This window comes from Haemaphysalis longicornis, unplaced genomic scaffold (assembly GCF_048455015.1).
Source record: "Haemaphysalis longicornis isolate Haplotype H1 unplaced genomic scaffold, Haemaphysalis longicornis Haplotype H1 scaffold_8, whole genome shotgun sequence".
Taxonomy (NCBI): domain Eukaryota; kingdom Metazoa; phylum Arthropoda; class Arachnida; order Ixodida; family Ixodidae; genus Haemaphysalis; species Haemaphysalis longicornis.
In genome coordinates this window covers 154,697,729-154,763,105 of record NW_027526445.1, presented here as the reverse complement: position 1 = coordinate 154,763,105, position 65,377 = coordinate 154,697,729, and the positions used below count along the sequence as shown (strand labels likewise).

Below are 65,377 nucleotides of genomic sequence, written 5' to 3'. Positions count from 1 at the left end.
GGGGTGCAAAGTTGTTTTTAGCAGTTATGAGGTGTTCCTGTCCTATTTGTTATTGTATATATGTCCATCACCTTGCATGTTGCAGGGAATTTTCAGAAACAAAAGATGTTAACCTGACCGCATGAAAAGAGAAATTGAATGACCACGGAGTCCATGAGTAAAACTCGTGGACTCTGAAGGAAAAAAAGGAAAGAACAATGTGGTCTCTTCTCAGCACAGAAAGCCATGAGCTGTCGCTGTTGCCCTTGAGACCGGGTGTTGTTGACTTTCAGGGCACAAGCTGGTCAGTTGGCACTCCCACTGCTCCAGGGATGGGAAGGGCATTTCCACTTGACGTGGTATGGGGTGCAGGGAATCTAAAAGGAGGTTAAGTTGTAGGGGTGTTGAGTTGGAAAGGTGTGGTATGAATGGTGGTGGTGAAGCGAGTTTGAACTAGGAGTCTGCACCAAAGGTTGGCACATAAACCACCACAGTATTAAAATAAACATTAAAGGCCCCTATGCAATCATATAGACTCCCGTTAAGACGATCTTGAAGGAACCATAAAAATTTATAAAAATTTGTTCGTATTATCAAAAATACGTCTTAAGTCGAGATTTTTTTTTTTGCATTATGTTGCAAGAGAGCAAAAATGTTGGTCATCTTAACTGATTTCGTCTTAACCAGTGTGTACTATATACTGCGTATATATACAGCGATTTACTTTGGATCCTCTGAGCGATCACTTCAGACCCACATTGTCTATCCTTGCAGTGCCTTGGTTCTTCTCTCGGAGTCTAGTGTATGGATTCAGTGGGATCGCGTTTCGTACAAATGGCCATACATCGCCTCTAGAGACGACGAACAGATGCTGCACAGATCCACATGTCCCTGTGGTGGCCTCGGTACAGGGACATGTAATGACAGGGATCAACCCACCAATTCAGGTTCCAGCACTGCGGAAGCACATGCACCTTCTTGACTGTCGCTACATAGACTGCAGGTCACTTCGAAAGTGACCAATGCGGGGTTCACAAGGGAATCAGTGCTTGAAACCGTCGAAGTGGTGGCCGGCACTTTGGGCTAGTAAATAAAAAGTTCAGTGCTGCAGCAGAGTTCTCTCTGTAAAGAAGTGGCAGTATGCATGAGTTGCTGCTCAATTTCCCTAACGTTTCACTGCAAAATTACTTTATCACATGACTAAAGCACTGGGAAGGCTAGCAGTTAGGAGGGTAGTAGGAAAGGGCTTAGTCACTAGAGGATGATCTGTTGGTGTTGAAAAAATACAGGGGGTGATGCCTCAGCACCTCAGTGGACGCACACATTACAAGACTGCACATCTCCCCGAAATAACGTGGAGGCTCTATGCCGACCTGGTTTTGTGGCTGCTATCATCAACATCAGAGCTACCACAGGCGGACCCAGGCAGTCGGGGGGGTTCCTTACCATAGGACATAGCCATAGGAGGACAAGCGCACTATATAGAATCATATATCTAATATGCATGTATGTATGTTTGTACATTTTTATGTATACATGATACGGATGGGTACATTTTATCGTCACCATCATCATGAGCTGCAAGTCAGTGGCGGAGGGGAAGGGGGGGGGGGGGGGGGCAGAAAAAAAAAAGGGCCCATCTCCCCGCGAGGGGGACTCGAGTAAATGTGTCGCATAGGGGGTGGGTGTATTGCGTTAACGTTTAGTGTTTGGGGAGTTGGTGGTAGTGGATGCGTTGTATCAGCAGCTTCTTGACGTACTTTGAATGAGTCAAGGATATAAGGCGCGTTCGTAGCCTTTCATTCTGTGTCGGTTTTGTGGCGCAGTGGGAAGAGCACCATGTACCTCGTGTTCCGCCCACAGGTAGTGAATGCGTTGTATCAGCAGCTTCTTGACGTAGTTTGAATGAGTCAAGGATATAAGGCGCGTTCGTAGCCTTCCATTCTGTGTCGGCTTTGTGGCGCAGTGGGTAGAGCACCGTGTACCTTGCGTTCCGCCCGCAGGGTCGTGGGATCGAAACCAGGCGCCGGTAGGAGGAGGAGGCAAAACGTTTTATTGAGCAAAAAAAAAGAAAGAAAGAAGGTGGGTGGCGTCCTCAGTTCAGGAAGCCGCGCGCTTCCGCAGCCCGGGTGGCCCGGTTGATCAGGCGTTGCTGGTCCTCCGGGTGCAGGCTGGTCAGCGCGCGTTCCCACCGTTCAGGGAATGGGGAAGGGAGGGGATCGGGATGGTGCGGGCAGAACCATACAAGATGGGCTGTTGTGGCGGGGAGGTTGCAGGAATGGCAGAAGTAGGAGAATGTGGTAGGGGAGATGTGCGACAGTACGGTACAGTTGAAGTATGTGCCTGTCTGTAGCCGGCGCCACGTCCGGGCCTCTGCTGTAGTGAGCGACGGGTGGGGAGGGGGGAAATGGAAACGAGTGTGGCGGTAGTGGGCGAGCAGGTCGGTGTATCTGAGCGGCAGAGGGTGGAGGGATGGGGTGGATGCCAAGTCGTCTGTCTTTGGACGGGAATCCCGGAAAATGAGCTCACGGGCAGTGGCATGTGCCGCCTCATTCCCTGGTAGGAAGGCATGCCCAGGTGTCCACACTATCTGGATGGTTGGGGGAGTCTTGAGGGATTGAAGTATCTTGAGAGCCTGGTAGGGAATGCGGCCAAGAAGGTAGTAGCGGCAGGCCTGCTGAGAGTCTGTTAAGATGGTGAGGTGGCCCGTACTTGTAGTGGTGGTGGCTGCCAGGGCTATGGCGGTTGCTTCTGCTGTTGCGGTTGTGGTGTTAGGTAAGGTGGCCGAGGTGAGTATAGCACCTGTAGAATCCGTGACTGCCAGGGTGGCACGAGATGTGAAATTGCAGTGCGCGATGTCGGTGTATCTGCTGTCTGGTTGGCCAGAATAACGTCTGTTGAGGTAATTGACCCGAGCTTCACGGCGGCCCTTGTTGTACTCTGGGTGCATGTGGCGCGGTATGGGGGTTACTCTGATGAAGCTACGTATAGGTTGCGGGAGATGCTGGAGTGTCTCTGCTGGTGGAGGGGTTGGTCGATCCAGAGATCGGAGGACCGTTCTGCCGGTAGGTGTCAGCGCCAGGCGGGAGAGTTGGTTTACCTGCTGCGCTTCCAGGAGTTCAGCGAGAGTGTTATGCACTCCTAACTGCAGTAGCTTCTGGGTGGGTGTGAAGGCAGGAAGACCGAGGCCGATTTTGTACGCCCGACGGATGAGTGCATCAATCTTGGAGTGTTCTTGAGGCTTTAGCTGTACATATGGGGTGCCGTACGTGATGCGGCTGATGAGAATGGCTTGTATGAGGCGGCAGGTGTCTTGCTCACGAAGACCGTGCTGGTGGGTGCAAATTCGCTTGATGAGATGAATAAGTTGTGTTACTGTACGATGTAGTTGGGGTAAGAGGGCAGCACCAGAGCCGTCAGCCTGAAAGGGTACGCCCAGTATTCGGAGTGTCGAAACTTGAGGTACAGGGGTGCCTTGAATGAAAACTGTCGGATCCGGAGTAGGCTGTGGGGGGCGTCCTCTAGTGCGGGCTCGAAGGATAAGAAGTGCAGACTTTTGAGGTGCGCACGTAAGCCCACGAGTGGCGAGGTACGTCATTGTCGTATCAATTGCCTGTTGTAAACTGTCTTGCTGGTGCCCGGCAGAACCCTTGTTTGTCCATAAAGTGAGGTCATCTGCATAGAATGCATGATGTAGGTCCGGAATTTCGGCGAGGAGCTTAGGGAGGCCCAACAGGGCGACATTGAACAATAGAGGCGAAATGACAGAGCCCTGGGGTGTCCCCTTTGCCGGTGTTGGAAAAGTAGGGGTCTGATGAGTACCGAGACAGATGGAGGCCGTTCTGTTGGTCAGAAATGCCTTGACGTAGTTGTACGTGGCCGGGCCGCAGTGGGTTTCTTGAAGGCCTTGCAAAATAGCCTCGTGTGTCACGTTATCAAAAGCTCCCTGAACGTCTAGGGCCAGGACACAGCTGGGGTTGGTTTTACTAAGTTGGTCGATAATGTGCTCCTTGATTTGAATTAGGACGTCTTGAGTGGAAAGGTGATTACGGAAACCGAACATAGTGTGGGGGAAGAGGTCACGGTTTTCCAGGTAGGTGGTCAAGCGGTTGTGTACTAGATGCTCAAAGAGCTTGCCTAGGCATGAGGTCAGTGATATTGGGCGGAGGTTGGTCGTTGTTAGAGGCTTGTGAGGCTTGGGGATCAGGGTAATGTCAGAGTGGCGCCACTGAGGAGGTACAGTACCATGCTTCCAATGATAGTTGAAGAGAGTGAGTAAGTCCTCTTGGGCCTCGTCATCCAGGTTGCGGATTAATTTATTGGTTATCTTGTCTTTTCCTGGGGTCGTGTTGCGTGTGAGTCTGCCGAGTGCTTGTTGCAGTTCAGATGAAGTGAACGGAGCGTCCAGTGAGTCATTTGGGGGTCCAGTGTAGGCCTGTTCAGGTGGGGGTGGGTAAGTTGTTGGGTGCCCGAAGAGGTGGGTGCGAATTGAATCGAGCAGCTCTTGGGGGGGAAGGTGGTGATTATGAATGAGACGTTGGATTTGTTGCTGTCCTAGTCTGCGAGGGGCTTTGTCGCCTAGGAGTTTCCTGAGAATATGCCAGGTTCTTTTGGTAGTGAGCGTGCCCTGAAGCTGATCGCAAAAGCTACGCCAATTTTGATTTTGGAGGATCGTGGCATAAGTTGCTGCCTGTTGAGTAATTTCGGCTATTCTTTTTTTGAGGGACCGATTGTGCTTCCTTTTCTTCCAACGATTAACTAGACCGTGGCGGGCTGCCCAAAGATGCTGTAGGTGGGCGTCTGCTACTGGGTTTTTGTCTGTTAAAAGGACAGTGCTGGTGTGCTTTCGGACCAGACTTTCAAGGGCTTCTGTCCAGGCTTCAAGGTTTTCTTCGATTGGAGGAAGAGATGTAGGGTCTTTACGGAAGGCTGCCCAGTTTGTTATGTGGGCTTTTCCGGTTTTGCGAGCCGTTTGGAGGCTGGGCAGCTTGATTTCTATTATATAGTGATCGCTGCCAAGGGTATCCGTACGGAGGGACCAGCTTAAATGGGGAACGTTCCGGGCGAAGGTGAGATCAGGTGTTGTGTCTCTAGAGACACTGTTTCCAAGGCGGGTGGGGGTGGTGAGGTCATTGTATAGGGTTAGGGAATGATTTTGTGCTGCATGGAGGAGGGCTGTTCCTTTTTTAGAGGCTTGGTGATATCCCCATGAGTGATGGGGGGCGTTGAAGTCCCCTAGTACAATGAGAGGGCTTTGCTGCGACTTTCGGCTTGCTTCATGAATAAGCAGGTCAACGGTCTTCAGGGATGAGAGCGGCGGACTGTACACGTTCAGGATGTAGACACTTGGGAGATTCGGGCGGGGAGGGAGAATTTCAATAAAGGTGTGGGCGATTTCTGATGCAATGAGGTGTTCTTGTGCAGTAATATGCTGCGCTACTAGAACAGCTGTTCGGTGGCCTGGGTCTTGTGTATACGAGCAATAGCCGCGAAGCTCGGGTTTTGGGGTATCCACTTCTTGTAGCGCAATAACGTCGGGCGGCTCGGGTGCGATGTAAAGGTTTAGTTGCGCCGGTAAGTATTATTTTTTTATATAGTGTAGGGGGAGGAGTGCGGACCTGTTGTTGAGAGCGAGGAGGGTAGCGTGATGCGGGAGAGGAGGAGTGGGGGAGAGGGCGCACCTGGAACGGCTGTTGCGGACGCCGAGGCACGCCGACAACGCCGGGTGACATCGTGAGTTAAAGAAATGCTCTGCATTTAAAATGAAAACTCTCCGCCTATGCTTTGTTGTGCTACTTCGGGAGACTCCGAGCGGGAAAATCGCGAGATCCCTCCCTCGACCCCCGTTGAGAGTCATGATAGGTTCGGAAAAGTTCGGGAGGAAGCTAGGACTCTTGGTCGGCGCAGAGTCCTAGCCCCTTCCTCGCGGCCACGCGGTCGCGATGAAGTGGCAATGCAAGAGAGTGCGGAACATTTGAACATGATTTGCCGCGAACCTCGCAGAGACTGGGCATGTGAATCGGTTGCAGGTTTTTTTTTTTTTTTCCGTCCGGCGTAATATTTTTATTTTTATTTTCAGCGCACATTTTTGTTTTTGGCTGTGATTATATACAAAACTAAGCACGCAATATATTTTTAGTTGGCAATTCCGGAATTTGGATTATCCAGTAACTCTGCGAATCAGCAACAGAACGTCGCCATAACACACGTGTGAGAGAAGTGCTATTTTGACGGTCAAACCTGTCATCAAACCATGGAGGAACAGGCGTCTGTCAAATCCGCCGTTCATTCCTGAACAAAACCTCCTCGTTCTGTGCCCAAACGCACAAATCCCCAAACCGCTCACGCCAGAACTGCTGTGTGATCAAGCTGTGCACCAAGGTCCGCCTCTCTTGAACGCATTCGCAGTGACGGTGACGCTGCAGAGCCAGCAGTAGCCGCAGCAGCCATGACCCAGCACGAGCAGGACGATCAAGCGGCCAAAGCTGGCGAGGAGTTCGCCAGGCTCTTCTACGAAACCCTCGAGAAGCGACGGCACCTGGTCGGCAACCTGTTCCTCGACGCGGCCAACCTCGTGTGGAATGGAAACCCGCACAACAGCAAGGAAGCCATCGGCAAGTTCTACGAGTCGCTTCCGTCGTGCCACGCCGAACTTCACTTCGTCGATGCGCAGCCCATCCGTGACGAATTCGTCCAGGGCCAGACCACAGTACACGTCGCAGCCGCTGGACAGATCAAGTTTTCGGGCAAGCGCTGGGTGCCGTTCAGCGAATCCTTCGTGCTGACCGCTCAAAACAAGGTGTGGAAGGTTGTCGTGGACACGTTTCGGTTTCAAGAGCCGGCTCCGGTTTAACTTGGCGCTGTGAAGTTGAACCCATCAGTCTCATCGCACCTGTTTCATCAAATTTCGCTTTGCGCATATCAGCAGTTTTGCTTTTTGCATACTGTGGCCACATTCGTGTGATTGTCACTTTGTTTTCATGAGCTACAGGTCAACCTTGCTTGTTCAGATATTTCATCAAAATAAATTAAGCAACCTGTTGAAGTGACCGTGCTGTATTCTGTGCTAGTGTCGAGTAACGTAAACCACTGAAATTTCAACAGAATTGCAACGTATTTAAGTGAGCCGGTGGAATAACGTGGTTTCTTTTGTTTTAATTCGCATTTTTGCCATGCGGCATATGGAGAAAAGATAAGACATTAGGTAGAAGAAAGAGAAGCGGTACAAAAGCACAGGTAGTCAGGAAACTGATGACACTGTACAAGTCTAAAGGTAGGCATGGAGTCTGGTCTCGTGTAAAAATTTAGCAGCGACCTGCAGTAGCGGTTTCGATCAGGCGAATTGTGATTTAATTAACCATTGTTGTTTTTTAAAATAACATATTCAAAGTAAATTTGAACACTTTAAATACACAGCAAAAGCCTGGTAAGAGGTCACGGGAAAGTCAACACAGAATTTCTTGGAATTGAGTAATTACAAAGCCATGCAAGCAAACTCGCAGTTCGCCTGTGTCGGGTGTTTTTGAATGCATATTTTCTTGTGAAGTGGATACCGCTATTTAAAGCCAAAATAGTCGCGTCTGTTGAAGTGCTTGATCAGTTACACCCACAGGCTAAAATTGAGCTTGTTAAGCGAGGTAAATTTTAAAATGTTGGCACAGAAAGAGTTAGATGAAATGCTGCATTTTCAGTGGCATGTTCTGTCTTGCTTTTCTAGCTCGCCGCATACTGAAGTTCACCCTGGTGTTCCACACTTAGTCGAATTGAACAAACTTGAATTGGGGTTCGTTAGTATTAACTACATTAAAATCAGGGTTTTGCACATTGCACACGGTCTATCTGTACTGTCACAGCCAAAACCATTCATCTGCAACACATGCACTGTGCATCCCGAGAGAGAGAGAGCAACTTTAATGGGTTATTTCCCAGATGTGTGTACAAACTTGCAAAAAAAATATTTGACGTGTTACACCTGCTCACATACATTCGGCAGGGAAAAACAATCTTTGCAAAGGTACCTGGTAACCTTCACTCATCAGTAACCATGAATGTGTACAATACACGGCAAATGAAACACAAATATGAAAATATGAATCAGAACACTCAAATAGCGTGATTTATTTCCATACAAGTCAAAATGACGCGTGGCTTCATTACAAAGTCCGTAAATGTGGCTTTCCGTATATACCAATAGCACGCCATGATTAGACTTCAACGAGAAGTATTTTTCAATTTTGCATGTTCTGATTCATATTTTTGTGTTTGCGTTTAATTTGCTGCGTATTGTACATTTCTCTCAAGCACACGATCCACTGAAGCACAAAACTTTTGTTCACGTGCACATTGATGTAGATAGAAAACTTATCAAAAGAGTGTTTTTTTGCGCGAGCCAGTAGTAGTTCTTGCTAGAAGTTGCTTTGGTAATCACAATTCCCACGTGTGGTATCTATGCAAGGACGCCCTGTGAGTTGCGAGTTTAAAAGTGACTGGTTCAGCATCACATGACTAATGTCCCCAACTTATGTCCTGATCCCCATTGATCCCACTGGTCCCTTACCCCACTGGTCCCCCACTGATCCCCACCAATTTCCCCCACTGTCCCCCAGTTCGCTTGTGAAGCAGTTAATGAAATAAGAGCTTATCGCAATGCTGACTAGGCTCAATGCTTTTCACCTGCCACCTTGAACTTTGCTCATTTGAAGTGCTGAATTGGCACAGTACCGTGGTGGCACGACATAATTCGCATCCTGCAACCAGTGGGGTTTGGGCTGGCACACTAAGTGATTTGTTAACATTGTGTGATCACTTGTTCAGGTTGACGTCTGGAGTTTCTAGGCCATGTTTCGACAACTCTGGGTGCGTTTAAGCCAATTGAATTCCTCGTCATCACCATATTCAACAACAAACTACTAGGTCCATGCAGGATGAAGGCCTCTAGAGAATAGGTGCTCATGCATTTTAAAAATATACAAGAGTGCTATGTACTATTTTTCTCTTGTTCATGCACACCTTTTAGAATGCTGCTTGCCGCTTGTGGCACTTGGCCAGCTTTTTAGGGATGAAGCCCCTTAGGGGCTGGGGCTGTTGTAGTCTCCTGTCGTCATAATCGTCGCCTGGTACTAAAACACCAGTCATGGTTCTAAAACATCAGGAAACTCGTCTACGCCTCGTGCTAGAACGTAACGCGTACTAAAGAAACACCGGGACACTGGTTTTTGCCTCGCTCTGGAGCGCTTCGTAACGCGTACCAAAAAAACAACAACGGGACACTGGTTTACGCCTCGCGCTAGAGAGTTTCATGCTTCAAAGGTAAGAGACTTTTACGGCAAAGCTGCATACCTCTACCTCCCAACGGTTTCATCTCTGCGGGCAAAAACGCCAAGGCGCCAAGAATACACTTGTACTCTGCACGCTTCGCCCCTCCCCAGGTTTCACATTAGTGGAGATGGCTCGGGATTTTTTATAGATAGCTTGTCATTTGTGGATACATTAATTTATAGGTGACACAGTTAAATTATTAATGCAAAAGCATATGACTCATTGAACGAAAAAGCTGGCAGCGGCGTCAGAAGTCGGCTTCTACAAGAAACGGACCATGCTGATAGGCAAAGCCTGGGCATGCCCTGAGCCACATGTTAAGTGGAGAGCGCATCAAGCATGTGTCACCATAGAGATGATATCGCGCCACACTGGATGCACCCAGTAACGCAACAGCGACTGCTCTACATAGAGGCGAAGCTGAAGTTTGTTACCTAAGCCTATTGTACTATTTTCTTTAGCAGTGGTTGCCTCAAAAATGCCCGAGAGTACAGGCGGTTTGCCTTAAAATGCTGAAAAGCCCATTCAGTGGACTTATAGAAAATTGTTGGTTGGCCTGCAATTTTGAAAAAAAAGCTCCAAGAAATTTTTCTCAAATCGACAGAATACATTGCTAACTAAATATTTTCTCTAAAATTTTGATTTATAGGAGACTTACATATTCTCACCTGCTTGTTTCGAAAATTCTGAGTTTGTGTATTTGTTTTTGTTACTGAGAACGGTGAGCGGCGGTATGCTTTCGCGTCTCACCAGCAGCCTTAGGCTGTAACTAGTTACTAGTAATGCGTTACAGGTAATTGGTTACTTTTTATGGTAACTATAACTTGTTACTTTTAATAGGTATAGAGGAACTTGTAACTGTAACACTGTTACTTTTTTATGCAGCAACTGTAACAGGAAATATTAGTTACAGTTACTCCCATCTTTTATAAAAAATTCCCTCGCACTTCCCCGAGGGGGAGAGTGTGTAAGCGCGAATGCACGGTTGTTGATTGCGCGATTACGGTGGATATCGTGATCTTAATGAGTAGTCGAGAGATTACACACACGCACACAACTACAAAGAAAGATATTTCACTCGTTATTGCTGGTACCGTTGCCCGGTCCGCCATCATCGTTATCGAGATGCAGGACCAGCGACCGCTCTCGACGACGGCGCGCGCTCGACTAATACCCTCCCGCGCCACGCGGCCGCTACACGAGCGCCCTCACGCGTCGGAATGCGGAGCGCCCGCTACGCGAGCGAGAGCTCTCCCGCCCGAAGTGGAGAGGAGGCGCCCAACACCCGCAGTCACTGAGCGGAGAGAGGAGGAGGAGAGTAGCGCCCGCCGTTACGGCGAGGAATACACGAGCGCCCTCACGCGTCGGAATGCGGAGCGCCCGCTACGCGAGCGAGAGCTCTCCCGCCCGAAGTGGAGAGGAGGCGCCCAACACCCGCAGTCACTGAGCGGAGAGAAAAGGAGGAGAGTAGCGCGCGTCCATCTCCCCCCGTTGCTAGGGAAGACGAGGAGCGCGCGCACCCGCAGCTGTTGCTAGGCGGACGACGGCGGCGGACGATTCAGGCTCGCTTAAGAAGTGCATTCGCACTTAAAAAAGATTCGTTACAAAGGCCGACTTGCAGTTTATGCTTCCCACTTATTGAGACTCTCTTCTTTCCCATATCGTCACCACTTTCATCTTTTCACAACACAGCTGCCCTCGCAGCTGAAGAGATCTAGGGGGTCACTAAGATTATGTTCCCTGCAGATAACTGAGGTCAAAGGTCGGTCTTAAAGTTGGCTTAAAACCCACTGCGCGGAGTACAATAAGTATTTATTTTCCAGCGGGTACCGTTTGACGACTTCAGACTTCAAAGTGTGATGTTAGGCCTAACTTCGGGTGTCCGCGTGCCCGCGTCTACCCCTCTCCTTCTGTCGCCCACCAACCTTTTGCGCAAGCGTCTTATAAACTGGAAAATACAGGAGGCTTCCCGAAAGAAGCTTCACAAAACAGGCTTCACGACTTTTCCGCAAAACCGACTGCTCGCACTAAACACAGGTATCGGAGCGGCGGGAGCTCGCCCATTTATTTTTCCTCCGCTTCCCACCGATGCTGCAAGGTACAACCGCCGCGCCAAGCTTCTGTAATCGTTTGCTACAACGTTGTATTCGCTTGTTATTTCTTGCCGAAAAGGGCAGAGGTGGTCCATAGGAGTTAGTATTAAGTGCAGAGGACTTTATGGGCTTGCTATGTCGTCTTAGCTCGCTAACGGTCGATGCGGCCGCCAGAATCAGTCGGTGCAGCGAGATAATGAACCCAATTACAGCCTTCTGTACCGGTGCCAGGGAGCCACGCTGAGGCTTGGAAAACCACGGGGTTTAAATAGTCATAACCGTTCGAACCTCGTGAACCGCTGGCGCTTTTCATACATCTCCCCATTGTTTATCGCAAAGAAAACTACAGGTACATTTCAGGCAAAATCTGTATATAACCGTCAGCCCCGCGTTCATTTAGTATGAACGCTCGTCAGGTTGGTTTTTACGATAGTAAGCGAAAAAAGCGGCCGCGCAAGAAAAAAATGGCGCGGTCGAAATGACGTGGAAACGCTCCAGCCCACTGATCTCCACTAGAGTTTGACAGAAAGGCTCCAGCTCTGCACTTCCGACAGCTTTCACATTGAGTGGAACGGCTTTAATTTTTATTCAGATATGCACAATCATTTTTTAGCGTTATATGAACATTTATGGACTGAATTCCGAAATTTTTATAGATCGACTTTCCGCGATTTCTTTTCCTCCCGCAGGGGGGGGGGGGGGGGGGGGTGAGTATGATATCGGTAGACGGGATGTACTTCAGTGCGGAGGTTAACTGAAGGTTCGCTGCCGTAAGTTGATATAAATTCATTATTCTTCCTTCCTTTGTTGGCTTTCAGAAGCTATAGCACGTGCACACCTCCCTGCCCTGAGCTCCCAATGGACAGCCGGAAGCACGCGATGCCGGCGCGGACAAGCATTCTTCTAAACCACCTTCGCAGGAACCGTACGTATTACCTGAATACATAACACTGAAACTGAATTGGTACTACTGAAAGCAAACGTCAGCTTGGCCAAAAAAGAAGCGATTTCGGAGATTCGAGGGGCAATGTACGATGCGCTAGCACTCGAGAGGCGGCGCGCCAGCAGAGGTGGACGAGGAAGAAGCGTCCGGGCAAGGGCGAAAGGGGCCCATGGCGTAGTGACGTGCATTCGGCTTTGTTCCCTTCAAAATTGCCAGCGCCCCTGCAACGACCACCTGAAGTCCCCCTCGCATGAAGGGCGAAAATTCCTGTTCCTACCGGCCTGCCGACCACGACGACATCCGCTAGTCAACCATGAAGAGGTGAGGGCGCATGCTCTGTGTGGGAGCTGGAACGCCCGCGACACAGCGGATAGGGACCGATATAAATCGAGCAGCGATAGGCAAAATTTTCGCGTGGGTCTATCGACATTGAGTGACTAGACGAGTTTAGAACGAGTGAAGAGAGCGCCTCACGCTGCGGACGTTGCGAGGGTGGCGTCAAGTCGAAGCGCGGCTCGCTACCTGCTCATGCCAACGCGCCTGTTGCAGTAGAATCGTGTCTTCAGCCAGAGCAGGGCGGTAAAAGAGGAGGAGTTGGGAATGGCGGCGGCGAGATGCCGATGTTGGCGGAGCAACTAAAGAAGCGGCAGGCAGTCAATGCCGCTGCTAAAGCGAGCAATCGTGACAACTAAGACGGTTGTCTATAGAGTATACGGTCAGTCATAACGGTGTACGAGGGTAGTGCAAGAAACGCCGCGTTGCGGACTTTTATAACCCGGAGCGAGGCGTTTGTATCGGGCCAAGCGTCAAGTTCGCGAGAAACAGGGACGATATGGCTACGCATTCTTACAGGTCCAGCGATGGCTCTTCAATTCTTTTTTTTTTCTTTTTCTCTGTCGTAGAAATTTACGAGCCACATAGGTGTACGCCTGAGGAAAGCTCCACGTAGCTATTGCGGCTTCGTGGTAAGGGTGCGGGTCGCGGATGGTCGTGGCGCAGGCTTCATTAGAAGAAGAAAAAAAAAAACATTCTGAGCCAGCATTGGGGAGTGTTGTCGACTAGCACGCGCGCGAAAAGTCGGGAGCGACTGCTTCGTCCAATAAGGAACATGCTGGGATGTGGTGGTGGTGGTGGCAAAACGTTTATTGAGCTTAAAGGGAAGGGCTATAAGGGCGTGGTTAGCCTCCTAAGTCCGGGAGGCCTCTTGTCCGGGCTGCCTCCAGTGCGCGCCGCACCAGGGCGACCTGGCGCTCCGGTGCGGAGCTGGTTAGGGAGCCTACATAAGCCGCGCCTTCGTCGAAGGCGCGGCTTATGTAGGCTCCCTAGAGCTGGTCAGCTCGGACTCCCACTGCTCAGGGGAAGGGGAGGGGTGGGGATGTGGGTGTTGGGGGCAGGAGAAGACGAGGTGGTAGGTGTTGAGAGGGATGTGACAATGTGGGCAGTCTGGTGGAAAGAGAGAAGGGGAAATGTGGTATAGAATGATGTGGTTAAAGTAGGTTTCGGTCTGTAGTCGGCGGAGGATGTAGGCCTGTTGGGCGGTGAGGGAAGGGTGGGGGGGCTGGTATCGCCGTCGGGAGTTAGTGTGGTGGGAGAGGACGGAGTTGTACGTGGGGTTGAGAGGTGTCAGGGCTGCTGGGTCGGGGGGTGGGGGAGTTATTTGGTCGAGGCTAGGCGAGGGAAGTGCCCGGGTAATGAGTGCGCGGGCTGCGGCGTGGGCCGCTTCATTCCCTGCCAGGCCGGAGTGGCCGGGGGTCCAGACAATGGATAGGTCAATGTCTTCGGGGAGGCGTTGAAGGAGGTGAATGGCTGCTGGCGGGGCGAGGCCGGCTTGGTAGAGGCGGCAGGCTTGCTGCGAGTCGGTTATTATGGTCAGGTAGGGTTGGTGACAGTGGGTCAGGGCAGCGTGGGCGATGGCGAGGGACTCGGCGGTGAGCGTGGGGATGTGGCGGTGGGAGGCCGCGGTGGGGAGGCGGCCCTCGTTGTTGACGACTGCGATGGTGGTGCTGTGGCGGGTTGAGGACTGCGCTATGTCGGTATAGCGGGTGTTGGGATCCGAGCCGTAGCGTTTTTCGAGGAACCGGACGCGGGCGTTGCGGCGGTCTTGGTTGTAGATGGGGTGCATATGCTTGGGGACGGGAGGGACGTGGATGCGTTGACGAATGGAGAGGGGAATACGTTGGGGCGCGTGTGGGGTTGCAGGGGCCGTGCGTCCGATGACCTGAAGTACCCGTCGACCAGCCGTTGTGAGGGAGAGTCGGTGCAGGTGGGAAGTGCGTTGGGCTTCCAAGATTTCTGTGAGGGTATTGTGGAGGCCAAGCTGGAGAAGGCGTGTGTTGGAAGTGTAGGTAGGGAGGCCTAAGGCTGCTTTGTATAGGTCTTGCGGATCAGAGCGTCCAGCTTGTTAGCTTCCTGTGTCTTGAGGTTGACGAAAGGGCAGCAGTATATAAGGCGACTGATGAGGAGGGCTTGAACGAGTTTGCAAGTGTCGGATTCTTTGAGGCCGTAGGTGGAGCCGCGGATGCGCCGAATGAGGTGCGTAAGTTGGGTGATTGTTTTGTGGAGCTGTGGGAGAAGAATTGCGCCGGAGCCGTCGTAGTGGAAAGGAACGCCGAGTACCCGGCATCCCACATGTGGAGGCGGTGTGGATCAGCCGCCGGCGTGGCGTCTGTGAGGGCTATAGATTGAGTGTGGGCGCAAACCCTCTGTTCTAGGGCGCAGAAAAAAAAAAAGGGAGCGTTACATTCTTAAAGATTATTGGGAGAGGCCTTTGCCCTGCAGTAAGCGAAGATAGGCTGGTGCTGATGATGATGATGCTATTTTTGGTCTATACTCTGATTTAGCAACCGCTTTAGTCAAGAACGTGCCGGAAAAGCAATCGTAATATTTGGCCGTAAAACACACTCCCGGGACAGGTGAACAGTCATATCATTCCACCATTACTCCACAGTGTCCACACCTTCAACCTTCTCGCAGTTTTGCTACCGACAAAGCTCAGCAACTAGAGTAAGCCTCAAACTTTACTATGCGATACGTTGTTATTGTAAACGGCAGCGTCCGCCAGCACCTATTTCCAGCGAAATCACATCCAAACTGCAAAAAAAATGACCCCCCCCCCCTCACGTCATCAGACATATCTTCAAGCAGTGTACCGATTGGCAAAAAAAAAAATTCTGCCACAAAATAAAATCGCGATTCTCACAAACGTTTCGCCTTCATAAGTATGTATATCGCCAAGTGTAATTGTTGTTGAAAAAGATGACGCCTCGCCTCCCTCGTGCTCATCATCATTAGCGTGTTCCCCTGAAGCACTCATCAGAACGGGTCTTGGCGGCTCGTCCATTTTTCTACCGCACCCTCCTAGTCATGTCATAAAGTATTCGCCCCGCTAGTGATCTATAGTTTAGTTATACTATACTGATCCACGCAAATTTTAGCAATGGTCAATAAAGTATAAAGTGTACCTTGTGTGTGAATGCATTCATTCGACTGGCTCAAAACACTCCAAGCCTGTACATAGATGCAATGAAAGCTCGAACTGACACGTGAATCGTCGTGTCTCGCGGCTGTTACAAATTTTCCCGTTTCACCCCATTACGGCTAATGAATAACCTCGGGGGATTCAAACGATTAGAGTTCTAGCACTCCATCTGTTCCGTCCTTTCCGGTCGTACTGTGTTTACCGGGACCCGACTGGGAAGTGCGCTTTCGCATTCCTTTCGGTAGGGGGGATTAGTTCCGCGGGTCGGCCCTCGCCATGCCCGCACATTCGTTACGGGAAAGGGGGGGGGGGGGGGGGGGGGGGGGGCGTCCTCTTCGCCGTACCCGCGTGCGCAGTCGGGTCCCGGTGAACAGACGGAGCATGCGGAGTGCTAAAACTCTCTATTCTGCGCGCCTTGTGACTGCGCGTAACCCGGTCTGGACTCTTGCTTCCCGTTGTCCACATCACGCGAAGTTCAGTATTTTTCAGTATCTGTGAAACGGCTTCAGTTCTTTGGGGAATAGGTGACCGGTAAAAAGCGCAAAGGCTCATGGGTACATTGTCTGCTCCCGCGGAGTCTCGCGGCTCGCCACTTCCGGTTCGAGAGCTCTCCTGCAGCCTCCCGTACGCCGACGGCTTTCACGCGCGCGTGTGTTATCTGTTTCCACTGAAAAAAAAAAAAAAAAACGCTCATGCATCGCTCATTCAATGAATAACAACGATGGCTCCTTTGAAAGGTAAGCACTCTGTGGCAAATAAACAACGCGCACACACGCGTGTAATACAGTCAAACCCGGCTATAACGAACCCGTATAGAGCGAATTATGCTATATATCGAACAAAAATATTTCAGTTACGGAAATACATGGGAAACATATTCCTTATAACGAAGTTCACATCCGATATATCGAACTCTGCGCGCCGAAAATGGCCGCCGAAATGCACGGTCTCGGAGCGGCGATTGGGATGCGGATTGGCCGCGACCGCAAAGCAAGGGTTGCGACTGAGACATTGCGCCTCGCACGGACGACGTGACGCCAGACACTTTCCGTAACTGTTTCCGTCGCGCGGGACTCACGACGGAACCCGCGAAGTCAGCGAGTCCGGACCAAGACAGCAGCATCGGTGAACTGAGGGAAGAGCTCCCCCATGTTCCCGATGATGTCTCGAGTGAAAGCCGTCCGACGCTTATAATGAAGCGCTTTCGGGAGTCGATGTGCTCGGCCAATGCGTCTGAGATTTTGGAGGACGCGGACTCGAACTGGTGTAACAATGTTTCGTGTAGAGAAAGCTATGCTAGTTGAAGCCGCCAAAAAAAGTGAAAACAAAAATCACCGCTTTTTTCCGTGCAAAGTAGGCAGTTCAGGCGGAAAGTAGCTCTATTACTTGCAATAAATGGATTATTTTGGGTGTGGTACCGGCTACTTTAATGTGTTTGTTTCTGTGTTTCTGCATGCGGGGATGGTGGAGTTGGGGTGGGCGAGAAGTATGGGGGGGGGGCTCCCGCGGATTGCGAACTTGTAACAATAAGTTCGTTATAGGCGGGTTCAGCTGTATTGAACTATTGGATATATCGAACTAATCCCGGTGCATATTGCAATTCGCTATAACAGGGTTTGACTGCCGCCGGCGTACGGAAGGCCAGGCGTGATCTCGAATCGGAAGTGGCGGGAACAGATATACCCTTTGCGTTTTGTATATACCGGTCACCTCATGGAGGAAAGGGTCACATATTCCAGAAGTATTGAGCCCGCGGACAATGAGTAGTTTACGAATTGAGCAGGTTTCTTAAACGTGCTCAATGGTAGACTAATTTCGTTACATAAATATGCGTATACGTACTAAGGAATTTTAGGAGGGGCTGCAGAGCCTCAGCTAAACATTTTCTCTTGCTTTCTTCTTGCTTTCGGGACAAAGACAGTCCTGGTAAAAGATTAAGCTTCCATCAAGCAACAGAGGGGCAAAGAATAAGATCATATATAGAACAACTTCGTCGGATATAAGGTGCACTAGCTGAGGCAACGGCTACTAAAATGGGTCCATTTTCGGCCGCTTTCCAGCTCGCTCGCAGGAGGCGCGTGCTTCAGCCGCCGGTTCTCGAAACCCATGGACAGTGACCACGACCCTTGGAATGAATTCGCGAACCCATCAAGCGGCACAGGAGAGGTGAAGATGGCCTTCGAGGACGACTTCCACCTCACCGTCATTCCGAACTTCCTCCATGACTCGGACGCCTACGTTGCCAATCTCGGTGAGGGAGCTGATCTAGATGTTCATGATAAAAAACTCCCAAGCATTTCCCCGAGGGTGAACATGGTTAAGTGCGAATGCACGGGGTGATGCTATGAGGGGGAGTAAAGTTAAAATCCGTTGGCATTCGCCCGTGAGCGCGCGCGAGCCGACCCACGGAGGTCTGGCAGTTTATCGCTGCATATATAGGGGGGTACGCCGCACCGAGCGCGCCGAGCCAGGTGGCTGAGAGAGGAGGCGAGCGCAAGGGGAGAGGGACAGCGGCGCACGGCAGCTGCAGCCGAGCGAGGGGGAGAGGAGAGAGTGTGACGTCACGGTGGAGAGAGACGCGCGCGGCAGCTGCTGGGGAGAGGAGGCGCGCTGTGACGTCATACCATGACGTCACGGCGCGAGGAGCGGTGCGGGGAGCGGCGCGCACCCGCGTAGCCACGGCGAGGAGGCGGAGCGAGCGCGGTCACGTGGTGAAGTGACGTCACCGCGCCGTTGCTACCGACGCTCCTCTCCGCTCCACGCCGTTGCTAGGGAGAGGAGGACTGCGGACGCCGCCGCCGCCGCCGGCGGTGGAAGGTTTGGGGTCGCTTATAAAGTGCATTCGCACTTAAAAATTTGGTGCACTAGTGGTGCACAGCTGGTGAAACAGCAGAGCTAGCGGCCCCTCTCCCTTCGACGGAGACTCCGCTCTTGCACCATCACATCGATTTCTAAACTTGCCGCTGAAAGGTCTCCCTGACTGGTAGGCCCGGATCGTTTTAAAGTCCGCAGGATTTCACATCTCTCCCAAAGTGGGCCACGTTACCACGCGCAAGAACCCGCGGCATCTGTAGCGCGAACTCTGCGTCTGTGCTCTTCCCCACTTCAGTCGCGAACGCACGTGAACTGGCGAGAACAGCACGCCAGAGATCTCGCCACGAACGCTGGGTTCTCGGAGGTGGAGTTAAACGACGCCGGGCGCTCGGTATTTTTTTGTATTTTTATTGCGAGCTCCTCACGTGGCACAAGCCCACGCGCAAGCCTGGACGACGCGCTGTACGCGAACCTTTATACCACATGTTGCGCACTAACGTCACGGCTTGACGGGCGCCGGTGAGGCTCGGCGGAACCATGCCTGGGCTAGCGAAGCGAGCGAGAAGCTATGCACAGCTGCGCCAAGGGTTGCTATGGCAACACGAGGTGACTTCATCGCTCCGCGAGGTTTTTTGGTGCGACGGACGGATAAGCTCTGTTGTTAAAAAGTATTTTTTTTTTTTGAGCGCGTAAGTCTGCTAAGCGACTTTAAGGCGAAAGCATTATGGTTTCCGCTGGCACTGTACGCGCTTCTAGCGCTGCAGCGTTGGCGCGCCTGCGTGGTCAACCATGCTTAGCCGACGTAGCAACTGACGGTATACACACGATGTCGCAACACTTTCTGTTCCACGGCGCTAATCGAGTCACCTCGACAGCCCCGACGGAGAACGGGCAGACTGACTGTTTCCCCTGACTCGGTATGTAGCCACGGGCTATCGCACTCGTAAAGACACAAAAGGCTCGCATTAGTTTTGTATATTACTCGTTCTCTTCGAACTCTGTTTCGTTCGAAAGGCGTGTTCTACGCGCCACATAAATTATAGGGGTCAGGCGCTGCTCCAAACGCCGGGTTTATTGCCTCATACAGGCACAATTCCCTTTGAAACCAATGCGATAATTCTTTTATTTAACTCTCCACTTTAAAAAATGCCTACCTGGAAATATTTTGAACACTGCTTCGCACTGCAATTCAGAGTGACAGCGCAGCTCCTGAAGATTACCTGTCAACCTTCTTTTGCCCTCAGCTTGCATCTTGCATCAGGCTCGATCATCCACAGCTTCTTTTTCCAGCCCGAACCTCTTGAGTAGTTTGGAATAATTCGGCATATCCGACTTGATCATTCTGTCAACGTGCGCGCGCAAAAACGACAGAAATAAACAAACGGAAAGCTGTATTCAATCGAAATACGACTACAAAAAAGCTAGACCACTTTGTTTGGAGTGGAAAGCCCCGGAAATTCTCAGCCCTGTGGAAATATTTCTCCAAGGCGAGTGTTGTTTGCTATATTGATGATGTTTAAGTGGCCATACGTCTAAAGCCAACTTATATGCCGTTTGAAAAAGAAAAGTGCTACGATGGATCACATTTGCAGCGTTTACACACGTTTGAACGACCGCCATCGCTAGAGACTGTCATTGGCTGTGGCTGGCTTCCGTAGCATGTTCCGTAGTAGCTGGTGCCGGTATATTATCTCTATGGCTGCCGCAGTCAAAGAAGAAAAGCATTGCATTAACTTCGCGTACTAATAAATATCCTGTAACTTGCTTGGTGCGGTATTCCCTTAATGCCAAAAAAAATTGCGCTGTAAGTAACATTATATAGCTTTTATAAAGCTGTCGCCGGCATGGCCTGCTAGCTCAGTCGGTTAGAGCGTCGTGCTAATAACGCGAAGGTCGTAGGTTCGATCCCTGCGCAGGCCAGCTTTTTTTTTTTTTTTCTTGCAAGGTGAGATGCGTTTTCATAAGTCACGAACGCACCAGGAACACCACCCACATTTATCATAACCGAAGTTACAAAAAAACGGTGGCTTCGCAGAACACCGCCGAAAAGAAAACGCGCAAGTTTAGCAAACAAAAGGAAACGTGCCCTGCGCAGGGATCGAACCTACGACCTTCGCGTTATTAGCACGACGCTCTAACCGACTGAGCTAGCAGGCCAAGCGTACCCTGTCGTCGGAAACAATAATCAGCTTCTTAGCTGAAATGCTCCGCTCATTGCATCATTCCTTTATACTGCCTCCTGAATTTTTTCAATGCCAGACGCATCGCCCGCTTCACAATTAATGGGAGTGAGTGGTACGCCTGGTTCGCCACATGTCGTAAGGTGGGGCCAGGCATATCAGGGATCCCCGGTCGTGTCCCGTGTCCCGAACTGAATTCGAGAGTGGCTTGTGCCTGGTTGCCAAGGCAACCGATGCTTCAGATTGTTACTCTGGCCAGCAAGAGGAAACTCGGCGCCGCTGTCGAGCACGTTTTTGCCTACGTTGCCACTTACCACCAAACGTCGCCCCAAGATTAACCGGTCACGTGACTAAAGCACTGGGAAGGCTAGCATTTGGGGAGTGTGGAAAGGGCTTGGTTTGCGGCTCGGGGTGTATGCGTTTGGCATTGAAAAAAATACAGGAGGCGATGCTTCACACATTGCAGGGGTTTATCCAGAATTTCGATTTCGGAGGAAGGGGGGGGGGGGGGGGGGGGCGATATCCTCCCGGGTTTGTGGAATCTTTTTTGGGGGGGTGTCCAAACCCTCCTTAGGGGGGGGAGATTTTGACATGTTCCAAGTGCAATTGTTTCAATTTGAAGTGCGAGAGGAAGTTTGTTGAGGATAAACAAAGAGAGGGCGCAAGAAAGGTGGTACATGATCACTTCATCCCAACTCCTATCCATGTAGTTGCGTAGAAAGTTGTAACTGTGGCCTTTGAAAAAATTAAAGGAGGCGATGCCTTAAATAAACTTTGCCTATATGCTATAACACAACTCCAATCATTTTCGTATGTGCTGACACGCGAGTATAAAACCTGTTTTAAACGTAAGCAGTTGTGCAAAAGGGCGCTTACCAAAAATTCTGTTTAGGCTGAACTAGGGAAATGTCGTGCTCCTGAAGGAAAAACAAAAATCGTTTTCAGTAAATGTGTGCAGCATTTTGAGGCCGCTCACTTCAAAAAAATCCAACCTCGTTCGTCGTCTATTCGCAGAGAACAAGCTGGAATGCCTGAGACAGGTGAACAAGAACCCGACTGCAAAGGAAATGCTTGCTGCCATGACTTCTGCCAAAGCCTTGCGGATGAAGGATGCCCAGCTGAATCCTGAGCCGACAGGCGAGGCAACGAACGAGGAAGAGGACAACGGACTTCTGACCTTGTGGCCCTTCCTGTTCTTGCCGGTGGGCATTCAAATTCAAACCTCTTTTCGTGTTTGCCAGCGCTATACTTGTAAAAGCAGGTGCCATTGTTGGTTGCGGATCACCTGTCAGCAGGCTCATGACAGCTGTCAGCGTTCCGTGCGCAGTGGGATGATGGGTGTATGATGGATAAGATGATGGAAGGATGGATGGTTGCATATCACCCATAATCAGGTTTTGACAGCTGTATACATGGCTTGCACATAAAGGGCAGCAGAAAAAATTCACGACCTCTCGTAAAGCACGCGGTGCTTCAACATGGCAGCTACAGTGATCTCTAGAGTTCCTCTATGTAGCTAATGGAGTTCCTCTATGGACCTAATCCCTGTGGGAGCTATATAGAGGAACTCTAGTGATTTCAGTGCAAGCCATCAATACATAGAGGACGGAACATGTGTGTGTCCATATATGTCCTCGAATTGCAAGAGGACGAACATGTTGACTGCTGTGTGTGTGTAGCATGCAGACTAATAATGGAAAAACTAAGGATATTAATCCTTGGTTATAGTGTACCATGGTTATAGTGTACTATTCTTGAACCCTGTACCCACCATGGTGTACATTTCGCCAGGCATATCCATGGGTGATATTGACGAGTTAATTCACGACTGCATGATTTGTGTGGGTTGCAGGTGACGGTATACCCCTTTTGTGGTTGGGGGAGATTTCTATGTGGATTTGCCGGGACCACGGAGAGGATGGTTCTGACAGTTCGTATTGGGGTAGTTTGGTTTTCAATGTCATCACGGAACCAATACACCAACCATCAGTGCAGCGGCAGTTGAACACAGGCCTGACAGTGTCAAAGAATGTGTTGTTCTACTGTGACTTCTCCACTTAGCTTTGTTGGCCAACGAGTTTCGCAGGGCGGAATGACCTGGAATATTTTATTTCGCAGGTGATCGGATGTGTTATTTTAGGGGTTCCATTATTTTGGGTATCGTGTGTTAGAGCCGTGTGCGTGCGGGAGAACTTTAAATTCACGTCAAGTGCTAAAGATGTAAATTATTCAAAACAAGCAGACTCTAAATTAATTTTTACTCTAAACTACAAACTCGTTCGTGGCCCCAACATAAAAACATAAGAGGAACCTTGCATGACGGACAAGAATCCCAGATGTCCTGAATTAATTCTGTGCTCAGTACACAAAATTCTAAAATGTAAAGGCGTTTATCTGCCACAAGCCATCTCCTGGAATAGGTTCCCAAACGCCCTTGAACCTTTTGACTTGGTCAGTGACTGCATTACTAGCTGTTTCTTTATGCAATGCCTGACCACACGTTTTCATCAAACCCATGACTACATCCCCTGAAAAATTAGTGACTGTCATGGGCTCAGTATACGACACCGACTATGTGATAAAAAAAAGCTTGAAAACATCTGATTTTAGGTGGTTTTGAAATGTCAGTATTATATACATGTTTGGTATTCTTTCAACTCTTTCAACTGACACAAAATTGAAGGCACTATATCTTGCAGAGAGGAGCGATGAAAAGAATATGGTGTGTTTCTCTCGTATTTACCGGTTGTTCACTGTGAACCGGGCTAAAACTAATACTGGCTTGATTGGACCTGATACTACTCAAGTGATTATTGAATGCCCCCCACATGTCTTGCCAATGTACGATACTGCTACTAGTCGCTCCATAAAGGTTGTCGCATCTTGACTTTGAGCCCGTTCTATTGTTCGTCCCTTGCAGATATCGAGAAGGCTCTTCCCGCGGTCAGCGCTGAACAAAGAAGAAACTCTGCACCTTCTCAAGTGCGACCACCTGAACATGCAGTTCCAGGATGAGCTCAACAACAACAACAGCGACAGCAACGACAACAACACTGCGAACGAAGGCTACGATATCAAGCATGCCGACACACCACCTGACACTAGCTGGGAGCGACGGCAAAGAGACAGCAGTGCAGAACAGCCGGTCATCGTGGCAAGTCTTTTTCGACTTTTTGAAGTCTTTTTCGAGCACTGAGCAGCCGGTCATTGCGGCAAGTCTTTTTCAACTTTTTCGAGCCTTTTCCGAGCACTCAGCAGCCGGTCATTGTCGCAGTGCTTTTTCGACTCGCACCTCAAGTGCCTCATCGTGTGAAAAAGTGGCATTGTTGTCTGATAAAAGAAATGGCTGCCATCGTAAAGAGCAAAAGACACTTACAACAATGTTCCACCAAAGTGCACACCAAATTTTCGCGCGTATATAACCCGCACCAAAAATGCAAAAATTTCCGTGGGTGCAGATAATACGCAGGGTTTTCCTTTAGTGCAGGTTCACGTCGATGTGCATTGTGCCGTGAAGCTCCTACGCAGTAACACCAACTAAACCTTCCATGGCAGCGATTGCGTAAAACATACAGGGACAAGGAAGAAAAAACAAGGACAAGCGCACTCTAACAACTGAATTTTATTAGTGAATTGCAACTTTTGTGTCGCACTCAGTGTATTACACTTGCTAAATATACGCCTTTTCTTTCTACATGGTATGCGATGTGTTGCCTGAGCAGTAGCCTTAGGGCAGTCTTTCCTGTATCAAATCTGTGGGCATTGCGCGACGATTTTTTCTTTTCTTTTCCGGCAGGCTGAAAGTGGGGGTGCGGATTATATGCACGAAAATATGGTGTGTGGATTAATTTAGATACAGTAAATTAGCTAGTTTCGTTACCACCACATTACCCCAATACGTTGCAAGTGGTGGAAGCGATACTGGCATCACATTGCGTGACAGTAGAACAGGCATGCACCAGCCACAAAGAAAGTTGATCCTAGGCAACCTGTCGTCTGCAGTGTCGTGTCGCCAGTTTGTCTGTCAAAAAAATCCACACCAGAAGGCGAAGAAATGAAGGCGAAAAAAAAGACGCAAACACAATGTAGCAGTACAAACGTCTTTGAGAAGTATCGCCAGAGGAAACCGTAATGCCTTAAAAACTCATTAGCAGGCTTAAGTGTCCTGAGAAATTTTCTTACCTGAGTCCAAAACCTCCATCAGGACGCGCTTTACATGGATGGCATTGATAAGAGGCACTTGCCTTGCCTTGTATTGTCTTAGCAGTGTCGCTACTTTATGTAGGGGCAAGTAAAAACAGTTTGGCATCACGGAACGGTTATACTCACATCATTCTGGCGCTGACGATTGTTTATACAATGCAGTAAGGTATCGTCACTATGAGTGCAGTGGAGAACTTGAGATGAAGGGCGATTTAAGTCAAACAGGACAGGCCTTTCAGGTTGAAAAAACTGGCTAACTGCTTAGTTCAAATGGCAGGTACAAAGCTCCTCTTAAAAGTCTCGTGAGTCTCTAGTTGGCGATTATATGAACCTGAGTGCACCGTAAGTGCCAAAGCTTTAGACTTGCATATGCACGCAGTCTAACCTACTGTGCCTAACTATCTGTGATAATTTGATGCGCATATACAGATGAGAATTTGTTTATTACCCCGTACTTACCCATCAAGCTCATTTAACTCCGAGGTGTAAAACTAAAGACTTAGTGCACTGCATGCGTTAAATTTAGTTATACTGCCACATTGCTCCCACATTGGTTTTTCCAGAGCGGAGGCAGAGGTGCAGCTATTGTAAAACACTTGCATCACATCTTTCACACCGCCACATACTTTGGCCATGCACTTGTCTCAGTTGGCTGGTTCAGTGGCATATAGTATCTCATTGGGCACCTGATTGTTGATGTTCGTTTTTTACAGTTATGCTGTTTCTCACCAGCCCAGTTCATCAGTAAAACCTCATTACAAAGGACACTCAAGGGACCTGTGAAACACGTCTCTTGCAACCAAGGTCTCTTGTATGAGATGTTGCTAAGATGGCGCGTATCGGAAAACCAACCACACCGCTTTCACTGAAACGTCTCTCGTAGTGTAATGGTGTCTCTTGTACCAAGGTTTTACTAAAGTGGGTAGTTAAGTCATAGCTGAATGCTTCACATAATTTAATGTGTTCTGTGCAGTTCAGACTAGCCAAAATATTTCTCAGTGTTTATGCAAAGCACGAGCAAGACATTGGTCGCTAACTAAACAGGCGCGTCCACGCCTTCAAAACTCTTCATAAACACCTTCAGATAAGGCCACTAATACACCAAGGAGGTTTATTTAGGGATGATTAGGGGCGGGGTACAGCCACAGCTGGGAAGAACACAAAGGGTTATCATTTTCGCGAGCTTACCAGCTTATCTATGTGCCTGTTGTCCCTGCATACCAGGGACTTGTGGCAATTGGTTGCGACTTGCAACAGTCAACATTGGCTGGAAAGTTTTTGTGACATACCTCTAAGGGCAGCATGACGGCCGCCTCAAAAATTTCTATTGGGAGACAGAGCACAATACGTATCCTCAGTGTTCTGAGAACGTTCCGATAGCTTGCCAAACACAGTGCGGCAGCTTTTTTTAAGCATGAATCCCTGCAATGGTAATTGTGTGCAGGCTCTTCTATGAGACCCTGAAACAATTTTCATGCTCGAACAAACTACAGCACAGGTTTTGGAAGCACTGCATTGCTGTATGTCAAACCTGGAAAGAAAACACTGCAGAGTCCATGTTTACGTGAACAAGGAACGACCTCTAATGTGCTGTATTTAGTAAAGGACGAAGATGAAAGCCAGTAAAGTGAAAATGAGAACAGTCACATCTATTAGCATGCTCAAAAAAAAGTCTCTCTTGTCAGGTGGGGGGCAGGAAAGGGGGTAATAACCTCATAATATCTTTCCGATCAGCACGCTGCGCTGGGCATTTAAGACAGGCCATTATACTGATTGGAAGTTGGGGAGAACACAATTGGAGGAAACACGATTCCTCACTTCGCGACAGTCCCTAATAGCTAAACTAATATTTAGATTGTTTTGCATAGCTCGCCACCAGCCAGTTATCAGTTAGTATTTTGTCCCAATACAAATTTTCAGACTTGACGCATGTGTCATGTGATCAAGTTCCAGCTGCTACCTTATGTCTAATACGTCTTTTTGCGACGGAACTTATGGTCTGATATCCAACAGGGTCTCAGTGATAAGCACATAGAACACTACTGGGCAAAGCTTTATACCTTGTTTCGTCAGCCATTTCTGAATAGTGGGGTCATCCATATGTTTAAAGGGACCATGCAGACCAAACATAGGTTTGTTTGATTCAAAAGATTTCGTTTGTTATAGTGCCCATAGCGCTTCCCCAGCAGCAAACTGCCGTATTCACTGAGAAATTAATTTATGTTTACATTTTTATTCTCCCGCCAAATCGTGTGTTGTTTTGGACCATATTTGCACCTGGCTTGTTTTTGTTACTGTAGAAAGTAATCGTTTCCTGAAACACGGGGTATCCTCGACAAACGGGGTCACATAAGACAGCGTCGCTTACGCCAATCGGCCACTGTTGTGTAAGACAACTCCAAAGCAGCGGAGTGCTGTGCAGCTAAATCAACCCTAGTGCACCCAGTACCAACAGCAGTGCACATCGGTATTTCTATGTTTACGTTCATTATCGCAACTTTCATTGTTTATCCCACCATTCTTACTGCTGCAAAATCAATATGCATTACATTTAAGCGCAAATAGCTCATTCGGCAAGCTTATAAGCCCTGGCTAATTTGCGTTTGCTTTTTGCCGGCCTCAGTCAATCACACTGCTGGGCACAAATGACGTCATAGGTTCTGTTGCGGGAAATGAGCAAGTGGGTCGCATGGCCGGTCCCTTTTTTTCTAATTATATAGCTTATTTGAGCGAAGTGTGCACTAAAAGTGGTGTCAATATGATTCTAACGAGGCTATCTTTCGAATGAACCAAACTTGTGTTTTGGCTGCATAGCCCCTTTAAGCCTCAAACATGTCTTCTGGGCACCTCTCCATATGTTATTGAGGGTGGAAAAAACCGATCGCCTGAAACCCTGCCACGGTGGCTCAGTGGCTAAAGCGTTGTGCTGCTGAGCCCAAGGACGCGAATTCGATCCCAGCTGCAGTGGCTGCTTCTCAGACGGAGGTGAAAAGCAAAAACACTTGTGTGTCGAAACTTTGTCGCACATTAAAGACCCCCAGGTCAAAATAACTCCAGAGTCCTCCACTACACCACGCCTAATTGCCCTGGTGGAGCTTCCATGCTCAACACACCGAAGTTAAAAAAAATTCATCAATTACGTGAAGCTCTGGTCACATCGTCCAAGACCTGAAACAAAGTCACCGTTTGAGTTGCAAGTGATAACTTTCTTTACTTGTTCGGGTTCGCCGCCGCAGTATGAAAACCCGGAGGCGAACGACCTCCAGATACCCAAGAACTGGGTCGACGACGAGATACAACCAGAAGGTCACCAGGGCACGTGTGCACAGCTGGATGACATCATCAATGTGAGGCCCACCACCAACCGTTCAGCGCTGTCCCTGTCGGCGACCAACAGTCCAACAACGGTGCAGCAGCCGGATGCGTCAACACTCACGTGAGTACTGCTGCATTTGCGGCATACCGTATTTTCGCGCATACAACCCGCACCAAAAATTCGAAAATATCAGTGGCAAAGTAGGGGTGTGATAATCAACCAGATTTAGGGGAAATCCCCAAGGTGGAGTAAGTTTCTGCGAAGGAAAGTTTGACATCCACCTGAATGCAGCCAAACGGCTGCAAAGGAAAGCTAGACAGCTTTCTCAGGGACTTCACAGTTGAAGAAAAATTCGTCCTGGTCCAGGATTCCAACCCGGGACCACCGCTTAACCGGAGCACTCGCTCTACCAACTGAGCTAACCAGGAGGCTAGCAGTTTTTAGTGTGAGAGCAAACTGATCCCCAAGGATTTCCTCTAAATCTGGTCGATTAACACCTGTCTATCACTTCGAGTTGTTGATCAATTCGCTCTCGCACTACAAACTGCTAGCCTCCTGGTTAGCTCAGTTGGTAGAGCGACTGCTACGGTTAAGCAGTGGTCCCGGGTTCGAATCCTGGACCAGGACGAATTTTTCTTCAACTTCGAAGTTTCTGAGAAAGCTGTTTAGCTTTCCTTTGTAGCCGTTTGGCTGCATTCAGGTGGATGTCAAACTTTCCTTCATAGGGGTGTGGATAATACGCGGGATTTTTTCTTTAGCGCAGCTTCACGGCATTGCGTGTTGTGCCATGAAGCTCCTGCGCAGTAACACTGACTACACCTTCCACGGCAGTGATTGTGCAAAACATACAAGGACAAGAAAAAAAAAAACAAGGACGAGCGCACTCTAACAACTGAATTTTATTAGTGAATTGTCACTTTCGCCGTTCAGTCAGTGTATTCTACTTGCTTAATATGTACGCTTTTTCTGTCTACGTAATATGTGATGTGTTGCTTGAGCAGTAGCTTTGGTGCAGCCTTTCCTGTATCAAATGTGCGGGCAATACGTGAGGATTTTTTTCTTTTATGGCGGGCTAAAAGTGGGGCTGCGGATTATATGCAGGGGCGGGTTGTATGCGTGAAAATACGGTATGGAGCATAGCAGATTATTAGAATATCCTCTTCCCTATGCACTGTTTCCTGCCTGCCACAATTTTTGACTGTTCAACGGTTTCATCATTTCTTTCTGCACTTGTGAATAAATCATAGCTTTCATACTCTCTCTCTCCCCGTCAAATAATGACGAGGAGAAACGTTTCTGTACTGTTTATTTTGCATTATTTTGTTCAGTGTATGCCATCTTGTTTCATCTCTTTGTTCAGTTGTTCCGTAACACGGCTGGCGGGACTTGTAAAATAAGGAAATAAATCAATTTGACCTACAGAGTGGCTACACACTTGTAAAGCAGGCATTGACCAAGCCCTAATGATACGTACTATAATTTTGAACGTATTTTCAGCATCATGCTGAACACTGCAGCTCTACCGAGCAATTCGTCCCTCAATTTCTTTTTCATTCTTTCCAATATCGAACAAGCAACGTTCTGTAGGAGTCTACTATGTAAAAGAAAAATATAAAACCAAAGAAATATGCACACACACATGTATGCTTTCTGGTAGCCAAAAATTTCACACACTCCGAAAATTCCAGGTGTTTTACCATTCAGACCATTGTTTGCTCCCCAATGAGTCCGTAAAATCTTTTGGTGACTATAAAGTGACAGTCCCAGTGTGGTAGTGGCATACTATGAATATTATCGTCCAGACATTTTGAAAAATGCATAAACAACATTTCCTTGTAGTGCTATTGAATCAAGATTCTCGATACACACTGCGATTTTTAAATGGCAATTAAAAGAAATTTTCATAAATTTGCCACATAGCATTTGAGTTACTTAGGGTCAGAAGGACATTACTGAGTTGAGATAGGCAATGTATACCTTCAGATGACTGGATTTAGGGCACGTTTCTACTGCTAGTAAAATACAGGCAGGTTGTACCCAAACTTGTCCCGCTTAAACAAATTACGAATATGGCTTGTGGTTCGGGATGTCTCCAAAATTCTCACATTAAAGCGTTAGAAGCTAAGCCTTTGCACTGGTATGGTAACACAGGCTTACTGCACAAATACAAATCCACAAAAAACAAATTCTTTGGTACCAACACATAAATGCGTCAACTCTGCAGAACCATAGTGCAAAAAAACAACAACAAAAAAGAACATAAGAGACCCAAAAATAGAAGGGCAACATATCCCTGCGTGTATGTCACCTCATTATCTGTGTCCCATTTGTACTGTCTCGTCAAACATCAAATTTTGTTTCAAAAAAACATAACAAAGGAATGAAAATGGCGTGATAAACACAGCGCAAGTGTAGCTATAATGTAATTTTAAAGCAGTTTGCTGAACGTACAGCTTGTGAGCCAAATACAAAATAGGTGGCATGTCAGTCTCATTTGCCTCTGCGAGTGAACCTCAAAAAACAGGGGGTGCTTGACTAAGACGACATCTACCCGCCGCTGTACAACAAGGGCATCTAGCAATGCTTATTTTCTAGTAGCAGCCTGCAGTGAAAGGGCCAGTGGCTTGCTTCTTGCCATCGATTGTTAATTCACTCTGTGCTCAGTGGTCTATAGCATTCTTTGTAGTTTTCCAAATCTCCCTGCGTCGTTGAACCAACCGAATTTCCCAACTTCTCATTTTTTATTCAACATCGGTTGTTGAAATACAGAATTTGCTTCTATTCCCACGCAATTCTCTTGCTCTATCGCCTTCCTTTTTTGTTTTTTCAGGTCCATGACACCCAGTAAGCGGAGCGAAGAGGCCTTCTACCACTTCGCCTACATCATGACTTCGGCAACCTCCACTCAGGACAGCGCAAGACCCGGCAGCCCGGCAGAGTACTTCAGTTGCTCCAAAATGACGGTACAAGACCACGTCCCGTTCACCTCGACAAGTGACGTGAACACCCGCAAGGAACGCTTCACGACCCTCCCAGAGCACGACACCACGGTTGAAACCAATGCCCATAGCAACTTGTCTGCCAATGTCTCGGAAGTCGATGTTAAGGAAGAAGCCGTCATCACGGCCCAGCCTACACCACTCCAAGATGCTGAAGATAATGCCCAATGCAAATACGTGCCATCGGATGATGGCAATGAGGTAGTGGTGAGTGACCAAATTGACGACGACAAGCGTGATGAAAAGGATGCGGTAATCGCAGGCAAGGACAACTCAGCAGCGGTTGTCGAAGCAGACAACGAACCAGGAGAAGAGAAGGACAACTCAGCAGCAGTTGTCGAAGCAGGCAAAACACCAGGAGAAGACAAGTACAACTCGGCAGTGGTTGTCGAAGCAGACATCGAACAAGAAGACAAGGACAACTCGGCAGCAGTTGTCGAAGTAGGCAACAAACCAGAAGACAAGGACAACTCGGCAGTGGTTGTCAAAGCAGACAGCAAACCAGAAGAAGACAAGAACATCGAAGAACAGGCGGAGTCACTGAGCGTAGAAAACAAGAGCGGTGGGACCAGCCAAACAAACTTTGACGGCAAGGACACCACTACGCGTCCTAAGACTGCGCAGGACATGATCCTTCCAGAGGTCACCGTGGCTTCCTCGTCGTCGAAGGAAAGTGTGGCCCGACAGGAAGAGGAGAAGAAGCAGCGGGCGGAAGTGAGGACGAGACAAGACGGAAGCCGCAGGGCAGACCTTACGATTCCGGAATACACGGTAGCGTCGTCTTCAATGCCCGAGGGGGTGCCAGTGGGTGGTGTCGAGGGGCCGTGGCTCTTCGAGAAGGAGTTCGACACGTCTCTCGGCAAGAACTGTGGAGAGGACGTGCTCCAGCGCATGTCCTCGTTGGTGCGGGCCAGCATGGACGAAGACGACGACGGGATGCTGAACATCGGCACAAACCAGGCAAGTCGACTCTCTTGCTGTCCTCAAAGGGGGACATGGCTCTTAAAACAATTTATTTCTTTTCATTGTTAAGTAAACTCTGTGAAACTTGTCAGTCTGGCTGCTTTTATTCCACTGATTTCATATGTGCCATTATTGTTTGAGTAATCAACTAGTTATCAAGATAATTAGAGATAATCATTCATTTTTGGAGGAACAATACACAAACAGCGTTTAGCCGTAAAACTGTAAACTTTACATTTTCCAATTCTATGAACCCTAGTGAGTGCAGTAAGAGAAACGTTTTTTTGATGCACCACTTGGAACTAATTCTATAGCTCATTAAATTTTGGTATTTGAAATGGACATTCAAATAGTTTCTTGACACTGGTGCCACCAAGATTTAATGAGCTGTAAAATCAGTTCCAAGTGGTGCATCAAAAAACCAATTCTCTTATTGCACTCACCAGGGTTCATAGTATTGGAAAATATAAAGATTACAGTGTTATGACTAACACTGTTTTGTCTATTGTTCCTCTAAAAATGACTAATTATCTCTAATTACCTTGGTAACTAATTGACTCACTCAAAAATAATGACATACTATTTGAAATCAGTGGAAAACATGCAGCAAGGCTGACAAGTTTCACAGAGTTTACTTAAAAATTAAACGAAGCTGTTTTAAGCGCAGTGTCTCCCCTTAAAGGGGCCCTGCATCACTTACCATCGACTACACGGAATGTATTTGGATTAAAGTCTATTGTCCCAGCGATCTCCTCCTGCAAAAATTATGAAAATCCGTTCACTATCACTGAAACTACGAGTGATGAGAAATCGCACATAATTGTTCCCTCTCAACTCGACCATGAACAACGCGACGAAAGCTGCGCGCTCTCTCCCAGAGAGGAGCAGCTCGCGGCTAAACAATGTTGGGGCATTACAGAATTCTTGGACACTGAAGCAGGTTGCAAGTGTTGTCTAAGTGTCTCATCAGGTTGCACTTTAGAACTGTGTAGCCCATGTCTTGAATTTGTTTTTTTTTTTTTTCAACCAGCTTGGACACATTTTTTTTCTGCAACTAAAGGTCATTCAAATATGGTGTTACACTCCGCAGTCCTCTTTATCAGCAATCTTGTGTCATCGGCTGTGAGGACGCAATCGCAAGTCCAGTTAGTGGTTCAGCAGATTGCAAATGCGTTTATCCTAGGTAACTACGCATCGACAAAAATGAAGTTGTAAAGCTACTGGGTTTTTTTACAGGGGAGTTGTATGAGAGCAGGTATCTATTCATTTTGTGATGTCCTTGCATCAAAGCTCCCAAGGCTCCAGGTGTGTCTGAAACGCAAGGCGTTTCATAGCACAGGCCCCAACTTAGCAGTAGCCAAAGTGAATGAGCAGTGGCACAATGCGTAGGAGACAGATCAAAGCCATTTGAAAGCGTACGATGGGAGCAGATCGCGAAGCAAGCTGTGTCAGTTAAGCAGAAAGATGAATAAGTCATTCAAAAGCACGAGACCCAAGAAAAGTGTCAGGGGCGTTCAGGGCGTCCATGGGTTAGTTGTGATGCGGTCAAAGCTACCGATTTCACCGTGGATGCGTTGGGCCCGACAAAGGAGTAGTTCACGCATTCCACATTAAAGACATCTGGCTTGCAATGCCACAGTGATTCGGGCCAAATGACCACCCAGAAGCATTTGACAAAATCCTAGAATGTGTCTTACCGATAACAAAGCCATGTTGACCGTCGTTACGAAGTAACACTGACTTGCACAGCTCCACTGGTCATCCACATTCACAGGGTGGAGTGGCTTTGAATTTTTTCATCTCAGCTCTAGAAACAAGTGAGGCACTTAATGTCCACCACACAGTGGAATGAGACATATTACACACCTTGAACCATGAATGCAGCCACAAAAACGTGCTCAACAAATCCCCTTCGATGCTTCTTTTAACTTCTCGTCGTTTTGTTGAAACAGCAGGACGAATTCGGCGCCCGGCTGTCTCTGACGGGCGGCTACAGCGGCAGGACGCGGTCCAAGGCCAGCGAAGGCACCTCCGGCAACTACACCACCAACTACAGCGACCCACACAGCAACCAGCTGGAGGAAGACTCGGACGAGACGAAGAAAGGGGGCCCCGCGCCGATCATTCGGATGTTTGGACAGCGCGCCCACGACCTCAAGACGGCACTGCAGAGCAACCTCCGGACCTGGGCCCAGCGAAGGGGAACGGACTGTTCACCCGACTCCCGCGATGACGACGCGAGTCTGCCGCGGATGCCACACGAAGACTCGGACACCGTCAAAAGGTTAGTCTCTGAAAATGACGCGCCACACAGCGGGGAGTACGAGTGCAATGCATCAACGGTGCTCCGTTGCCACCAGGAGGTGAAGGAGATGCCCAGGCGTGCCCGAGACAACAGCCGGCAGGCTCTCAGAATCTCGGTCAGCCCCAGCGCTCGTCGAAAGGCGTCGTCGGCAAGGCCGGACGCCTCCAGTGACCACGGATTTGAGACGAGTGCGAGGCCGTCTCCGACACCGACGATGCCCCAGACGGACGGCAAAAACACAATCACTCAGGTACCGTGGGCGGGGGGCAAGCTCTCGACGTCGTCGACATTCAAGAACCGTCAGCGCTCCGTCCACTGGTTGAATAGCGTGTACTACGTGGGCAGCGGAACTGTGGTGAAAGAGTGCGACTACCTGTCGGGCAGCCAAGAGAAGATAAAAGATAAGAGCGCAGTCAAAAGCAAGACATCGACGGAGGCGAGTGAGTGTGATCTTAAAGAAACCAGCACAACTGACGATAATTATGGCCAGGGGACATTAGCAGCCCAAAAAGAGATGTGCGGACAGGTGGCTGTGTCTGCTGTCAGCCTGCCAAGGTGTGTCGAAGCATCACAGAGCGAAGTGGCCGCCATCCGTGAAGTGTGTGAGCGCTTACAGGCCATCACGCCAAAAGAGGAGAAAACTGCCGCCATTTACATTCTGGAGCCCTCAGAATCATTTGACTCGGTTCTGGACGGTGCCACATCATCAGTTAGCAAAGTGAGAACCATTGAACAGGAAGGTATCCCCTGCCCAAGCATACACCAGCTTGAAACAGTTGAAAAAGAACCAAGAAGGGACTGTGAGGAGACCGTCACACATGAAGGGAAAACTTCAACAGCCAGGCCGACCATCTCGAACCTCTGTTCCAACTCGAGCATCAGTTTGACGCAGGAGACCACGATCCCACAAGAAGAGCTTGCTGCAACTTCTGCCAATGGTCACCAGGAAACGCCCGACAGGCTCCCTGACGATGAAGCGAGAGAGAGAGACGACGCGCAGGTGGAAAACTTTACACCGTTGGCGTGCACATCGCAGGCACCAAAGCCCTCTCCAAGGCAAGAACGAAAACCGGAACACACGGACACTGCTAGAGGGAGTGCGTCATCGAGCAATGCTCTGTTCCTTGGCACATCGAGAGACAAGCGTGACACGACTGCGAGCGAACCGCAGAGCCGCTGCCCTGTGCCCCCCCCAAACAGAGACACCACTGTTCTTCACAGCCACGAGCTGGTTCCGAGCGGCCTCTTCTCCACATTCCCGGCGCCCAACAGGGCGTCCGTACTCGTGCACAGGTACATCAATGGTACCAGGACGCTTCGCATGACGACTACAAAACAGTTCAAGCGCCTCTCCTTCAAAAACTGTATTGCGAGTACCTTCGGCCACAGCAGCACATCCATGGAATGTCCCTTTGGTGCTCAAACCAGGCAGATCGTACTACCGAGGGCACTAGTGCCGTTGTCCGCACCTCATCAGAAGATGCTATCCATCGAGTACAAGGACTGTTCCACCACTCGCCGGCCGGCCGTCAAGTCGGCATCCTGCAAGAACATAGACGAAGCGAGCAGTGTGAACGCAACCCTCTCCGAGCTTCCGCTGGTCCACAAGAGCTTCTCCGTCGACGGTGCTGTCCTCGAAGAGGCCGATGGACATGAGACGCCGCTTCAGGGTTCACCTGCCAAAGGGGCCGCCGCCGAACATCTAGTTGCGACCGACGACGTAAAAGCCACAAGTAGTGACCATTCGCAGCTGAAAAGCGAAGGCAGTGTGATAACAAAGGAGTCGATTACCTTGGTTGGCGAGCCCAGCGAAGTCCAGCTGCCTCCTAAGAAGTGCGATAAGCTGCGGCTGTCGGAGGTGCCACACTGTGCCGACGAATGCACGGAGGACACGGCGACAGGAGGCGTCGACATCTTGAAAGCCGACGGGGGCGAAGAAGTCCTGGTGGACGAAGTTTCGACGCTGCTGAGAATCGAGTTCAGCGATCTTCTTGAGGGAGACGACGACAAGGCTTTCGGCAACAGGGAATACCTTGCGCCAGGACGAGGCCATTGCGACAACACTATCTCGCTGGTTCCAGAGTCTCAGTACAGCAGGACAAGCGTGCAGGTAGAGGAGAGCCAGGTTGCGCCACCGTTGGTGGTTGCAAACAGTGACGCAAATCTGCCAACCACTGATCTGCGCGACTCAATGCCACCCGCATGCGAGTGCACCGTCCGAACAGAGCCGAACTGTGATCCGTTGCAAAGTGCGAGCGCATCAAACGTTAGTGCAGATTGTAGGCTGTCGATCACCGATGGAGACAAGAATGCCGGCGTAGGTGGCGAGCGTTCGCCTGTGGTGGTTGCCAAACCAATTCCAAAGCGTAGGAGGAAGAGAGGTGGGGAAAAGAATGCTTCTGGAACAACAGTCGATAGCACCAGCACGAGTGCAACATCCGTCCTGTCAGAAGGCTCCACCAGTACTGAAGACAGTTCCTTCCATCTACAGATTTTCAGTGATACTAAGGCGATCTTTGCGAGTCAGTCGTACTCGGACACAAGTTACGGATTGTAATCTGCTCTTCTAGAGGACAAAAGGTGGCCGTGGCGGTAAGGAGTCAAATTCTTCAGGTGGTCAATAAATGAAACGTCAAAAGCAAACTGCTGCGACTGTTTTCAGGACTTTGTATCTATAGGCTATGCACAAGACACACAAGTGGATGTCTTCTTTGAGGGATGTCTTTTTTTTATATGTACCTTTCATCAGGTCAGGCACATATAAAATGGTAGTTAATAAAAAAATTAAATTTTCCCACATAATTTACCTCGAGCCAATGCAGCTGCGTTAAGTTGTGCCACTTATAATCACTATGCTTAAATTATGTTTTTTTTTCTGCTGCATTCACAAGGGTCTGTTCAATTGGTGAAGCAGGCTCAGAAGCCATGAAAAAGGATAGTGTATCTGTTTTTTATACTTCTGGTCAAATTGGACTCTGATGTGCCACTAAGTTACCTCTGGCTGAAGTGCACTGCGGTAAAGGGCTGAATGCTTTAGACTACTTGGGGTTCCTTGCGTAAAGGTCTTGCAAAAGCAGGCATTTTCATGTTTCGCCTCCATTAAAGGCCAACTGCACTCAATTTCGACCTCCAGAAAACCTTATTTCTGTATAGTCTGCCTAAAAAGACCGCAAGATACCAAATATGACAGCTGAAATACGCATATCCACGGCACAGACCAATAAAAAATCGGCAATTTTGGAAGCTGAAATTGCGAAGAGCGCAGTATTATGGACAGGATGAAGTGACGTTGCAGCTGGCAAGCGAGCTCCCGCAAGTGGTTGGCCGGCTGGAGCAGACCTGTGCGCAATGCTTCATCCTCGCAAAAGCCCTAGGAGAAGCTTGCCTAGCAGAGCTCAAGCAGTTCTCCTGGCAGGCTGGAGAACCAAGCACCCAGCCGGCTGCAGTCTTGTAGCAAATCAACAACACATTTCCTGGGGCTACAAGTGATGTCCCAGTTGATCTGGCGGTACGTACTGTACGTTGAAAACAAATTTGCCAAGGTAAAATGTGAATGCAGTTGGCCTGTAAGTCTTTGCAATTGGGAAAAATGAACATCTGACCTAGCAAGCAGCAGAATACTTTAGCCGATATGCCTGCTTCCAGAAACACTCAAGCAATAACAAAAAATCTGCACCCTAAAGAGGCACAGGCAGCTGTCCTGCAATATTCATAAACTACAAGGTCCTTCTGTAAAACGGAAAAGCAAACGTTGCGATCACGAACTCAAACGGGCATTTTACTGCAAAAGCGTTACATGGCGCCAGCATCTGCCTGCAGCAGCATAAAGGTTCCTAAAGTGGCTCGTGGCATAAACGTAAACACAATAGACAGTTGAAAACAAAATTAGGAAAATTTGGAACTGGATGGGGATCGAACCCCGGTCCTCTGGAATGCAGGTTTAGCAAGCATCCACAACACTACTTAGGCTACATTGTGCTGTAGGTGCTGTAAAGGTGGAGTCAATGAATGCACTATGGCTTCTGGCTCAGCGCTGGCCGCCGGTGCACATGGGTCAACGTACAATGAGTTTGATGTGGTACGACACATCGCAATGCTCAATAAGGTTGGGTAAAGGCGCAACGACATAGCCGCTCGGTGGGATCGGCCACTGACAACAGCTGTTGCCAGAGGCCAATTCATACTGGGCTGCGATGTCCACATAATAAGCTGAAATACACGCGTGCCCACTGGGTGGAACTGTTCAGTGACGACGACAGCTGCCATCAGATGATCATGGCCGATTTGCCAATTCCCCCCCCTGTTGCTGCGACATTAACACACGCACTCAAGCAGCACTCTACTGTGTTTTTACATTCGTGCCTTCGCATTCCCAATTCTTAGAGTGTGTAGATGCCCTTGAAGTTCTTTATTTTGGTTTTTCAGTCAAAGTCAATATGGCCTACAGAAAACGCCAAGTGTCAGTTCACTGCACTCGTAAAATGTCCAGTCAATAAGGTGCTCATAGCGGACAGCCTTAGAGATAAAAATATCCTGTGTTCTTTCAGTATGAGTGATACAATATCCTTTGATGCACCGGGATCATATGGCGTTAATAAACTTATTAAAGCTGCCTGCTTCCAGCAAGCGATGGTTTGTGGAGTAGTTTTTCTTATACCCAATGGAGACCACTGTTAAGTTGCACTGAGGTCATTGATTGATTGGTTGACTGTAGGGTTTAACGCGCCGACGCAGCGCAGGTGATGAGACGTGCCATACTGGAGGGCTCTGGATTACATCGAGGTCAGCTGTAAACATTGCGCAAGTATGTTATGTAAAAGTTTGGAGTGTGTAGCCCTTGTTGATCCTTTCACACAATTTACATGTATTTGAACAAAGAAATCGTGTTTCTTTTGCAGAGTTCTCATTATTCATACCCAAGATTGGAAGCCCACAAGGTGGCATTTAAAGGATCACTGACGAAATTTCCGGGCTACGTTTTTTTCGCTGCTAGGGGTGCCTACCAGCCCACTCATCACAGAATGGCACATTAGATGGTCGATTGCAGTGCAAGTAATTACTTACAGCCTCGTTTATTTGTGTCAGTTTCAGTTTCGATGAAACGAACACCGAGGTGGCTGCCATGACAGGACGGCGCTCTTGACGTCACCGTGCTCGTCGCACCATGGGCGCGCGCGTCCACATTATTCATGGCTACACGCGCTTGGGCAGCATGACGTCAGTGGAAAAAACCTCTGACGTGACGCACAAGGTGGATCAGCGCGCGCCAATAGCAGCAAGTCACCTTGGCGACGCCACGGGAGTCCTGACGTCGGCAGTTTAGGGCACTGCACTCAAAGCGTCATGCTGATGTCGAAAGGGTGTCTGTTCTTAGTGTTCGCGTGTGCGTAAAGATTAAAATTGATTTGAAGTTATATCGAATGGTTACTGTTGAAACTTTCTGGGCGATATCTCCATATACAAAGAAAGCTTTTTACAGTTATCTCAGCTTTCGAATTTTCTGTCAGTACTCGTTTAACAGGACAGACATACAGACTAGTTAATCTTTTCCCGCATAAACTGTGCCTGAACAAACCGCCAACATTAAGATATTTAGAGGACTGCCACAATGTCACTGCAGTGTTATGAGCCAACCACAAAGGGTGCTTTACGTATGTTTATAAAGTATTTTCGGAAAAAAAAAAAAAAGGAAAAACCCAAAGTTAAATGACCCAAAGCTAAAATGACGAACTGCAAGCCAGACTACAAAATGTGTCCCAAATAAGTGTTCGACAAACTCACTGCAGTATTCCTCCAGGTCCCTTTGTGTACAATTGAGTCTGTGTATACAGAAACGAAGATATTGAAGCACTAACTTTGCTTTAAAGGCAACCAAGGGCCCAACCTCCAAGCAAATTTGAGTTTTTAACTTAAGGGGGCAGACTGGTCTTAGAGCTATATTTTTTATTTACCAACCAATTTTAATGAAACTGCACTGCGTTATAGAGTTTTTTGTGCTGATTTCAAATCTCCTATTAGATTTTTTGCAAGCTGATTATATTTTGAGTTAATTAATGATTAATTGCCATTATTTTGGGACACAGTTACAAAATAACCACTCCATTCAGAATGGCAATTACCACGTGGCTAGGCAGACAAATGACTAAAGAATACAACATAGGAAGAACTTTTTTGATTGAACTATTTTTGGTCGTTTTACAACACAGGGAACTTCGCTTCTCCCGCACTCTGCCAGAAATGGCTCGCAGGTGGTGCCAATTGAACACAATAATAATTTTCCAAAGCCTCCATTTAAAAAATTTGTTTCCTATATTGTATTCTCCACACATTTTGGTATCAGAAGCAAAAAGAATTAAAGTTGTACCTGCTCTGGGTGCCAAGATATCTGAGGATGAAATGCTAGCTTTGCATTGCAAGAAAAGTGCCGTTTCACCATCGAATTCTGCGCTAACTGAGCTGTAGAGTGCACTTTAAAATGCTATTATAATATAATAACAACAAAATATGATGCCTTTTGATGAGGAAATTTACAGACTGTTAGAAAAATGGCCGTGGAGGCCAAAAATTCCATTTTTGAGAAAACGCTTTTTTTGACCCTTTTTCGGCCCCAAAGACCCAACTGCCCCCTTAAAAAATATAATGCTGCATAGGTGATGAAAATAGGTTTAGGTACAAAGTCTGCACTTAAACAGCCCTCACTAGCTCCCTCTCAAAATAAAGGCAACAGGGAGGGGCCTGCCAGATCTCCAGTGTTTCGTAAAAGAATGCGAGACTTGTGAAACTGCTGAAGCAGCTTGCACCTGGACTGAAGCCACGCGGCAGGCAAGAAACACACAGGCCAAAGAAGGTGAAAAAGAAGAAGAAAAAAAGGGCTTTATTCCTAGAGGTCCGACGCTGAGTGCTGAAGTGCAAATACTGGCATGACCGTCCACTACAACGCGTTGTGGAAGTGATGATGGCTTTGACAACAGGTTTACGACTTATCTCAAACAAAAAACTCAACCAATTGTGATGGTAACTCTCTGAGCACTAAACGGGAGGCAAGAAGAACTAAAAAAATCAAAATCTTAATCTGGTGAGTTGGAGCTTTCCAGTGTTAGGTGCAACCGTCGCGGAAGCACCGGCCCAACTTTTACCACCAGCCGTTGCATTCGCCTCGAACGTCATCAAACTCGAGACTCAACGCGAGGGTCATCCAGCCGCTGAATTTGAACTCTAACAACCAAGATTCAACCAATCAAAGGCAGACAAACGTTGGTTACAACACGACCAACTCAAAACCATCACCCTCCACATTTCCGCGTGCCCACTCACGACACGGCGCATGTTTACCTAGCAACTTCGACGGAGGAAAGCCCAGCGATCGGCCCCTCCCCTTTCACCCCCTCTTGGCGAACGGGAGGGAAGAGTCTCAGGGCAGCAGAGCGACTCCCGGGGGCTTGCTCTCCAACTGCAGGGCTTCGGCCATGAACAGCTTGCCCAGGTTCTGGGTGGCGAACTGCGCCACCTGCTGGCAGTACGAGTTCACCTGCAAACGGAGGACACCGCAAACACCGAGGTGTGAAAACTCGCCACCACCACCGTCCATTCAACACTGGCACTCGACAAGAATAGCAGCTGCAGTCGCCTGACAGCGAATCCCCACAAACTTCTTCCCCTTAAAAAAAAAAAAAAAAAAAAAAAAAAAAAAAAACCCAAGCACTGGATTTTGCCACGTGTATCGCGTGCCATGCGAAGGTTCGTTTATTTCATTCCAACAAGCTGAAAGAAGTTTGTGAACGAGAGCGTGAAGGATGAAAAAGCAGTGCATTGTGGGAACAAAGGTTGAAAACCCTTATGCAAATACTTTACTGAAAGGGAAAGCGAGTACAGTAATCCCGCGTTAACTCGAAGTCCTAAAATCCGCTGCAAATTTTGAGATAAGTGGAGTGCCGAGTTAGAGGGGGGGCAAAACACATGGCGCCTATGGGAAGCACGGCGAAAAAAAAAGCTCCGACATAGGTGACATTTCGAGATATCAGAGTCTGAGGGATTTACTGTACTTTGAAGTGAGCACATTACTAAAAGTACAGGCATGCATGACAGTGAAATTAAATAACAGTTAGTAATACGAAAACATGGGGATAAAGATTCGCGGCTAAAACGTGTGTGTGTGTGTGTGAGAGAGAGAGAGAGAGAGAGAGAGAGAGAGAGAGAGAGAGAGAGAGAGAGAGAGAGAGAGAGAGAGAGAGAGAGAGAGAGAGAGAGAGAGAGAGAGAGAGAGACTGATATTTAGAGAATTAAAGTGTGCACAAGCCCCCTGTACAGTAATTTTGTTTGCCTCAGCCACTAAGCCACGGTGCTGCTGGGCCCAAGGACGCAGATTCGATTCCGAGCGACAGTGGCCATTTTTCGGATGGAGGCGAAAAGCAAAAACGCCTGCGTGTTTGAGAATTCGGTGCACGTTAAAGATCCCCCAGGCGGTCAAAATTAATCCCGAGCCTTCCACTACAGCGCACCTCATCGCCTGCGTAGTTTCGGCGCGTTAAATCATCAAATCAATTCCGTTTGTATCACCTCAAAGCAACGACGACAATTGAAAACTGCACTATTAAGAACTCGAGTTTTTCCGCTAACCAGACACACCAGTGAGCATGGGAATGCCCCATCTTTTCTGCTTCTAACCTCTGACAAGTTGGGAAGCGAGAAAGGGACGTAATGCAAGTTCGCATCCCAAGTGCTGCTTCACTCTGGAAGCCACAGAATTAATAATCAATGGCTAAGTGGGAATATTCTTGGTGAAATCAGCAATCATTCAATGGGCATCTACACCAGCCTACAGCACTGAATGACCAACAGCAATCATTGAACCCGCTAACTACATGATAGTGAAAGGGGGATGATGATGGTTAGATTTTTATGGTGCAAGGCCAGATAGGGCAAAGAGCGCCAAATCAGAGGTTAATGAGGCCAGGGAGACAAAATACAAGTTTGACTCGTTAACCCTTTCTGCCCCATTTTTTTTTTTTCAGGGACAAAAATGTTTTCTCTGTGTTCTACTAAATTCTACGGCTCCACGAAGCCCACAAACAAAAAATAGAGCTGGTAGTGCAAGTAATTACTGACTTATTAAAGAGGCAAATAATTAAGACATCTGGTAACTAGCGGAAAAAAATTTTTGCTCATTTTTCTAAATTTTATGAACACATGAGCCTGCAAGTAAAAAATGGGACCCGCTGTGCACATATTTACAAAACTGGGAATACAACTAGGACGTCTGTTTTTTTTTTGTTTTTTTTTTTAGTCTCGACGTTGTAATTTTGTGTTCACTGGAGCTTTTTCTTCTTTGAAGCGTCCGGCTCCGCTAAAACGCTACAATGGTGATGTATATCCCAAAAGTCATCCCTGAAGGACAATTACCCCAAAAAACTAGCAGTTTTGGTTTTGTTCTCTACGTGCTACAGCGACTAGAGCGATGCGATTACATTTCGAATCCCCGGGACAGAAAGGGTTAAAAAGGCTTTTTTGTCCCGACAACACCAAGTTTGTCACTAACTTCAGGGAAATAATCTTGCTTGGGTGATTCGTGGCCGCACACATAACCGACCGCCAAGACTGGGCAACTGCAGCGGGGCCTCTAGTTCTAACGCTCGCCCACATTACGTCACTGTAAAGCGAAATTTCGCTGCTTTTGAAGACTTACTGCGTTTTTTTTTTTTTTCCGGTTAACAATGTCTTTCGTGGCTGGAACGGAGCTGACAGAGCTACCAAGGGCCACTTCTTTCAAACTGTGCCACGTATTACTTTGGGTGCGTTCCAATTTACCGTTTAGACAGCTTTGTTGCCGTCTTCGCGGACAGTCGGCCAGGTTAAGCCCCGTTCCAATACGAACGAAACAGTCAACGAAGACTGCTTCGAAGTCAATAACGATGCAGGCTACCTTCCCGTCCAAACTAAAAAGTGACGCCACCTGTTTGTGTAATAATATTGCAGCAAACTAACTTCTTTTATTAGAATATTTAGTATAATTTACCAGGGGTGCGGACAAGTTTGTTTATTTTTTAAATTCCAAAATGTTTGTAATAATAACGGTAATATTATTTACGAAACCCACGGCTTGCGTTTCTCAACACGTCTGCTTCGATGTTGTCGTCTGCGTTGGTGTTGCGCTCGTGACCGCAGCGCCGTTCCAATTCTTATTACTTTAGACTGCTTCGTAAGCTGTATACCAAGCTGTCTGCGAATTGGAACGCAGCCTTTGCCTTCGTGGCCCCTTTAATGAACAGTTGGGCCATGCCCGTCCCCCACCGACCTGGCCACAGTGGAGCACCGACTCAAGGCGGGACGGTGTCGGAATGGGCTTGAAGAGCTTGTTGATGTCCTCCTCGGGCAGCGGTGGCTCCCCTTTCTGAGCCCGGGCGCTGTTCTCCTGGGCTCGCTTCTGGAGGAACTGTGTCTTCTGCTGCTGCTGGCGCATGACCTGCGGGGAAAGGACAGACTCAGTCACGCGACCCGAGCTCCTTCCTGCAGCATTGCACAAATGAGCCAAGAGACAAGACACCACAGAAACGTGGGAAGGTGGGGCAATCAAATACTGCCGTGCTGGCACTCTGGGCGAAATGTCGACTGAAAACTAGTGCAGCAATTCTTTCAGGCGACGACACCATCAAATAAATTGAAGCCGTTCCACTCAATGCGAAAGCTGTCGTCAAGTGTGGAGCAGTGATTTGCCAGGGGGGCTGTGGCGCCCTCTTTTGACTAGTTGCAGTATCAGCCTGGTGCAGATACCGAAAGTAGTCAAGGGAGCATTCTGCAGCCCCTGAAAAGGCCTGTAAAGAGACCCTGGATTCAGTTTTCATTCATTTTAAGGTAACTGACGCATTAATTCATGATTTTTTTTCCTTATTTATCGACCCCAGTACTTCATGCGCGAAAAGTTTCTGAACTGATACAAGGGCACAACATTTCAAGTAACTCACAGGAGAAAGACAGACAAACGCATACCTATAACACCTCGTGGCTGTTTCCAAGTTCAAGTTAGTCAGCTCTGAGACAACATTCGAACAGATGGATTCCAATACCGGTGATAGGGGAATGTAACATTTTCTGTGTGACTTTTCCTTTTTTTTTTCTGGCTAAAGTAGGACATCATACACTGCACTGTATACAACTTGTACATAGGGAAGGCTACAACTCATGACAACCGCATGAAGTTGCGAGTGCTGCTTTTTTTTTCTTCCAAGTGGGCGACTCATCAGGTGGCCTTGCCATGCAAGAACTTTGGATGCGAAAGGAATGAGCCCAACCGCATTTTGGCACGACACGTCTACAGTGCAACAGCGAAGAGCATGCTACCAAGGAATTGTTAAGGGGGCAGCGATGAGAACTTTACTCTGCTTAAAAGATTGCCCTATTGAAATAACAACCACCTTTTACTGTAAACGTCAATCATACAAGCTATCAAATAAGGCAAATGGAGAAAAGGGTTACAGCTACCTTTTTGCACCCAATTGTAGGCATAACATTAACTTGCAGAATTGGCTGATGTTGACAACAGACTCTGCAGATGAAAACAGTATTGTGAGCTTGCAGTTTCCATCCCTGCCTCCCCATTACCTCCACTTACAGCTTACTTCCATTTTTCTGCAGCTGTTGACCTGCTGCATCATTACCGGCTTGTTCATAATTTCTTTCACTGAGTTCTGGTTGGGACGCATTCGCATTCTCTCAGGATCCTTCTTAAACGAAAACGAATGTGAAGGATGAGCATTTCCAGGTCCAGTCAACTGACCTACATTCATGAAGACATTTAAATAAGCCTATTTCTAAGAAGGAAGGTGTTTCTCGTGTGTTAATGCTTCAGGAACACTCGGTTTTTACGATTTTTCGTTATAGGGAGACGCTGCCATGTTGTTGGCTGCGTTTTAGTTACGCATCTAGATTGCACTTCCTTGGATGTGCGACGTCTTAGATTGTGTAACCTGCTAACTCAAATTTTCGGCACTTTGTATTTAGTCCGAAACTTCACTTAAATTAAAATTTCTCCCCTTTACGGGCTCTCGGGTTACTGGAGTTTTACTGAAGCCGAATTTCCCATATGGCTCTGAAGCAGCTCAAACTGGCACAAAACAGAAGACAAGAAAGGAATCGGTTTTGTTTTCGTAAAAAATTTCTGTTGTTAGTCAGCGGTGTGTCTTGTTTTCTTGTCTTCCATTTTGCGTCAAAGTTCGAGCTGTTTTCTGCAAGAAATGTACCGACTAGCACAGATTAGAGCTATTCTCTCGTACGACAGCGCGCCAACATTGAGTTATAGCAGACCGGAGAACCAGTCCTGGTACAGTACCCAGTACACCTGCGCAAGCATACAACCAGCTTTTCTATCTGCACACGTGCAGTAGCGCCGGTCGCTTACCAGGTACCATACCAGGACTGGTTTTTCGTTCTGCTATAACACTTGCAAAGCTGTCGTATGGAAGGATGGCTCTAATCTGTGCTAGTTAGCACATTTCTTGCAGAAAACAGCTTGAACTTTGACGCAGAATGGAAGACAAGAAAGAAAACGCATTTTCTTTTCGTAAAAAATTCTGTTGTTAGTCCTGTTCCTTCTTGTTTTCCATTTGGTGTCAAAGTTCGAGCTGTTTTCCGCAATAAATGTACCAACTAGCACAGACTAGAGCCATTCTCCCGTATGACGGCGCGCCAAGGGAGATTAAAGCGTAGAGAGCTTTAGTTAGGCGTTTTTACGCTCCGCTCAGCAGCTAAGCGGATGCAGGAGTGCGAATATGCATGCATTCTCTGCTTAGTGGCTAAGTGGGCTAGTGGAGTGAGAAACACGGTCTGCTAAAACAAAGCCTGAGCGGACCGTCGTGGCCCTCTCCGCTAGCGCGACGGGGCGATGCGGGTGCCCTCTTGCGCGCGTGCAACGACTGTGCTTATTGTAAGATGGCTGCCACGCCTGCGACGAGCGCCGCGGCTTCAGGCTCTTGTTTGACGTGCAAACAGCGAAAGCTGTTCTGCATCCCCAAGGACTGGTGCTTGCAGCGAGAAGTGGCGACTGCGAACCCATTTGAAAACTACACAAAACTATTCTAGTCCACTGCAAAAAAACGCCGCGTTGGATCGTTGCCGTCGAAAAGGAGTCGAATGGATCTGGAACACAACTTTGTTTGGCTATTGCGTGGCTATCATCAAGGTTGAAAATTTATTTTTCAATCATTGTAACTGACTAGTAACGCAATAAGATTGTACATGTCAGTACTTCATAAACAAATAAGCTATATGTACTGGTTTTGCTTTGTTAAAGTGGCGAAATGGTTTTCGGTTCTGTTTTATTACGCCAAACTTGGCCAGACGGCGCTGCTAGTCCGGAAGGTCCGGTCCACTGTGCATCATGGGTAACGAAAACGAGAAAATCGCTCGCCGCTCTGCTGCAGCTTAGCGGGGCTACCCGGAGCGTAAAAACGCCAAACTAAAACTGTCTAGTTATAGCAGAGCGGATAAGTTGTCCCGGTGCGGCACCCGGTAGGCGACCGGCGCTACAGAGCGTGTGCAGAGGCGGAAAAACTGGCTGTGCGCATGCGCAAGTGCACCCGGTACAGTACCAGATAACCGGCGCATGCGCACAACCAGCTTTTCAATTTCTGCGCACGCGCAGTAGAGCCGGTCGCTTACCGGGTACCGTCTGCTATAACTCTCTGCCAATGGCCGCCCCGTCATCCCGAGAGCCATTCATTCATTACCTGGCGCTGGTAGTTGATGAACTTGTTTGTCTCTTGGTTGAGCGCGTCGACGCAGCCCATCATAGCCTGCAGGTTCTTTTCCAAAACAAACGCCGTGCTCATGTCTAGCAGCTGCTTCCCGGTGTCCACGGGCGTGGACTCGGTCAGCTCGCAGAGCAGGATGTTGATCAGGTGCGAGTTGCGGATCACCACGGGGATCTCCTCGAACATGTTCTCGAACGAGCAGCGCGAGTTCTTGAACTGCTCCGCGCTGAAGTCGCTCGTGGCCAGCAGCTTCATCGCCGGCTGGCTGAGACGGAACGCGCGCAGGGACAGGAACCCGCGCGTAGTGCGAATCGGGTCGTAGATGAGTACCACGGACTCGGTGATGTTGGTCTGATAGCCGAATTGGGACTCCAACAGGGTGCGGTTCGAGTAGCTACCGAAGTTGGAGCTCTGGTACCAGCCGACGTGCAGGTGGTCGACGTTCACGTGCCGCATCTGGCGCATCATCTCCATCTGGTACTCCAAGTCATCGGCCTCCTCTTCCTCGGCGTGGCGCGGCGGGATGGGGAAGCAGTTGGTGATCTCGACGAAGTTGGAGTTGATGAGGCCTAGCAGCACGCCCTGGGCGACGTCCAGGAGCCCGCCCGCCTCTTCGCTGCAGTGCTTAATGATCTTGAGCACAACCAGGCCATCCACTTGGACATATTCGACGGCAGATTCGGTCTCCGTGTGCCGCCTGTCCCTGATCGACGCCATTTTGACAAGAAAAGGACCGGGTGACGTCACGTGGCCACCCGGTGTCACGGCCGTCGTTGCGATCGCTGGGGCAGTACGTCAATTGTGCTCGAAGTTTTATAAAAATAATAAATTGCTAAAATAAAACTTATAATCTAAATTTTGTCGGCATAGAAATAAATTTATGTAAACTTTTAGAAGTGGTGTTGGCAGCAGTAGTGGCATCGCAATCAATACCCGCTAATGGCCGCGCCCACGAACTCTGGTTCTGCTCAAAATTTTAAGCATGATTACTCGAAAAAACCCGCCGTTACGGATAACGACCTCGACCCTGTAGAAGAGATGCTCAAAAGGACAGGTTGTATCGATCTGCACTACGCTGTTCAGGTGAGTGCAGCTAGTATTAAGCCGTTAACACTATTCAAGGGCATGCCGCCGGTCTACTTGTCAGCTTATCGCTCAGCCAAAAAATAAGTGTGTAATAATAATATCAATTTCTTCACTTTAAATACTTTATGGTTGTGTTTCATTTTTATCATTCTGTGCAGGAGTGCATGGCCGAGCACCGCGACTGGCGCAAGTGCCAAGACGTTGTGAAACAGTTTCAGCACTGCATGGAACAAAACGCAAAGCAGAAAAGCCAGTAGTTCATAAAGGATCGCGTAAGGGCGTAAGTACGATGTTCATGGACAACTTTCGGACAACTTTTTTAAAGTGCTTGAAGAAATACATCGCACAGTTTCGACAACGAATCTAGTGACCGTTCGGACCAGCAGATGGCGAGGTGAGCGATCTCTTCGATTTTTTTTTTTTTCCTTCCATTCCCAGTTTTGCAAACTCGCGGAGGGCATGGCGTCGACTTCGGGAGCCTGGGGTTGTCAAGGAACCGCTGCCAGTGTCGTAGAGCATACTTTTGACGACGATTTCAGCCCGGGCGGGGCTATGCCGGATACCGATCACTACGTCGCCAGTTTAGGTACGACATCCAAGCCATCTGTCCCGTAGATGCGTTGTATCGTGCCGTGCCCGTGGCGTCCAAGTAGCAACGTTCGATTGATATTAGTTACACTGGCATGCTTTTTTTTTTTTTTCCTTGCTGTGCCATTTTTCAGAGTCCAAACTGGCCAGGCTGAAAGGGAGGAGTCGGGATGTGACGGCTCGGGAAATGCTGGCCGTCCTCGGAGAGGCGCGCCACGACCACACTGGCCGCTTGATCGCGTCGGATCCTGCGCCGTCGGCGCCGTCACAGGCCGAGGGTTATTTGACTGGTAGCGACTACAGCGACGCGCCTGTTCACGCTACATACCTAGAGGTGAGTTGCCTGGCGCCTTTGGTGAGTTGCGTCGTTGGGTTACGCCGACAGCGAGAAAGTGGTCACCAAACGCCCCTTTCCGCGTCGTACAAGTTACCTACTCGACCGCAACCACCACCATTGCCAGCATTCAGTTAATGGTGCCTCTATGTGCCGTCTCCTGTGGGATGATTTTGGTGATGGTGTAGTCATGCCGTGTTCGTAGTGATAACACGCATGTGTTAATTTTAGCTAATGTAAAGTTGCAAAAGAACGCTCACCCAAACTGCAGAGATATCAAGTGAAAAATGCGGGATGGGTGATCTTTGGGGTCAGGTTCGAAAAAATAGAAAAAAGTGGCCGCACCGCCAATCAAAACTGCGAAGATATCAAAAAAAAAAAAAAACCAGACGGGTGAACTTTCGGCTCAAGTGCGGATAGGACAAATAAGTGACTGCATCAACACATGAATAGATGATTCACGCTTATTTTGTCCACTCATCGGCGCTAAAGCCATCGATTTTAGGGGGTGGGCGTTCGCTCGAAATTTTACGGTAGTTGATTCGTTATTCAGAAACATCGGTAGCCTGAAGTCGTTCATAAGTAGCGTAAAAACTGCATGCTACTGTCCTCGTAACTGTTAATGAAAATACAAAATTGTGCGCTGGCTGCTGCACCCCCTTGCGTTGTAATAGCCATGGACACAATAGGTGAGGTTGCGCACGTGACTAAATTTTTGTACGGCATATAGAACACAATAAAATGTACACACTGCCAGCCGTGGTTTCCTCACTGTTACTATATTGAGCTTGTGCAAAATCAAGAACGAAAGCTGATAGGTGCCTGCTAACGAGCCTCTCACTCATTGAAGTGCTTCATGCTAACTTTGCACCAGACTTGTCTGTTTTGTCTGGGGATGCCGCACGCATTTGACGGTCTGGACAATAGGCTGCCGTTTTTGTGGACCCAGTCGTCACTCTGGCTCATAGGTTCATACTGCATTATGTCCACGAAAACAGGATTCACATTAAAAGCATACAGGCTCAAAGAAAAAAAAAAATGCATGTTACAAACGTAGCAGCCAGCAGTAGGAAAACTCAATGTGACAGACATGCCTGTGTTGCGCAGGTTTAAAATATGAAAGAAGACATTGAGTTTGATATCTGGTATGGAAAAATTAAATGTGGCACCTGTATTTTGAATCGGAATGATTTCCTGCGAGCGACTTGCAAAAAAAGGAAGATGTCCGGAAACTCTTGGTAGGTTTCTCTCTCTCTCTCTCTCTCTTGCTCTCGCAAGAGGACTCGGCACGGGAAGGATCGAAGAATGGCGAGAAGCGCCCGCATATGTTGATTCCGCGACGCGGCAGCCAGTATTACTGGACGTTCGAGCTTACGGGTTCCTACCATGGCAAATCATGGGGCAAGATAAGCAGCAAGATCAGCAGCGGCAGCAATAATCAGCGCCCAGCATTCTTATCAAGGGACACTGATTGCCAATTGGTGGACACTTTGGAGCTGAAAAAAAAAAGCACTGACACACGGCCCACTTTTAGCACTTGTTTAAAGCCCTCACTCATAATGCTGGTGGTGATCAAGGCGTGATGCTGGACATATTGGTGGGCACCTGCCCATTCACATGTTTGTGTTGACAGTTTGGAGGGCTATACGGTTCACTTAGTTCATCCCACTTTACGAGTGTTCACTTTGGAACACAGCACAAGACTGGTGGCAGTCTATGACTGATTTTTCAGACTCGACAAGGCCGGTGCAAAATGTTCGAATAACCAGTCGATACAAGCATTACTGAATATTGACTCTGGTGCTCTAAAAAAAGCTGTGATGTGTTTTTGGGAACAGAAGCCATAACTATTTACAGGGGTGGAAGTGCTGTGCCAAAAGGCAGTATTGCACTAAAGCTCCTCCCAAGTGGTGCTGAAAAATGTGAGGCAGCTGTGAGATGATGTTCAATGCCAATTGCATTGCTCAGATAACAGTAGGGACTCATTTGTTCAACTGTCATTCCCGATGTGGCGTGCTCCGGCGGACTTCCTTAAGGGCTAATGCTCCGAGTCACTCGTCACAATTTCCAGGTCTCGAAGTGCTGGCACGGTTTCACCGAGATTGGGAGTGAACTTGCGGTGTGGGCAATGCGCAAACATTGCCCCTAAAGGCAGCATCACCTCACAGCACACTGCGCCGTGATGCGTGCGTCATCACCAGCAGTGATTGCTATCTTCCCGCTTAGTGTTAAAAGCAAAGACTAAAATAGTTTTACTGGTTAGTCAGACCCTTGCATTTTATTTTATCACAAGTGCACTTGCTGCTCCTAAGGTCACCGTATCCTAAGGCCACCGTGCCGTTCGAACAGGGGTGGTCCTGGCACAGGCGAGAGCTGAGATTCTGCTAAGCTAGCAAGCATCTGCAAGTAATCAACTTGGTGGGAGTGTCTAGTCGTAAAACACTGTTTTTTGTGAGGGGAGAGTGGGAAGGTGCATCCCCCCATCGCTGCTGGAAAAAAGTGGATAAACAGGACGCAGTTTCACGGTATATTTTACTTAGAAGCATGTATTACTTGGTCAATAACGCGGGTAATGTGCTAGGATAGTTTTTTTTTCCTTTTGTTTTGTGAATGTAAACATTTATGTTAAATTTCTCTGGAGTGTAGTCAGGTTTAGTTAAAATTATTTCCTCTAGTTTTTTTTTTTTGCCTCTTAATTTATTCCTCTCTTTTTTTCATTTGTTCAGTGTAGAAGGTATAGAGTCTTGTTAGGTGTAGAATGAAGGTAAGCTTTTATGATTAGGTGCGAGAGAGGCAATTTCATCTATCTCTGGAGTGCTCTTGGTTTTTCCGAATGGCTGTAATAGTGTTGTGATAACGTTTTTTTTTTTTTTTTCCCACTTGTTGAAGTCTAGTGAGGTGCAGCTATTCTAAGCACCGCTTATCTCTAGTTTTTTATTTCATATTGCTCTGTCAACTGTGATGCTTTAATTCCGGGAATGTATATTTTTCCAACTTGATAAAAAAAAGCAGTCAGCTCAGTACTGATTGAATGTTGATAGAAGCCGTGTGAATTTTTGTTTTTTGCTTACCAGAAATGAAAAATTGCAAATAAATCATGGAATAGAATAGAAGTTTATTTCATGTTCTTTATAAGACATGACGGGGCGAGAAGAGGAGGAGGAGGAAAATCTTTATTAAAACAACAGGTGCAGTTGTTAGGGCACCCGCCCGGTGGAGGGGATCCCTAGTCCGGGATCCCCTGGCTGTGGCTGGCTGCGCGGGCCCTTTGCACCAGGTCAAGCTGGAACGTAGGGTCCTTGCTGGTCAACCGCGCCGTCCACTGTTGTATAGAGGGGTTGGGGATTGGGTGCAGGTCCGGTGTCTTTTGGCACTCCCACACCTGATGTTATAGGGTACCGGGCGCTGGGCAGTAGTGAGAAAAAGCCGCTGTGGATAGCTTGGCGAGCTCTAGAAATCTGCTCTCAGACAGACCTGCACTGCTCCGAAATTCGCCTATTCGTGCTCCAAAGCTGCTCCAAAATTCCCTTTTTACTGCTCCAAAGCAGAATTATTCCTGTTCCCTGAGCTGCTCCAAAGGCTCAAGCTTGCTGCCACTCCTGTATTTACTTGATGGAAACAGTAAAAAGTGGTCACATGGTATTAGGTCTTACTAGTGCTGGACCTTTCCCTTCCTTGGTTATGTGTCAGTATGTTCAGCGTATATTGAAGCCCCTACTGCCCTTGTATCAGAATATCGGTTTGTTGGCGAATCAGCGAGGTGGAACCTGTGACTCCGAGGATAAGTGACTGCCAATGGCTTTTAGGTAGGGTGAGCCCCCGAGAAAAACAGAAAGAAAAAAAAATGCCTGCCATCCCGCCTTGAGGAAGTGAATGTCCTGCGAAGCGGTTGAGAACCGCTACACATGCTGAAGGGGGCGGGTATGAAATGGTCCTCATCGTCTCAGCGGGCTTGTCGCTTGCGCTCGGCTTTTCGGGCAGCAAATTCTGGGTCCTGCCTAACCTGATTCATGCGCTTGCCCTAAAATGGCGTCTACAACCCTTCCCCCCCCCCTCTCCCTTTCAAGAGCAGCTGCAGGACACTTGGGGGGAGGGGGGTTCCATTGTTCACAGTCTCCTTATTATCCATCATGTGGTTTCGATGCCTGTTTTGTGGTTTTTTCTTTACATGAATAGTGAGCTCTGTGCTGTATGCCTGCTTAGCCTGATACATGTGCTCGGCGTCTTGGTTGAGACGGCTGGATCCTGCCTGGGTTTTGTGTTTACGACACGAAATTTTCTGAACTAGAGGCTAACAGGTTTGCTGTAAATCATATGCAACCCCCCCCCCTCCCCTCCGAAAAAACAACAAGAAACAAGCAAGAACCTTGTTTAAAATCAGTAAGACAATTTCACTTTTATTTCAAGTGAATAGGCATATGGCAACTTTGTTACTCAGCTGTTACTTGCGTACACCCTGACTTAGAGGCCAACTGCGATGAAAATTTCGAACTTGAAAACCCTATTTCAATATAGGCTGCCTAAACTAAAAATACTGCTAGATAGAAAATATTCGTGCGAAGCGATTTTGAAAGCGAACTTGAGAAGGGCACAGCCGTTACAGCCAAGCTGAAGTAAAATTGCAGCTGGTGAACGAGCGGCTGGCAGATTGGCCAGTAGCCCGGTAGCACGCCTGCGTGCAAGCTCTATGCGCTCGTGTAGCTCAAATGCGCCCAGTTAAGCTCAACCAATTCTCCAGCTGCTTGGCCGGCCAGAGGACCAAGCACCTGTCCGGCCGGGATGTCACTGCCGCTTTGTGGCTGTTTGTGTGATCTGCCAGCAGGTGCCACGTTGTCTACTGCGGAGCTATTTTATCGCATCGTCTGCTATGGAGCTATTTTAAACTCATCTGATTGACAAGGCATTTGACGAGGCTACCAGTCATGTTCCCATTTTGTTTGGTGGGGAGTGCTGCATGATTAACATAAAATTGGCCAAGTGAAATTTGGGTGCAGTTGGCCTTCAAACTGTGACTCATGTTTTCCCTTTAGAGCTAAAAAAGCCAACAGTGCCGATTTTGCCAGAAAGTGTCCCCAGGGCTGTTAGGTTCTTCTGCTTCCTCGTTGAGCAAAGGACATTCCAAAATGAGTTATATCTGCGCACTTAACAGTAAGCAGCAATGAAAAATTTCAAGAGCGATGCGGAGACCCTGGTTAGAGTGTCAGGCATGTCAGAGTTTGTGGCATGCCAATACTGTCAGTTGTTGCTGGTTAGCAATGCGGCATTTATGGACAAAGTGTTTTTTTTTTTTTTTTTTGATAGAACAACTACCATCACGAAAAATTGCTGGAGGCATTGACAAAATGTAAGAGAGCTATGACCTTGCAGCAAAGCCATAATCAGAAATCTTTGCCTTCCCTACAAGGTACGATCAATGACAACAGCACAGTGGTGGGTGGAGGTCACAATTTTCGGAGATGCTTCCGCATTTGTTTGTAGTTTCAGCAAGACCCTTTCCCGTGTCATGCGCACGTACGGCGTCCAGATAGCGCACGTGCCTACTCGCAAGCTGAACGATGCCCTGGGGTCAATGTGAAAGACAAATAATCAAAGGAAAAATTCCCAGGAGTGGTATACTCTGTCCCTTGTGGCGATTGCAAGTACAGCTACCCAGTAGAAACTGGTGACTTTGAAAAACGGATAAAACGACATGACTACGACGTCAGAAAACGCCACATGGCTTCAAATGCTCTGGCTGAGCATGCCGACACTTCGGGCCACAAGATAAACTTGGGCGCAGCACGCATTCTTGCAAAAGAGAAGAACCTGACGTCACAACTTCATCTGGAATCATTGATCATACAGACAGCGGAGCGAACATTGAATCGAACGCAGGGCAATCTGCCTCCAGTTTACTCCTACTGCCTACGTCACATTCTTAGACGTACATAAAACGTGGTCTGATGTACTGACGAATTCATTGCGAACAAGGCTCCCGTGTGGGAGCCAAAACGTCTTTTATTTTACAAAATATATTTTTTGTTCGGTGTTTTTATTCCCGGTGTGTCATGACCCACCCCAACCAGACAAGGCTTCCATCCAACCATAGATTTCATTGTTTATAGTTTGTAAAAACAGGTACCCATCTACTGTTTTTTTGTTCTTTCTCTTTTTTTCCGTCAGAGGCGGCTGTTTCCTGAAAGGCAAGCACTGACGCAAGAGGAGCTCAAGTACCTCCTTGAGGCAGACTTTCTGGAGAAGCAAGCCGCGGCGGCCGCTGCAGCTGCGTCCCTGTCTGGGGAACCTAGGGAGAGAAGCAGTATTTCCAGTGCGGACTCTGAACCTCATCGATGAACGCGGACTGTGTGTTTGTTGAGATAAGGGCATTTGTGTAAATATCGAAAGTATGCTGAGTCAGTATCTGCTGTGGATTGTCTCAGCAAGCTTTTTGTTTTATGATTTTGACACATTGTTCTAGAAACACTTTTTAGTGAGCAGATTCGTTCAATAAAATGCACTGCAGAAATGAAAAGTTCTTACCGCCTTCTATTACTCCACTTGTTTGTTTCGGATTACATTTTGCCAAAATGAGCTTGTGGAGGTGGGTGCATAGATCACATTCGCTGCACGCACTTGGCAAACAAAAGGTCTAGAAAGCTACTTTTGTTTTCTAGGTTTGGCTGTGAACTATGTAAAATAAATTAAAGCCGTTCCACTCAACGTGAAAGCTGTCGGTAGTGCAGAGCAGTGATTCGCCATAACGGGCTGTACCGCTGTTATCCGCTTACTGCTACTACCCCATGCAATTCAAATTTCCCACTTTTGCAGTGCTCGCGCACCCCCTGCCTGAAACTGCACCATCGGGAGTTCTGTTCTCTTTGTGCTTTTCTCCCCGCACGTGTTGGTGTTGCACTGCCACATTTTGCGTTTACTATCGTAAAAACCCAACGGGTGTCCTTAACTAAAGGAACACGGGCGCTGCCGGTTAATTACGTATATTTTTCCTCAAATGTACCCATAGTTTTCTTTGCGCTAAACAACGGGAAGATGTATGATAAGCGCCAGCGTTTCATGAATTTCGAATGCTTATGACTAGTTAAACCACTTGGCTTTCGAAGCCTCTCGGGTATGCCGCGAGCAGCGTTACTTGGATTGCATTTGATTGGATTTGCTACACTGGCCGAGGTTGACCAGTTTCGCGTAGCTCCTGGAGAGCCGTGCTGCGCAAGCGCGAGGATTGGATTGCATTTTACATTCGATTGGCTTGGATTGGATGATAAGCAGCAGTAAACATGATAATGAAATCAGCTAATCCTAGACAACCAGGAAAGCTAATAATAACAAGCTGAACCTTAGCTCACGCTACGTATATCCTGGCATAGCCGCTTGGCTTTCGAAGCCTCTGGGTTACGTTGCGGTGAAGGGACCGCCACAGGCTACACCGTAACGCCGTGGCGATATGCTTGGTTCCAGCGAGCAAGCTAGGACGACAAGGCGAGCGCCTAAAATGCTCTGCTCTTAAAACGGGCTTATCATGCTTTGGGAAAGGGATCGTTGGAAGGGGCAGAAATGTACCTTCGGTGCGGATCCTTTTCAGAGTCCGATTATGTTTGAGGGGGGTGTGGGTGTTCAATTTATTATATGGCACAGGAATAAAGGGAATGGGTGTTAATGGCAAGGCTGGCTGATAATGGCAAGTGCCCCCAAGTATCGACAAAGTGCCCCCAGCGCTTGTCCAGCAGCAAACAATGTTTTATTCACTGAGAAATTCAACAATTTAAGCCAAAATTTAGATTCTGCCTCTAAATCTTGTTTCATGAGGTCAGCGATGCCGTATCCAGGACAGGTACCTGAAACGATTGTCAGTACGGTGACTAGGGCAGCAGCAAATGGCCAAACGTGTTGCCTCGTTTACCATTCGCCCTCCAAGATGGCGCTACGATACTGCTCAAGACCGCTGTCCGCACTCACTTTTTTTTGACCAAATATGTACTTGGCTTTTTTTTTTTGGTTGATAGTAATCATTTCGTGAAACACTGGGCATTCTCGACAAACAGGGTCACGTAAGGCAATGTTTCTTATGCCAACTGGCCAGTGTCGTGTGAGACAAGCCTAACGCACCGTACTGCTGTGCAGCTATGGCTAGCATATCGCGCACAGTGTGCATTGGTGCTTTTATGTTTGCGTGTTCGTTCGTACGTTAACTTGTTTACACCACAATTGTAACTGCTATCAAAAGAATGTGCTCTAAATTTAGCACAAAATTAAGCTTGTTATGCGAGCTTATAATCCCTGTTTAATTTGCGTTGGATTTTGTCGACCTCAGCTAATCACAACAAGCTTTCAATAATACGTTATAAGTTCACTGCAGAAAAGTAGCTAGGGTGTCGCGCGGGTATTCTATGTTTTCTCACTACACAGCTTAGTTGCGTTAAAGTGGTATAGCGTTATTTTAAGAAGGCAATCTTTCGAATGAACCAAACTTGCATGTCTTCATGACCCCTTCAAAAGCCTGTGTTAGAGACATGAGGCGTATCAGTAATATGAGCATACTAATTTCAGAAGGAGTAAGCTTGTTTACGCCAGTAGCATTTAAAGGGTGAATGGCCAAGCCTCTTGGTCATAGTAACGGAGAGAGGGAGAAAACGATGCAATGGGAAAAGGATTATGATGGTGGTAACGAGAGGACACATCCGCACCGCTGGAAAGAGAGAGAAATCTCGCTATTTTCAATGCAAGGTGTATAAGGAACAAGCAGATTAGGCGGTTCGGCCGGCGGCTCGGTCAAGCAGAAGAAGCAGTTGAAACCCTGGTTGCATTCTTTCCTCCATGCCCGGTTACGAGCTGCCCCGCGCGTCTTCCCACTGCTCAATGGGGTTGGAGCGGGGAATTGAGTTAATTTAAGGGGAGAGGCCCACATTGACTGCTTGAAAAACATTTATTAAGGCAGGAAGACCAGAGGTCCGAGCGTGGCATGTGAAGAAAGGGGGGGAATAAAAGCCAATCACTTCAGCACTCATTCACATTGATGTCTCGATGAAGTCCATTAGTAGAGGCACTCGTAGGCCGAAGTCCTAATTGTGTCCATTCCTAAATAGTCCCAGCATGACAGTCACCGATGGCACTCTTGTACCAGTCGTGCTAGGCCGCTACACGACTGGTACAAGAAGACGTTGCTATTTGCGCGAGTAAGGACATGTCCAGTAGAGTTGGGTCTGGTTGAGGGTTCGGGGCGGTGAAATTACAGTGGCAATTGAAGGCTGGACATGTCCAGACCAAGTGGCGGAGGTCGGCTGGGAGGCTTGACTGACAATGAGGACATCGGGGAGGAAGGTGAGGCATGTACCATTTACGAACTGTTTCCGGAGTGAAGGCAGTGTTTGTTATAAAATTGTTGATGAAGATCTGGCCACTACATGGTAAGGGTGGTAGTTTACTTAGGTTGCCTCTAGGAGTAAGGCTTTTAGTTGTTGTCGTCTATCCATTTCGTAGCGATGAATCCGCAACGATGGAGATGATGTAGACGAACAAGACGGTTCCTCGGCAGAGACCAGCGGCGTTTGAATTAATACAACACTCCTGTGTGGCCGCATGAGCCGCCTGTTTACCAGTCAAGTCCAGCTCATGGCCAGGTACCCAGTCAAAGCGGACAGTGTTGTGGTTCCGTTGAAGAATTTCCACGTGGTATAGAATTTCATGCGCGATGTGGTTAGTGGTGGTATTGGAGCGAAGTGCCTGTATGACCTCATAAGAGTCCCCGATGAGTCGAAGCGAAAGTGGGAGAGCCGTAGTAGTTTCATACAGGCGGGAAGACACAGCGGTGTTCAAAGCGTGCAGTTCTGCTTCAAAACGTGTTAAGGTTGGGTACATCATGTTGCAACATCCCGACAGAGCAAGAAGTTCAGGGCACATCCATGCAAGGCCAACACATTGAGGGGTCACGCTGGCATCAGTGTATATGCCGACTGCGCCGTTCTGCTGCACCGATTCCCACTTCTTCACACCTCTCGGTGGTAGAGATGGGTTCGGTCTTGGAATTGAGTTAAGCAGAGAGGCCCACACGGAGTGAGTGAGGGTTTCAAGGCAGTCACCGAGGTTGCGGGAAGGGAACTGGGAGGGGTGGATCTCGGAAACAGGCTTCTGCTGTGGGTGCTGTATCTAGTGCAAGGGCCTTGACCACAGTGGCAGCTGAGAAATACATTCGCCGGGGCACACGCGCCTCAGATGAATGTGCGAGGGAATACAAAAATGCCGCACGGCGAGCAAAGAGGCTTTCGCTCGCTGCAGTCAAAACCACCACCAGCCGAAACGACCGAGCCTTTACGATGCAATGATTACACGCCAGGCACGTGTCGCTCCCTTGACGAAGACAACAGGAGAGGACGGAATCACGACAGACTCATGCCATTAGACAAACAAAGGCAACTGGCCGAGCATGTGAGGCATAGTAACCGAAAAAGAAAAAAAAGGTCGCAAACGGGAAAGTCAGATGATGATGATGATGATAACGAGATGACATATGCAGCAATGGAGAGAGAGAGAATAACCTTTATTTCGTTCCAGCATGCGGGATTCCCACCGGCCGCGCAGGGCGCGGGGTTCACCCTATCTAGCAACCACCTTTACCTCGGTGGCACCCGGGCCTAGACCTCGGGGCTAGGTTGCCGGCCTCCTATTGCTACTCGGAGTGTCCCCCTTTCGCTTTTGGAGGGCCAGCGCAGCCTCGAGCTGCCGGACGGCCCGTAATTGTTCTTCGGGATGCCCCGACCCCACACAGTGTTTCACAGGCGGCGGCAGCACGCTGTCCGTCGCCCCCCTTTTGCCACACCCCCACAGCACATGGGCCAGCGTGGCCCTGTCCAGGTTGCACAGGCTACACGTGTCGTTTTCATAGAGTTCCGGACACATGTGTTTTGCCAACGCGGGGGTGAGAACGTTTTCAGTTTGTAGCTGCCTGAGTAGTACCCCCTCCCGCCGAGTGAGATCTCGGTGTGGTGGGGGGAATACCCGGCGGCGTTCGCGATACCATTCGAGGATTTCCCTGTAGCTGGTGAGTTGCTGGTTTTCGTCTTCCAGGCTCGTAGTCGTCTCCCTTGCAACACCGGCGGCATAGTTCGCCACTTCCCGGCACTTTGCGAGATCACGGGCCGCGGCGTTTGCCACCTCGTTGCAGTTCACTGTATGTTCGTACACGTTCCATCCCGCATGGGCTGGGAACCATTTCAGTGTCACAGATGATGCTGGCACTGAGTCCCTTAATAAACTCGCAGCCGCCCCGCACACGGCTCCGCGCCCGAAATTTCGTATCGCGTTCTTACTGTCACTCAGTATCGTCCTGACTCCCCCGGTTTTCAGGGCCAGAGCTATCGCGACCTCTTCGCCCTGGCCCGCACCAACGGCGCGGACACTGCACGCGTTGATCACCGTCTTTCTTGTCGCCGAAACCACCACTGCGACGAACGCCTTCTCCCCCGGGGTCCTGGCGGTGTCCACGAAGACCGTCCCGTCCTCGCTTCCGTGCAGTTTGAGCAGCGCCCTGGCTCTCGCTGCTCTTCTGGGTTCATCGTTCGTCGGGTCCATGTTACGGGGTAACGGGTACACGATCAGCTTTCTCAATGTTTGCTCGTCTATTGGTGTCGTGGTGTAGTCGCCATCCCTCGGGGACTTTAGGCCGACTCGCTCTAATATTCTTCTCCCAGCAGCCGTGTCTCCTAGGCGCGTTAGCTGGGCTGTGCGTTGGGCCTCGCTGATCTCCGAGAGCGTATTATGAACTCCCAGAGATAGCAAGGCAGACGTCTTCGTGCCATTGAGGAGGCCCAGGGCTCCGGTGTATGCCTTCCGGATGGCCGCATCGATGCGCGCCTCTTCTCTGGCAGTCCACTTGTGGAAGGCGCCTACGTACGCCGCGTGGCTGATGGCGAAAGCCTGCAGCAGTCGTACGAGGCTAGCCTCTCTGGCGCCACGAGCTCTAGTCGCAATTCTTCTTACTAGCCTCGTGGCGATGCCAATCTTTGTTACCACTTGGTTGGCTGCCGTGCCGTTGGTGCGGTGGGCGTCAATGTGCATCCCCAACACCCGGATCTTGTCCACGTGAGGGATGGGCATGCCGTCCCCGGTGCTGATTGTAATGTTTCGTTCCGCTTCTGCAGCGGCTTTTTTTCGTTGTCTTCCCGGTGGGGGGATGATCATAAGTTGGGATTTCTGCGGAGCGCATTTCAGTCCGGTGCCCTCCAGTGTCTTCTCGATAGTATTTACAGCTTGCTGCAGGCCGGCTTCTATATCGCCGTCGCTGCCGCCCGTGGCCCATATTGTAATATCGTCTGCGTATATGCAGTGACGGATTTTCGGGCCGAGCTTGTCTAACTCTCGGGCGACGTCTATCATTATTAAGTTAAAGAGTAGAGGGGAAATCACGGACCCCTGTGGGGTGCCCACACTGCCTCCCTCTCTTTTCTCCCATCTCTCTCCCTCCACCTCCAAGCAGGCCGTGCGGCCCGTGAGGAAGGATCGCACGTAGTTATATGATCTTTCGCCCATGCCGAGCGCCACCATGCTAGAGAGGATGGCTGAGTGTGTGACCCTGTCGAAGGCGCTCTGTAAGTCTAGTTGCAGCAATGGACAGTGCTTAAGTCACGGAGGAAGAAAAAAGTTTGGAGACGCCGCCACTGGCGAAAGGTAAAGCGTAGTCGTAAAAAGTAAAACCGAACTCAGTCCGGACGTCACTGTGCCACGTGACCCCACTATGTGAGAACTCGCAGGCTCCAACCGAACAAACGACGGCATGAAGCTACTACAAAAAGGTATCGTGGGTCGCGTGCAGGGTCACATGCTGGGCCGACTGCGGCGGCTCGAAATTTGGAAACAGCAAGGTCGCTTGTGGGCTTGCGAAGGCTGGTTGCATGGCGTCACGCCGTCTCCTAATTTTTAAAATGCAGAGCATTTCTTTAACTCACATGTAGCGTCCGCCGTGCGTCCGCAACAGCTCAGCGCGCAGGCGCGCCCTCTCCCCCACTCCTCCTTTCCCGCATCACGCTACCCTCCTCGCTCTCAACAACAGGTCCGCACCCCTCCCCCTACACTATATATAAAAAAATAGTTATCGGCGCCTGGTTTCGATCCCACGACCCTGCGGGCGGAACGCAAGGTACATGGTGCTCTACCCACTGCGCCACAAAGCCGACACATAATGGAGGGCTACGAATGAGCCTTATATCCTTGACTCATTCAAACTGCGTCAAGAAGCTGCTGATACAACGCATTCACTACCTGTGGGCGGAACGTGAGGTACATGGTGCTCTTCCCACTGCGCCGCAAAACCGACACCGAATGAAAGGCTACGAACGCGCCTTATATCCTTGACTCATTCAAACTACGTCAAGAAGCTGCTGATACAACGCATTCACTATATGTACCACCAACTCCCCAAACACTAAACGTTAACGCAATACACCCACCCCCTATGCGACGCATTTACTCGAGTCCCCCTCGCGGGGAGATGGGCCCTTTTCCCTCCATAACTTAGGTGTCCTATAATTTTATCATCATCATCATTCCTAGCCACGCGCGTCGCGCGGTTCACGTGGAACGTGCATGCGCGTTCCATTTTAGGCCCAGTATTTCCCAAGTTACGCCGCTCAACTGCGAGGCTAGCCCACCCTCTCGCCCAACGCGAAATCATCAAAAAACCTCTCACCCCCCGAGAGGAAAACGACATCGCTGCGTTCTCGCGTCGCATCGCACATATCGAGCCCTTCAAGGTCGACACGACCCTGGAAGAGCTGAACAAGACGTGCTCACGGCTCGGGAGGCCAAGTTGACCGTTTGCAGTGAGGACTCCGTCGTCGCCCTGGCTAGCCCGCAGGTGAGGCGCCTGCTGTGCCTCGCGCTGATTGCATCGCGGGAGCATTCCCTCGCCGTCACACCAGGTGAAAGCCTCAGCCACGACGCGGAGCTTCTGCACTACTTGCGCCTCTTCTTTGCCGACAGCGTTTCCGCGGCGTCCGACGCGCCGCCTTTGGGACCGGGTATCCGCGTTATGGAGCCTGACGTGATGTGGATTTGCCTGCAAACCGACGTCTTGAACAAGCGTATGGTTGGCGCGCTGGCTTTCCTCGACTTCCAGTACTACAGGGAACCGGCGCACATCTACCGCGCCACCAAGGGGCTCGTTCAGAACGCGCTCGGAAGGAAGCAGCCCGAGTCAACGAGGATGCTGGCTTTCGCCGAAGACCTGCGGGTGAGGGAGCTGACAGTCGCCAGTTTAAGGACGCCTCTGCGGCTGACCTGCCATCTTGGAACTCCTGCCAGGCCACATTCCTAGACGATTGCCCTCCCAGTGCTCTCCGTTACATTACAAAGGGTACTTTACAAAGCGAGAGCTACTTTGATTTACTCCTGATAATGCCGAGGCTGTAAGTGCTTCTGTGCTAAAGTGCTTCGTGTCAAGTGTACGGTGTGAAAGACGCTGCCTCGTTGAACGTACTCATGTTTCGTGTCAGGTGTTCCGTGTAGAACATGCTGTCCTGCGCTGGCTAGTGGAACGTTCTCAGTTTTTTTTAAGATGTTCCTTGTAATGGGTGCACACACTGCACTGACTAGTATAGCTGCTGCTGAGAGGCTCATCCGTGTCGTTTGCTACGAAGTATAGACACTTATCATGGTTACAATAAAACGAATTCGGGTTTGACGAAGTAGTCTGTTTTATTTAAAATTGAAAAATATGGCATCCTACTTGTTTCCGAGTTACTAGGCCGGTATGTGGTAAGAAGTTGAAATTCAGTGGTAATAGTTTAAGGCACGATTCGCTCTGTCGGTGGTGGTGGTGGTGGTGGTGGTGGGGGGGGGGGGTGATTTGTTAGAGGAGGGAATCGAAAAAAACTGGGGATATTGTTGAACTCAATCGGGAGGTCACCGCATACAACCCAGTCCAGGGAAGGGAAGTCAGAATTTCAAAGGATAGGAAGAGAGAAAGAGAAGAGTGGTAGCAGATTGTGGGACAGTCTATGTCGCGTTCGTTTCGTCTATGACTCGACGGCTACAAACGCAGCGCTAGTACTA

The 65,377-nt window shown here is 48.7% G+C and overlaps 4 protein-coding genes and 2 non-coding genes across 7 annotated transcripts; 4 read left to right on the top strand and 2 right to left on the bottom strand.

Annotated features, from left to right (window-relative positions):
- The first annotated feature begins 5,585 nt into the window (after nt 1-5,585).
- On the top strand, nt 5,586-7,024 carry LOC144148811 (NTF2-related export protein 1-like). The gene is made up of 2 exons (XM_077680329.1): nt 5,586-5,712; nt 6,388-7,024. The coding sequence occupies exons 1-2, from the start codon at nt 5,627-5,629 to the stop codon at nt 6,830-6,832; spliced, it is 531 nt and encodes a 176-aa protein (XP_077536455.1). The 5' UTR covers nt 5,586-5,626; the 3' UTR covers nt 6,833-7,024.
- A 10,893-nt stretch (nt 7,025-17,917) lies between these two features.
- LOC144148539 (uncharacterized) lies at nt 17,918-38,206 on the top strand. The gene is made up of 6 exons (XM_077680060.1): nt 17,918-18,049; nt 21,708-22,007; nt 23,726-23,959; nt 28,245-28,444; nt 31,155-32,311; nt 34,261-38,206. The coding sequence occupies exons 1-6, from the start codon at nt 17,918-17,920 to the stop codon at nt 37,146-37,148; spliced, it is 4,911 nt and encodes a 1,636-aa protein (XP_077536186.1). The 3' UTR covers nt 37,149-38,206.
- On the top strand, nt 20,472-20,545 carry Trnai-aau (transfer RNA isoleucine (anticodon AAU)). Its single transcript has one exon. It is a non-coding gene; the product is annotated as a tRNA-Ile (tRNA).
- Trnai-aau (transfer RNA isoleucine (anticodon AAU)) lies at nt 20,709-20,782 on the bottom strand. Its single transcript has one exon. It is a non-coding gene; the product is annotated as a tRNA-Ile (tRNA).
- A 3,233-nt stretch (nt 38,207-41,439) lies between the features above and the next one.
- LOC144149891 (eukaryotic translation initiation factor 3 subunit H-like) lies at nt 41,440-49,074 on the bottom strand. Its single transcript, XM_077681620.1, has 3 exons — nt 48,310-49,074; nt 44,883-45,050; nt 41,440-42,119 (listed from the first exon to the last, which is right to left on the bottom strand). Exons 1-3 carry the CDS (start codon nt 49,048-49,050, stop codon nt 42,003-42,005), a joined length of 1,026 nt encoding a protein of 341 aa, XP_077537746.1. The 5' UTR covers nt 49,051-49,074; the 3' UTR covers nt 41,440-42,002.
- Nucleotides 49,075-49,364: 290 nt separating this feature from the next.
- LOC144149892 (coiled-coil domain-containing protein 32-like) lies at nt 49,365-56,852 on the top strand. Of its 2 annotated transcripts, none has more exons than XM_077681622.1 (5): nt 49,365-49,503; nt 49,578-49,691; nt 49,858-50,005; nt 50,142-50,341; nt 56,504-56,852. In XM_077681622.1, exons 3-5 carry the CDS (start codon nt 49,879-49,881, stop codon nt 56,672-56,674), a joined length of 498 nt encoding a protein of 165 aa, XP_077537748.1. In that variant the 5' UTR covers nt 49,365-49,503; nt 49,578-49,691; nt 49,858-49,878; the 3' UTR covers nt 56,675-56,852. The 2 variants fall into 2 exon arrangements, with proteins under 2 accessions (XP_077537748.1, XP_077537747.1); XM_077681621.1 differs by having other exon boundaries at nt 49,578-49,699.
- The last annotated feature ends 8,525 nt before the right edge of the window (nt 56,853-65,377 follow it).

What these genes read in the sequence shown, in the direction of transcription:
- LOC144149891 (XM_077681620.1), bottom strand. Translation starts at nt 49,050, where the DNA reads ATGGCGTCGATCAGGGACAGGCGGCACACGGAGACCGAATCTGCCGTC. An exon ending in TCATCAACTACCAGCGCCAG is followed by an intron (nt 45,051 to 48,309) that starts GTAATGAATGAA and finishes CTTTCCCCGCAG; the next exon opens with GTCATGCGCCAGCAGCAGCA. An exon ending in CGGTGCTCCACTGTGGCCAG is followed by an intron (nt 42,120 to 44,882) that starts GTCGGTGGGGGA and finishes CTCCGTTTGCAG; the next exon opens with GTGAACTCGTACTGCCAGCA.
- LOC144148539 (XM_077680060.1), top strand. Translation starts at nt 17,918, where the DNA reads ATGGACAGTGACCACGACCCTTGGAATGAATTCGCGAACCCATCAAGC. An exon ending in CAGAACAGCCGGTCATCGTG is followed by an intron (nt 23,960 to 28,244) that starts GCAAGTCTTTTT and finishes TCGCCGCCGCAG; the next exon opens with TATGAAAACCCGGAGGCGAA. An exon ending in CCGGATGCGTCAACACTCAC is followed by an intron (nt 28,445 to 31,154) that starts GTGAGTACTGCT and finishes TTGTTTTTTCAG; the next exon opens with GTCCATGACACCCAGTAAGC.
- LOC144149892 (XM_077681622.1), top strand. Translation starts at nt 49,879, where the DNA reads ATGGCGTCGACTTCGGGAGCCTGGGGTTGTCAAGGAACCGCTGCCAGT. An exon ending in TCACTACGTCGCCAGTTTAG is followed by an intron (nt 50,006 to 50,141) that starts GTACGACATCCA and finishes GCCATTTTTCAG; the next exon opens with AGTCCAAACTGGCCAGGCTG. An exon ending in TTCACGCTACATACCTAGAG is followed by an intron (nt 50,342 to 56,503) that starts GTGAGTTGCCTG and finishes TTTTTCCGTCAG; the next exon opens with AGGCGGCTGTTTCCTGAAAG.
- LOC144148811 (XM_077680329.1), top strand. Translation starts at nt 5,627, where the DNA reads ATGCGGGAGAGGAGGAGTGGGGGAGAGGGCGCACCTGGAACGGCTGTT. An exon ending in CGACAACGCCGGGTGACATC is followed by an intron (nt 5,713 to 6,387) that starts GTGAGTTAAAGA and finishes ACGCATTCGCAG; the next exon opens with TGACGGTGACGCTGCAGAGC.